This window comes from Bombina bombina, chromosome 2, assembly GCF_027579735.1.
Source record: "Bombina bombina isolate aBomBom1 chromosome 2, aBomBom1.pri, whole genome shotgun sequence".
NCBI lineage: Eukaryota > Metazoa > Chordata > Amphibia > Anura > Bombinatoridae > Bombina > Bombina bombina.
This window is the reverse complement of record NC_069500.1, coordinates 428,980,577-429,049,534: the sequence shown is the minus strand read 5'-3', so window position 1 is coordinate 429,049,534 and position 68,958 is coordinate 428,980,577. Positions and strand designations below refer to the sequence as shown.

General features: G+C 37.8%; 1 protein-coding gene across 2 annotated transcripts; it reads right to left on the bottom strand.

Moving 5' to 3' along the window:
* Positions 1-8,664: 8,664 nt before the first annotated feature.
* Positions 8,665-46,794, bottom strand: GUCD1 (guanylyl cyclase domain containing 1). 2 transcript variants are annotated; one of them, XM_053701988.1, is made up of 6 exons: positions 46,331-46,794; positions 28,503-28,587; positions 27,684-27,849; positions 21,735-21,826; positions 9,487-9,728; positions 8,665-9,396 (listed from the first exon to the last, which is right to left on the bottom strand). In XM_053701988.1, the coding sequence occupies exons 2-6, from the start codon at positions 28,511-28,513 to the stop codon at positions 9,305-9,307; spliced, it is 603 nt and encodes a 200-aa protein (XP_053557963.1). In that variant the 5' UTR covers positions 28,514-28,587; positions 46,331-46,794; the 3' UTR covers positions 8,665-9,304. The 2 variants fall into 2 exon arrangements, with proteins under 2 accessions (XP_053557963.1, XP_053557962.1); XM_053701987.1 differs by lacking the exon at positions 46,331-46,794 and adding an exon at positions 39,039-39,192.
* Positions 46,795-68,958: the final 22,164 nt, after the last annotated feature.

Below are 68,958 nucleotides of genomic sequence, written 5' to 3'. Positions count from 1 at the left end.
AATATCTGCTGAAGCCAATTAGCCTGCCGTGTTGTCAGCATGGACAAACATTTAATTTTCATACTTAGAAAATGGGGCCAAATTAGGTATAAGTATGGGGCCAAGTATACTATATTTTATTTATATATATACACACATAATTAACACTAAAAAATGCTATCTCAATAGAGATAACTCAATAGGGGGCGCTCTAAAACACACTCAAAAAATAAATGATATAAAAATACTGCTGACACAAAATAAATAACAGAAAAATAAAAAAAATGAATACAAGATGTAATAACAAATGTCTCAAATAGCAGTAATAGCCAAAGAAAAGTCAATTGTTGGTAACAGTCCCAAAAAGTGACACCAAAACAAGAGGATCACAGGAAACATTCCATGGATGTATGACGGCAGCAGCACTCTCCTCACATCAACAGGGGAAGACGTCTAGGCAAAGAAAAAGAGAACAAAAAGAGAGGCGCTTTGTGTGTACCAATAAAACAGATGGGTGAGATAAAGACAAGCCCACAACAGGGTACTCACATTCTGAAGGAGCACTCAGACAGTGCTATTAGGCGCGGACTGGGTACTCAACAGCAACCCAGCTTGCTGATACTTCCAGCGTGTCTCCAGGGACAATTCAGGAACACCCTTCTAGGACTGGAAAGGTAGACTGTCCAGGTAATCAGCTTCAGGAGGTCAGGCAAGTGATGCAGGTGATATCCAAGGCCCCCATATTAAGCAGGAACAACCCCAATAATGAGAATAGAGGCGGTGTGTTTAGTAGGAATGATCAGTAGCAGATCCAAATTAGAATGTAAAAAGATAGGATTTATTAAAAAAATGTAAAAGGTTTTTTAAAAAACTGGAACAATAGAATAGGGCAAAGAAATCCCTCCTATTCACATGCGACGCGTTTCTCAGCTACAGTGCTGTTTCATCAGGCATATATGGCAAACTGATCATAACTCTACTATATATACCTACACACACACACACACACCCCAATCAAAGCAATTAAGCAGTATAACAAGCACCTGGAGTTCTCCACCATGGGGAGGGCGCACATGTTATTAACCCTTCATCTATAGCATATACTTCACATCCCTAATGGCAACAAATGTTAATAATGGTATGCCTGCATCTAATATAAATGTGAAAAGAAGTGACAATATAATAAATGAGTAAAATTTAAATAAAAATGTTCATAAGGTGTTGGGGAGATAACAATTGATAAATGCTAAAAATAATATACTTTATATGATTAAAATAATAATAAATCTAAGTAGGTGCTGCAGGATGTATCTAAACGTCTCAGATGTCATAAATCTAAAAAGCGGGAATGCACTTAACAAAAATCGCTCACCTACCTATACATATCAATAAAGTGTCATATGCATAAAATGGTTCTCTGTGTTAGTTACACAAATCAAGATCCTTGTCCTTATAAAACATATGTATATTAGGTCATGAAATTCTACTGAGCAAGATCGCTCAACCTACCGGTAGATCAATATGAGGAACTGCCTACCTAAAGTAGTCTTTTGCTATGATCGTTCAAATCGATAATCCGTTCCTCATAAAAAATTATAAAATAAATATACAAATGATCATTACTGCAACATGATCGCAAAGCAATTCTGAATATAGACCATACAATCAAAGGTTACGAGACAATCGTGACCAATCACCGGACAGAATGCAAACGTGTTAGCCTCAGGCAATAGGGAATCGTCTGGTAAGGGGTGTGTCAAAACAATCACGAACCATTGGAGAAAACTAAACACCCACCACAACGTCACATAGCCTAGCATAACAGTGTATACGTCATGCTAAACAACAGGTCAAAATATAGGACGATGTGTGTATCGGAATTAAATGTTCCAATATTGTGGCAACTATCATAGCCAAAGGTGCCAAAGCTATAAAACAATATAGATGGCATAGGAGCTGAAGCATGCATAGTAATAGCAAGCGATAGGAAATAACTGCATAGTGGGGTGTGTGAAATATATGTCTGCTGATTGGTGGAAGCTCAACACCTACCGAATGATATGCAGCCTATCAAAGCAAAGTGAACAACGATCAATTCTGAATGTAAAAATGAAAAACATACATAAATGCGATATGAAACCTAAAGTAATGCTATAACGTACATTAAAAATAATCTACGTAAATCTGTTAAAACCATACAGATGGATGTGAATATTAGTGCACAAACTGCCAGATATTAGATCAAACTAAAAATAAAAAGTGACCTTATTCATATGTATATAAACATGAAAAATAGAAACAATGTGTCATAAGTGACCATAATAATACATATAATAATAATAGGTGACCAAAATTAACCATAATGATAAATAATGATAAGCCTTTAGTGGACCTAACAATAATTAAAAAAAAGCCTTTTAAACCTTACAACAAGAAGGTAATAATACCTATATGCATATACACCATACCATATATAAAGATAACAAAGGCTAAATCCCACATATTTCTAAGGCTCATAAGAGCTACCGCGATATAGACCATTAAAATGTATGGTGACTAGGAAAAAATATATTTTAAAGTGATCAAACTAGAGGGGCGTGTTATATATGTGAAACTACCTAAATATACTACCCTATCAAGGTGTAAACAATAACAATAGAAATTTGCCCATAATGCATAACTATTTCTATTGGATATTATGGGTTATGATGTAAAAGACATGAATGTATTGATGTGCTATACTACTGAAGTTGTGATAAAAATAGATGAAATATAATTTTGTATTAAAGTGCCAAAGGTAAAAACTGTGAAGCATATAATATAATAGATTCCAGTTTACAAAATAATAAATTTATAACAGTGAATAAATAAAATTAATTTAACGCTGCAGAATCTATAACCTCATTTAAACCATTAGGAACAAGAGATTGGAACATGTAAATCCAAAATGTTTCTCTCTGTCTTAAAGTGAAGGTAAAGTTACCTTGACGCTGTTACACAATCCAATTCTTTGTTAAAAATAAATAGGAGTTTCATTCATATTTTTTTTACATTTTTATTCTAAATCCAGTAATCTTAGTTTACATTGCCTATTTTCCTCTATGCAAAAAACAACCTTTTTTTTTTTTTAAATCTATTAGTCACGTTTTTGATCAGCCAGTTGAAAATCTGGCCATTAGGCGGCCGTGACCCCACGTCATCCGCCTACTTGCTGAAATGCGCATGCGCTTAAGGCTAATTCTTTATCTGAGTAAATGCGTGTTCCCGTTTTGCGCATGCGTACTATTTCTATTTTATGGCCGCATCTAGTGAATAGTTTTAACGGGCAGAGGTATTGTACCATCTTACTGCCAAAACCCAGCTTGACTAACGCGATTGTCCTGTTTGCACTATTGCCAGCAATAAAGAAACAGAGAGCGGAGGAAATCGCCGATTCCGACATGCGCAGTTGAGCTGAGGATCGTGAACGCGCATTGGCAACACGTATAGAGCGGATGGGACTGCTCTATACGTCACTCATTAGAAAATCCGGAAATAGCGGTTGGGAGGAGTAAACATAGCAATGGTATGGGTTTATATATAGGTTTTATTTCACTAATATATAATCATTTGTTTTTAAAAAGTTAGCGATTAGCTTATTATAGTGTAGAATTATTGCTTTGCGTCTTCAACATGTTAAAAATTTACCTTCACTTTAATTTGACAAATCTGTTATATTTATGGGAAGGTGGAATATGTTCTGTAGGAGTAATAACAAAATTACAGGGTTCTCCATAATGTGCCTGTGTATGATGTCTGGGGACACTGTGGTGGAGTGACTTCTTTTTTATAAAACGCAAATGTTCACTCCATCTTTTACGGACTTTACGGGACGTACGCCCAAGTACTGTAGGCCACACTTACAAGTTAGGACATAGATAACAAATGCCGTGTTGCAAGTTATGCGACTTTTGATTTTAAACAATTCACCTGTTACATTAGCAGTGACTGCCAAGGTTTTGGGTACAATGTACCTACACATCGAGCATCTCGGGTGGCCACACCTATAGATTCCACAAGCTGTGTTAATTGGTGTTTTATTCCTAACTTTTTTGGACATTACTATCTTGCTAGGGGCAAGTGTTCTATGGTCGCTACATTGACGACCTGCTATTTATTTGGGATGGCACCTTTCAGGAGGCCTTACTATTTGTTAATCATCTCAACAACAATGAGATGGGACTCACATTCACATGCAATATCCAGCCACAAAGAATTTAATTTCTGTATGTATTGCTACAGTGGAGACCTGAGGGGAGTGTTTGTTCTTCCACTTTTTTCAAGAAAGTCGATAGCAATAACTTTTTGCATTTTTCTAGTAACCATTTGAAAAGTTGGAAGACGAACATTCCCTTCAGCCAATTCAATAGAATTAGGAGAAATGCAAGTAAACTAGAAATTTACGATGAACAATCCTTAATTTTGGTGGAAAGATTTAAGGCTAAGGGCTATCCTCAGGCTCTTATTACAAATAGCCGAGAGAAAGCAAGAAAATTTAAACAGAACATCTATCCTTAAAGGTAAAACTAAGGATGGCACTACCACCAACGAGACTAATGACCTGTGCCAACCTAGGTTCATAACAGTATAATTCCAACCATAGAGCTATCAAAAAGTATTTGACTAAACACTGGCAGATCTTACAAAAAGATCCTGTTCTCAAACAGATTTTAGAGAACCATCCTCAGGTTACCTTTAGGAGGGGTCCTCCCCTTAAACAAAAACTTGCCCCTAGCAAGATAGTAATGTCCAAAAAAGTTAGGAATAAAACACCAATTAACACAGCTTGTGGAATCTATAGGTGTGGCCACCCGAGATGCTCGATGTGTAGGAACATTGTACCCAAAACCTTGGCAGTCACTGCTAATGTAACAGATGAATTGTTTAAAATCAGAAGTCGCATAACTTACAAAACAGCATTTGTTATCTATGTCTTAACTTGTAAGTGTGGCCTACAGTACTTGGGCCGTACGTCCCGTAAAGTCCGTAAAAGATGGAGTGAACATTTGCATTTTATAAAAAAGAAGTCACTCCACCACAGTGTCCCCAGACATCATACACAGGCACATTATGGAGAACCCTGTAATTTTATTATTACTCCTACAGAACATATTCCACCTTCCCATAAATATAACAGATTTGTCAAATTAAGACAGAGAGAAACATTTTGGATTTACATGTTCCAATCTCTTGTTCCTAATGGTTTAAATGAGGTTATAGATTCTGCAACGTTCAATTAATTTTATTTATTCACTGTTATAAATTATTATTTTGTAAACTGGAATCTATTATATTATATGCTTCACAGTTTTTACCTTTGGCACTTTAATACAAAATTATATTTCATCTATTTTTATCACAACTTCAGTAGTATAGCACATAAATACATTCATGTCTTTTTACATCACAACCCATAATATCCAATAGATATAGTTATGCATTATGGGCAAATTTCGATTGTTATTGTTTACACCTTGATAGGGTAGTATATTTAGGTAGTTTCACATATATAACACGCCCCTTTAGTTTGATCACTTTAAAATATATTTTTTCCTAGTCACCATACATTTTAATGGTCTATATCGCGGTAGCTCTTATGAGCCATAGAAATATGTGAGATTTAGCCTTTGTTATCTTGATATATGGTATGGTGTATATGCATATAGGTATTATTACCTTCTTGTTGTTAGGTTCAAAAGGCTTTTATTAATTATTGTTAGGTCCACAAAAGGCTTATCATTATGGTTCATTTTGGTCACTTATTATTAAATGTATTATTATGGTCACTTATGACACATTGTTTCTATTTTTCATGTTTATATACATATGAATAAGGTCACTTTTTATTTTTAGTTTGATCTAATATCTGGCAGTTTGTGCACTAATATTCACATGCATCTGTATGGTTTTAACAGATTTACGTAGATTATTTTTAATGTACGTTATAGCATTACTTTAGGTTTCAGATCGCATTTATGTATGTTTTTCATTTTTACATTCAGAATTGATCGTTGTTCACTTTGCTTTGATAGGCTGCATATCATTCGGTAGGTGTTGAGCTTCCACCAATCAGCAGACATATATTTCACACACCCCACTATGCAGTTATTTCCTATCGCTTGCTGTTACTATGCTTGCTTCAGCTCCTATGTTTTGCAATCTATATTGTTTTATAGCTTTGGCACCTTTGGCTATGATAGTTGCCACAATATTGGAACATTTAACTCCGATACACACATCGTCCTATATTTTGACCTGTTGTTTAGCATGACGTATACACTGTTATGCTAGGCTATGTGACGTTGTGGTGGGTGTTTAGTTTTCTCCAATGGTTTGTGATTGTTTTGACACACCCCTTACCAGACGATTCCCTATTGCCTGAGGCTAACACGTTTGCATTCTGTCCGGTGATTAGTGATGATTGTCACGTAACCTTTGATTGGATGGTCTATATTCAGAATTGCTTTGTGATCATGTTGCAGTAATGATCATTTGTATACTTATTTTATAATTTTTTTTATGAGGAACGGATTATCGATTTGAACGATCATAGCAAAAGACTACTTTAGGTAGGCGGTTCCTCATATTGATCTACCGGTAGGTTGAGTGATCTTGTTCAGTACAATTTCATTACCTAATATACATATGTTTTATAAGGACAAGGATCTTGATTTGTGTAACTAACACAGAGAACCATTTTATGCATATGACACTTTATTGATATGTATAGGTAGGTGAGCGATTTTTGTTAAGTGCATTCCCACTTTTTAGATTTATGACATCTGAGACGTTTAGATACATCCTGCAGCACCTACTTAGATTTATTATTTCTCATCCTTTGACATTTATTACTATTTTAATCATATAACGTATATTATTTTTTATCATTTATCAATTGTTATCTCCCCAACACCTTATGAACATTTTTATTTAAATTTTACTAATTTATTATATTGTCACTTCTTTTCACATTTATATTAGATGCAGGCATACCATTATTAACATTTGTTGCCATTAGGGATGTGAAGTATATGCTATAGATGAAGGGTTAATAACCTGTGCGCCCTCCCCATGGTGGAGAACTCCAGGTGCTTGTTATACTGCTTAATTGATTTGTTGGGTGTGTGTGTAGGTATATATAGTAGAGTTATGATCAGTTTGCCATATATGCCTGATGAAACAGCACTGTAGCTGAGAAACGCGTCGCATGTGAATAGGAGGGATTTGTTTGCCCTATTCTATTGTTCCAGTTTTTTAAAAAACCTTTTAATTTTTTTTAATAAATCCTATCTTTTTACATTCTAATTTGGAACTGCTACTGATCATTCCTACTAAACACACCGCCTCTATTCCCATTATTGGGGTTGTTCCTGCTTAATGTAGGGTCCTTGGATATCACCTGCATCACTTGCCTGACCTCCTGAAGCTGATTACCTGGACAGTCTACCTTTCCAGTCCTAGAAGGATGCTCCTGAATTGTCCGAGACACGCTGGAAGTATCAGCAAGCTGGGTTGCTGTTGAGTACCCAGTCCGCGCCTAATAGCACTGTCTGAGTGCTCCTTCAGAATGTGAGTACCCTGTTGTGGGCTTGTCTTTATCTCACCCATCTGTTTTATTGGTACACACAAAGCGCCTCTCTTTTTGTTCTCTTTTTCTATACATATAATTAATGTAGAGTGTTTACTGTCCCTTCAAGAACTCTTATAAGTTGCTGGGATCTATGTTTAAGCACTAGTTTAGCGTGAAATGCATCAGGGGTTCACGCCTGTACTACCATGTTTGCTTTTTAATCTTTGAAATAAAAAAAAAGAAGTTATTATCTCTCTCTCTCTATATATATATATATATATATATATATATATATATATATATATATATATATATACACACATACATACATATACATACACACACAGAGAGAAATGCACTCACAGGAACGAACAACCAGCTCAATACTATTGTTAGCCTGTTCTATGGCGATTTACCACCTGGGTGCAACTTCTTTTAGCCCAGCAATGCTTTTCACAGAGTAGAACTTTCCTGTAGTATATCAGTCTGATCCCGCCTATTACGGTCAGTCCAGCACCGAAATACCAGGCAATTCCTCTCTGAACAAGGAACAAAGCAACCCCAGACGATCGTTTCGGCCTTCATTGGGCCTCGTCAGTGAGGTGTAGCAGTATTCCTCTAAGCACACTGAGCAAGGAGTCCACGTCTAGTTTCCCGTTTTTCCCATACGTGGACTCCTTGCTCAGTGTATCTAAGCCTCTGCAAACTGCTCCTTATTTCTACTATTTAGTCGACTCCTAGGTAACTTCACGTGCGTGAGCTCAATGTTATCTATATGATACACATGAACTAACACCCTCTAGTGGTGAAAAACTGTAAAAATTCATTCAGATTAGAGGTGGCCTTTAAGGTCTAAGAAATTAGCATATGAGCATATGAGCCTACCTAGGTTTAGCTTTCAACTAAGAATACCAAGAGAACAAAGCAACATTTTTAATAAAAGTAAATTGGAAAGTTGTTTAAAATCACATGCCCTATCTGATTCATGAAAGTTTATTTTGGACTTTACTGTCCCTTTAAGTTGTATTTATATAAATGGATTATATATTTGAAAAAAAACAACACAGAGTCAGCAGAAGTGTGTGTAAAACCTTTATTATAACTGAGCTATTAGCTTTTCACTGTTTGCTCTGTCGGTTTCCCCCTCTGTGTGACATGACTCATTTATACAACTAGGCTTTATTTATTGCCCGCAGTATCAATCCTACCCTTCAACTGCTTCCACTGTCTCCAGCAATCAAAGTTGCAAAATACATAGACCACAAATTCACTGGATGTTTGTGCAGTGAACTTTGTCATCACTTGTTATCATGGATGAAATCAGGGAACACATAAAATTGTTGTAATGTGACTTATTGAATTGAGTCACCTTATAAACATACATCCAATACTGGGCAGCCAAAACATAACCACTTGCAAGCTATGCTACAAATTGTCTTCTCCCCTGTCTACCTGAACAGATCTGAATTATAGATACACTTTCACTTGTCAAGTAAGGGATTAATCAGGACCTGGGTATGAGAGTATGTGTGTGTATGTATATATATATATATATATATATATATATATACACATATACATATACACACACACATATACACATATATCTCAAGCTAAGGGTAGAGTAGACCATTTGTACCTATTAGATACCCCTGCGGAGTACCTAAACCCATCCTGAGAAAGCAGATAAAGTAAGCTACTAAAAAGCTTAGAGAGTCAGCTGTTTACATAGATAAACAAGATATCTTCATCTGTGCCGTAGCTACTACGTGCTTCTTCAAAGTTATTAATGCTTGTCCGGCACAGTCCTGGGGAAAGACAAGATATCAATGCAGTTAGCTTCAGCCAGTGAATGTGTGAAGCAGTGGTTAATGGTTGAATGCTCAGTTATGACTTACGGTCTGCATATCCTGGGTTGTTGTAGAAGAGGCTTCCTGAGCTCTTGTTGTAGCCACATAGAACAATGAAATGACCCTGGTAGTCACTGCTCCTGCAGAAACACTTCTGTCCAATAGGAAGGAAACAGCAGTACTTGACTCTGCTTGGGCATAGGTCACATAGCAGCAGAACTGCATTGACTAACACAATGGCAACATTTCCCTGGGAGAGGTGTTCCTGCAAGTCTTGTATGGTCACGGTGCTGTGGGGAGAAGAGATATTACATCCAGCAACTCTGTATGTTACTAAGGTCACACACTCTCACTAGTTATCAGACCACTCCAACATCACCAAATTTCTATATTTATCAGCTGCCCATTTGCAAAACTAGTGAATGGTTCTTAACAAAACACATGACCACACCTGGCCATACTCACCCCTGAAATTCTAAAATGTATGTTGCAGGATTTAGAACTCATTTATACCTTTACCTGACTGGCCACAGAGAGAAGATTAATATACTAAAGAGACTTTTCTAGGGTTACGCCCCTTTACTGCTCATACACAAGGATAGAGAGAAATTATGAGTAATTCTAAGATAAAAGCTGTTAAAAAGAGCACATTATGGGAGCTGAGCCTTAGGTCGCTATAGTTTGGTGACAACAAAATGAAAATCCAACTCTTTGTAAACAGCTGGATGGTATTTTAGTTCTCAAAAGGATGTAAATTAAACTGACAGTCTCTAAAAACAATCAGCATCACCAATAGAAACATAGGCTATAGATTAAACACTAAAGGTAAAGTACAACTTGGGAGTTGAAGGCATTGACTCTCTGTGAGTGAAATAAGAGCGTCAGTTGCACTTACATAGCAAACCAGTATTAGTAATGCAGTGAATGAATTTGAGCAAGTATTTTTTTGCATTTAAATGGCCCTTTAACAAACCAAAAGCTCCTCTTTCTCACTACAATAACTCGCTCAGCAGAGCAAGCCCATTAGGTCATTACCATACTCCACTCGTCCTCATAATAAATCTGTGTCCACATTCACAAATATTTCTTCTTCCCTTAACCATTGTACATGTCCTTATACTGTATAGTCTAGTGGAGCTTGTTACTAAAAAGGTCTTGCTTCACATTTTTCTCCCCTGTAAAAGATCCTAAATAAAGAGGTTTGGGTAATTGTCTCTCTTCAAACTCCCATCTCCACTACAAAATCCTCCTCTCTTTCAAGGCTATGCAATCTTATTCTCCAGTGTAAATGACTAATTTCATATTTCAATACACTCCCTGTCACAAACCAAAGTCCACCTTTGTAACTTCAATAGACTTGCTATGTCCTGGTGCTCACCTACTCTCCATCTGAGGATTCCAATAGAACAAAGAAATAAAGGAAGAACTCCTGGGATTAAATGTGAAGACTCTTATTAGGTCAATGTAGCAATGTTTCAGCGCTTGTGTCCCTTTTTGTCAAGCTCATGTAAGCATCAAACAACATCTATATTTAAAGGCATGGCATACAAATGGGAACCAGTCACAAGTACAAATGCATAATTGTATTCAACATTAACCCCTTCCATACTTTGAAAAATCTACCAATCAAATAAAAACAATGAAGTATTTTTACATATAGAACTCCATATATAATTACACAATCAACAACATAAATGATATCTGTAAACAAGATTGCAGTGTCTAAACTGCAGGGAAAAAACTAAATAATTATATGCAAAGCTCCCTGTCTTTAACACTCTGAGCTAAACACCTCATTATATCAGAGCTTCCTTAAAAAGGGACATGGAACACAAAATATTTATTTCATGATTCAGATACAATTTTAAACAACTTTCCAACTTACTTCTATTATCAAAGTGGCTTAATTCTCTTAATATCTTTTGTTCAAGCAGCAGCAACACACTTGTCAGTACCTAACCCTGTTCCAACGATGGGCTCCTGCTTCGGTGTTCCTCCACGTAGAACGCCAAGGTCTGTCTGCATTCCTTAGGCGTGCACGACTGCGCTCTGCACACATTTAAAGGGGTTCATTTTAGGAACTCCTACCTATGTGGCCATAGGTGTGGGAGTTTCCATAGAATCACTCATCCCATCATTCTATGCTATGTTATGCCTGTTACCTGCTATTCAGCTCACCTTGAATCCTGTGTTGCAAACCTGACTTGTACCTGCCTTGTTTCCTAATAGCAACTTACCTTGATCCTGCTGTACCAGTTGCACTTACTTGGTCACCCGTACCAGGGTCACCACCTGTGCCTGCTGAGTCTCCTACTTACATGGATTCTGCTGTACCAGCTGCACTTACCTGGTATCCTGTACCAGCTTCACCACCTGTACCTGCTGGGATTCCTTTACCTGCTGCGCTTACCTGGTAGCCTGTACCAGCTTCACCACCTGAACCTACTGCGCTTACCAGGTAGCCTGTACCAGCTTCACCACCTGAACCTACTGCGCTTACCAGGTATCCTGTACCAGCTTCACCACCTGAACCTACTGCGCTTACCAGGTATCCTGTACCAGCTTCACCACCTGTACCTGCTGGGTTTCCTTTACCTACTGCGCTTACGTGGTATCCTGTACCAGCTTCACCACCTGTATCTGCTGGGTTTCCTTTACCTACTGCGCTTACCTGGTATCCTGTACCAGCTTCACCACCTGAACCTACTGCGCTTACCAGGTATCCTGTACCAGCTTCACCACCTGTACCTGCTGGGTTTCCTTTACCTACTGCGCTTACGTGGTATCCTGTACCAGCTTCACCACCTGTACCTGCTGGGTTTCCTTTACCTACTGCGCTTACGTGGTATCCTGTACCAGCTTCACCACCTGTACCTGCTGGGCTTCCTTTACCTACTGCGCTTACGTGGTATCCTGTACCAGCTTCACCACATGTACCTGCTGGGTTTCCTTTACCTGCTGCGCTTACCTGGTAGCCTGTACCAGCTTCACCACCTGAACCTACTGCGCTTACCAGGTATCCTGTACCAGCTTCACCACCTGTATCTGCTGGGTTTCCTTTACCTACTGCGCTTACCTGGTATCCTGTACCAGCTTCACCACCTGTACCTGCTGGGTTTCCTTTACCTGCTGAGTCTCCTGTACCAGTTGTAACTTACCTTGATCCGTCTGTACCAGCTGCACTTACCTTATATCCTGGCCAGCTTCACCTCCAGTACCCGCTGGGTTACCTGTACCTGCTAGAAAATCAGTGCTGGCTTTATCTGCTGTATTGCCAGTGCTCTCCTTTTGCAGTCTCCTATTTTGTATCTTGTTGCTGGACTGATCTCCCGGTACCGGATCTCTGGCCTTTTATTTGATTTCAGTTTATCTTCTTTTATTAAAACCCTTAAAGGGACAGTATACTGTAAAATAGTTTTTCCCTTAATGTGTTTACAATTGCTTTTTTTACCAACTGCAGAGTAAAAAATGTATGAAAATTAGCTTTTTAAGGTTTATTTCTGTATATTAAAGCTCTGATTTTGTGTTTTGAAGCCACAGCCTAATAAAATAGGTTGAGCTTGTAGGTATAATCAGATCTCATTACTGTATCACATTATCTACATATACCTGCTTCTTTATCTTATATCTGTCCTTAAAACAATCACCAATACTTTGAGAGAACAATGGAAAATGAACATTTTATTACCTTATCTCTGCTTTATCACACTGGGAGTGTAATTTCTTCTGCTGGCTGTGTTTACAAAGCTTATCTATAGCTGGTACGCGCGGCCACAAACTTTCAGAATAGGTGGGGATACCACATGCTAAATTAACAATTTCAAATGCCAATATAAGGGTAAAGGAGCTACTTGTAAACAATTTAATACACTCCGGCAGGTAAAGTGGATCATTGGGAACAAATTAAAGGGGAGAAAAATTTTGAGTAAACTGTCCCTTTAACTAATTTTGCTTTCCTTCTTGTCTATTTCTGAACTTGAGTTCCACCTAACACGTAATCCTCACAGCACTACTAGGAGTTAGCTGAACAAATAAAATGAGCCAATTACAGCAACCATATATGAGCAGCTGCCATTCAACAGCTGTCTCCCAAAAAACAGTGCTGCTCCTAAGCATACCTAGGTATGAGGTTCAAAAAAGGATCCTAAGAGAACAAAGCAAATTAAAAAAGTAAATTGAAAAGTTTTTCAAAATGTCAAGTTATATCAATCATGAAAGTTTCATTTTGACTTTAGTGTTCCTTTAAACGGATATGAAAACTAAACATTTTCTTTTGTGATTCACGACTATTGGCTAAGAGGTGAAAACGTCACCTCTTAGCAAAAAATTTTTTTAGCCATGGGCTGCCGTAGCAGCTAAGAATGGCGATCATTTGAAACAAATAAAGGAGCTTTCTACATGAAGTATCTTATACTTTAGCCCCCTTTATTTGTTAAAATAGTCAATCCTAGCATTTGTACAATGCTAGGATTGACTTTCACTTTAATAAAGTTTCCAATTTACCTCTATCATCAAATTTGCTTTGTTCCCATGGTATTCTGTGTTGAAGAGATACCTAGGTAGGCATCTGGAGCACTATATTGCAGGAAAACTGCTGCCATATAGTGCTCCAAAAAATGGACCCGCACTTAAGCATATGTCCCTTCTTTTCAACAAAAGATACCAAGAGAAAAGAAAAAAAATTGATAACAGAAGTAAAATTAGAAAGTTGTATTAAATTGCATACTCTAACAGAATTATGAAATACATTTTTGGGGTTTCATATCCCTTTGAGAATAATTCATTTGGGGGTATTGCTTTACATCTCTGGAATATGCTGCCTGTGTGTAGCTGGCAAATCCCTCTGGTAACAGGATTTGTATTTCATCTTTAAAGAGGCCTATGTGTTGTATTATTTATTGATAGCATTTAAGCTCACTAAATCCATGTAAGTGCACTCTAAGTTGTTCCACTGATTAGAATGCGAGCCCTTTGGGGAGGTTCTCCTTATCTACGGTGTTAAACTTCTTGCCATTTTAAACTCACTTGTGCAAAATCTATTTACATTTTCAATATTATTTAAAAATACAAGGTCAAAGGATGTGTGGAGAGAAAAAAACCCATTATGGAACTGTGCAATAAACAGAGAACCTTTCCTAATCTACCAGAGAGAGTAGCACTAACTCCAAGCATCTAATGTTTATCTGCAAAAAGCTGCCTGACAAAAATATACTTCTAGTAGGGTCTGGCTTAAAGGGAAATGAAACCAAAAAAAATGTCATGATTCAGATAGAAAATACATTTTTAAACAACTTTATAATTTACTTCTATTGTCTAATCTGTTTCATTCTCTTAGTATCATTTCTTGAAGGAGCAGCATCGCAGTAATGGTTTCTAACTAAACACATGGGTGAGCCAATCACAATCAATATATATATATTCAGCCACCAACCAACAGCTAGAACCTAGGCTCTCTGCTGCTCCTGAGCTTGCCTAGATAAAGCTTTCAGCAAAAGGATAACAAGAGAAGGAAGCAAATTAAATAAAATAAGTAAACTGGAAAGTTGTTAAAAATTGTATTCGCTATCTGAATCATGAAAGAATCATTTTGGGTTTCATGTCCCTTTAAGGACATCCTGAACAACTAAAATATTATATACAAAAACACAACACAAAGTCACAGCCCCCTCTCTCCTAATCTCACAATATTTCCTCTTTGTACCATTTCATTGCTCTGCAGTGAAGCATGAGCGGAATAGCAAATCCTTTATGATGCTGACAGTTTGTTCAGCAAACAGCAGGAAAGCTAAATGATATAAATAAAAGCAAAGCAGTAATGTTATGACACATTAGGCAAACTCTACACTTCACTTTATAAAACCACACATTAACAATATAACAGATATATGTTAACACAATAAAAAAGGGATATATTAATACCACCGGGTGTAAATCTAATATACATTCCCATCTGAGTGCAGTGTTTAAGGGTCTTCTCTATATTGTATTCCATTATTACACTTTGCTTGAAATCACTGAAGGCCAATCAGACCTAAGTTTGCTTTCCCAAATGAGTTTGTTATTCTCTGTGCATTCACCACAGACTGCTATTCTGTATTCTGCCTCACACCAGAAAAAAAAAAAAAAAACTAATAAAAAATAGAGCGATAATATTCAGCTAAAATATATTTAGGTTTGTCATACTGCATCAATGTGTACCAGGGATGTTCAAACGTGTTAGTCACTAATGATGAGATTGACTGTGGGGCCGATAACATTATACTTAGACTAAAGATAATGGGGCCGATTTATTAATGTGCGACCGGACATGATACGATGTAGCGTATCATGTCCATCGCACATCGATAAATGCCGGCAGCATACGCTGTCTGCATTTATCATTGCACCAGCAGTTCTTGTGAACTGCTTGTGCAATGCTGCCCCCTGCAGATTTGCTAACAGGGGGTGTCAATCAGCCCGATCATATAGGATCGGGCGAATTGAAGACCGCAGCCTCAGAGGCAGCAGACAAGTTATGGAGCAGCGGTCTTTAGACTGCTGCTTCATAACTGCTGTTTCCGGCGAGCCTTAAAAGGGACACTGAACCCAAATTTTGTCAATCGTAATTCAGATAGAGCATGAAATTTAAATTAACTTTCTAATTTACTCCTATTATCAAATTTTCTTCATTCTCTTGGCATCTTTATTTGAAATGCAAGTTTAGATGCCGGCCTATTTTTGGTGAACAACCTGGGTTGGTCTTACTGATTGGTGGATAAATTCATCCACCAATAAAAAAAGTGCTGTCCACAGTTCTAAACCAAAAAAAAAGCTTAGATACCTTCTTTTTCAAATAAAGATAGCAAGAGAATTAAGAAAAAATGAAAAATAGGAGTAAATTAGAAAGTTTTTTAAAATTGCATGCTCTATCTGAATCCCGAAAGAAAAAATTTGGGTTCAGTGTCCCTTTAAGGCTCACACAGAAACATGCATCAAGCTCCATTAAGAGCTTGATAATTCGGCCCCAATGTCTAAAAAACAATGGCCTAGATTTAGAGTTTGGCGTTAGCCGTCAAAACCAGCGTTAGAGGCTCCTAACGCTGGTTTTGGGCTACCGCTGGTATTTAGAGTCGTGTAGGTAAGGGTCTAACGCTCACTTTCCAGCCGCGACTTTTCCATACCGCAGATCCCCTTACGTCAATTGCGTATCCTATCTTTTCAATGGGATCTTTCTAACGCCGGTATTTAGAGTCGTGGCTGAAGTGAGCGTTAGAAATCTGACGACAAAACTCCAGCCGCAGAAAAAAGTCAGGAGTTAAGAGCTTTCTGGGCTAACGCCGGTTCATAAAGCTCTTAACTACTGTGCTCTAAAGTACACTAACACCTATAAACTACCTATGTACCACTAAACCGAGGCCCCCCCCCCCACATCGCCGCCACTCTATTAAATTTTTTTAACCCCTAATCTGCCGACCGCACACCGCCCCCACCTACGTTATCCCTATGTACCCCTAATCTGCTGCCCCTAACACCGCCGACCCCTATATTATATTTATTAACCCCTAATCTGCTGCCTCCAACGTCGCTTCCACCTACCTACACTTATTAACCCCTAATCTGCCGACCGGACCTCACCGCTACTATAATAAAGTTATTAACCCCTAATCCGCCTCACTCCTGCCTCAATAATCCTATAATAAATAGTATTAACCCCTAATCTGCCCTCCCTAACATCACCGACACCTAACTTCAAGCATTAACCCCTAATCTGCCGACCGGACCTCACCGCTACTCTAATAAATTTTTTAACCCCTAAAGCTAATTCTAACCCTAACACCCCCCTAAGTTAAATATAATTTAAATCTAACGAAATAAATTAACTCTTATTAAATAAATTATTCCTATTTAAAGCTAAATACTTTACAGGCAACTTTGTAATTATTTTAACCAGGTACAATAGCTATTAAATAGTTAATAACTATTTAATAGTTACCTAGTTAAAATAATTACAAAATTACCTGTAAAATAAATCCTAACCTAAGTTACAATTAAACCTAACACTACACTATCAATAAATTAATTAGATACAATACCTACAATTATCTACAATTAAACCTAACACTACACTATCAATAAATTAATTAAATAAACTACCTACAAATAAATACAATGAAATAAACTAACTAAAGTACAAAAAATAAAAAAGAACTAAGTTACAAAAAATAAAAAATTATTTACAAACATTAGAAAAATATTACTACAACAATTTTAAACTAATTACACCTACTTTAAGCCCCCTAATAAAATAACAAAGACCCCCAAAATAAAAAAATGCCCTACCCTATTCTAAAAATAGAAAAGCTCTTTTACCTTACCAGCCCTGAAAAGGGCCCTTTGCGGGGCATGCCCCAAAGAATTCAGCTCTTTTGCCTGTAAAAAGAAAACATACAATACCCCCCACCCCAACATTACAACCCACCACCCACATACCCCTAATCTAACCCAAACCCCCCTTAAATAAACCTAACACTAAGCCCCTGAAGATCTCCCTACCTTGTCTTCACCACGCCGGGTTCACCAATCGATCCAGAAGAGCCTCCGATGTCTTGATCCAAGCCCAAGCGGGGGGATGAAGATGTCCATGATCCGGATGAAGTCTTCATCCAAGCGGGAGCTGAAGAGGTCCATGATCCGACTGAAGTCTTCTATCAAGCGGCATCTTCAATCTTCTTTCTTCCGGATCCATGTTCATCCCGCCGACGCGGAACATCCATCTTCACCGACGACTTCCCGACGAATGACGGTTCCTTTAAGGGACGTCATCCAAGATGGCGTCCCTCGAATTCCGATTGGCTGATAGGATTCAGCCAATCGGAATTAAGGTAGGAAAATTCTGATTGGCTGATGGAATCAGCCAATCAGATTGAAGTTCAATCCGATTGGCTGATCCAATCAGATTGAGCTTGCATTCTATTGGCTGTTCCGATCAGCCAATAGAATGCGAGCTCAATCTGATTGGATCAGCCAATCGGATTGAACTTGAATCTGATTGGCTGATTCCATCAGCCAATCAGAATTTTCCTACCTTAATTCCGATTGGCTGATAGAATCCTATCAGCCAATCGGAATTTGAGGGACGCCATCTTGGATGACGTCCCTTAAAGGAACCGTCATTCATCGGGAAGTCGTCGGTGAAGATGGATGTTCCGCGTCGGTGGGATGAACATGGATCCGGAAGAAAGAAGATTGAAGATGCCGCTTGATAGAAGACTTCAGTCGGATCATGGACCTCTTCAGCTCCCGCTTGGATGAAGACTTCAGCCGGATCATGGACATCTTCAGCCCCCCGCTTGGGCTTGGATTAAGACATCGGAGGCTCTTCTGGATCGATCGGTGAACCCGGCGTGGTGAAGACAAGGTAGGGAGATCTTCAGGGGCTTAGTGTTAGGTTTATTTAAGGGGGGTTTGGGTTAGATTAGGGGTATGTGGGTGGTGGGTTGTAATGTTGGGGTGGGGGGTATTGTATGGTTTTTTTTTACAGGCAAAAGAGCTGAATTCTTTGGGGCATGCCCCGCAAAGGGCCCTTTTCAAGGCTGGTAAGGTAAAAGAGCTTTTCTATTTTAATTTTAGAATAGGGTACGGCATTTTTTTATTTTGGGGGTCTTTGTTATTTTATTAGGGGGCTTAGAGTAGGTGTAATTAGTTTAAAAATTGTTGTAAATATTTTTTTATTTTTTTAACTTAGTTCTTTTTTATTTTTTGTACTTTAGTTTATTTCATTGTATTTATTTGTAGGTATTGTATTTAATTAAATAATTGATAGTGTAGTGTTAGGTTTAATTGTAGATAATTGTAGGTATTGTATTTAATTTATTTTATTTATTGATAGTGTAGTGTTAGGTTTAATTGTAGATAATTGTAGGTATTGTATTTAATTAATTTATTGATAGTGTAGTGTTAGGTTTAATTGTAACTTAGGTTAGGATTTATTTTACAGGTAATTTTGTAATTATTTTAACTAGGTAACTATTAAATAGTTATTAAACTATTTAATAGCTATTGTACCTGGTTAAAATAATTACAAAGTTGCCTGTAAAATAAATATTAATCCTAAAATAGCTACAATATAATTATAATTTATATTGTAGCTATATTAGGGTTTATTTTACAGGTAAGTATTTAGCTTTAAATAGGAATAATTTATTTAATAAGATTTAATTTATTTCGTTAGATTTAAATTATATTTAACGTAGGGGGGTGTTAGTGTTAGACTTAGCTTTAGGGGTTAATACATTTATTATAGTAGCGGTGAGGTCCGGTCGGCAGATTAGGGGTTAATTATTGTAGGTAGGTGGAGGCGACGTTGGGGGCGGCAGATTAGGGGTTAATAAATATAATACAGGGGTCGGCGGTGTTAGGGGCAGCAAATTAGGGGTACATAAGTATAATGTAGGTTGCGGCGGTGTACGGAGCGGCAGATTAGGGGTTAAAAGTGTAATGCAGGTGTAAGCGATAGCGGGGCGGCAGATTAGGGGTTAATAAGTGTAAGGTTAGGGGTGTTTAGACTCGGGGTACATGTTAGAGTGTTAGGTGCAGACTTAGGAAGTGTTTCCCCATAGGAAACAATGGGGCTGCGTTAGGAGCTGAACGCTGCTTTTTTGCAGGTGTTAGGTTTTTTTTCAGCTCAAACTGCCCCATTGTTTCCTATGGGGGAATCGTGCACGAGCGCGTTTTTGAAGCTGGCCGCGTCCGTAAGCACCGCTGGTATCGAGAGTTGCAGTGGCGGTAAATTATGCTCTACGCTCCCTTTTTGGAGCCTAACGCAGCCATTCTGTGAACTCTAAATACCAGCGGTATTTAAAAGGTGCGGGGGAAAAAAAAGCATGCGTTAGCTACGCGGGTCGTTACCGACAAAACTCTAAATCTAGGCGAATGTTATTATAAATCACATTTCTAGGGTAAAGAGGTTATACAAATATGTTCAGAAAGCAAAAGGAAAAAAAAGTAAATGAGCAAAATTTATGAGGAACATAAGGAAGATTCTTGACTAAAGTTTACATTTACTGAGAAGCCTTATACTTTTGAACCATACAGACTGTGTTCTAACTAATCAGTAAATGAAACTATTTAGATAGAAGACCATTAAAATAGACATTAAACAGATCATGGGGATTCAGTTTTTAGTTTTAAAGGACAGTCTACTTGATTTGTTTTATGGTTTTAAAAGATAGATAATGCCTTTACTACCCATTCCCCAGCTTTGCACAACCAACATTATAACCAATGTTATATTACTATACTCTATAACCTCTAAACCTCTGCCTGTTTATAAGCCCCTGCAGGCTGCCTCTTATCTCAGTGCATTTTATTAGCTTTTCACAGCCAGTCAATGCTAGTGTGCCATATAGATAATATTGTGCTCACTCCCGTGGAGTTATGCATGAGTCAGCACTGACTCTCTAAAACCCAAGTTTGTAAAAAGCACTGAGGTAAGGGGGCAGTCTACAGAGGCTTAGATAGAAGGTAATAACAGATGTAAAAGTGTATTAATATAACAGTGTTGATAATGCACAACTGGGGAATGGGTAATAAAGGGATTATCTATTTTTTTAAACAATAAAACATTTCAAGTAGACTGTCCGTTAAATAATGAAAATATAACTTCAGAATATACATTTATGATTTGTGTGCACAACAATGCACATTCATATCACATGTACAGGGTTGTGGATTGGTTAGCAAAGGTCTTTTTTTCTGAGGGAAAGGGCAAATCAGTGAAAATGTTACCAAATAAAGCTGTATTATTCATTGAAAAATGCTTCTTAGATATAAAACTGTAGTTTCATGAATAGTTAGTGTACCTAACAGCTAGAGTATTAGCCAACTGGCACCGAGTGTTGTATATTAGCGGGCAACAAGCTCAAAAGGTACAGCTTTTATTAGAACCTTCCCTTTACCCCATTGACTTCTGTAGCTTACTTTTTTTTATTGATTTTTATTTGGGGGGAGGTAAGGGTAGATTTTAAAAATCTCCGAATCCCAATCTGACAAATATAGATTTAATGGATGTAAGTGAATCCATCCATAGGCTTTGTGAAACCGGATTGCTTCTGGATAACATTTTCTGCACTGAGCACTCTTGTCTGAAGTGGCATGCTTGCACACCAAATCCAAAACTCAATCCAGCATTTTGACTTTGAAATCTTGTTTTAGTCACAGGTCATATTTTTTATAGAAAATCTTCGTTTTTATTTATTTTTTTCTCTAATCATAAATGATTTGCTAGTAAAACAAACAATAGATAGTTCAGGAAGTACCGTTTCTCCACATGTACCCCACGAGCTTTGGCTTGTACAAATAGTTGATTAACTCTGTTCTCTTCTGAGTCAAAATGTTTCCTGTAGAAGGACTGAGGAAAGAGAAGAGTCGCTGATTAACACAGTGCACCAACACCAGACTCCACGATTACTATTTTCAGTGCTACACTAAGACTGTACAAAGAATAATAAAGATGATTAGTCATAGGAGAATGTGTACACACTTACATGTAATCATTACATTAAAGGGACAGTCTACCATAGAATTGTTATTGTTTTAACTTTTTACCTCTGTGATTGCCTTCTATCCAAGAACCTTCTTCCCGCCCCCTGATCACATGACTGACTGTTTATTATCTATTGACTTGCATTTAGCATTGTCTTGTGCTAAATCTTAAAAGGACCAGTAAACACAGTAGATTTGCATAATCAACAAATGCAAGATAACAAGACAATACAATAGCATTTACTCTGAATTTCTAATGAGTAGTAGTTTTTTTTCTAACAAAATTTCAAAGTTATGTATATTTTCCACTCCCCCTGTACCATGTGATAGCAATCAGCCAATCACAAATGCATATACGTATAGTATGTGAATTCTTGCACATGCTCAGTAGGAGCATGTGATAAGAGGCAGCCCTCAAGGGCTTAGAAATTAGCATATGAGCCTAGGTTTAGTTTCAACTAAGAATACCAAGAGAACAAAGCAAAATTTTATGATTAAAGTAAATCGGAAAGTTGAATAAAATAACAAGTCCTATCTGAATAATGAAAGTTTAATTTTGACTAGACTGTCCCTTTAAGAGAAGGAAAATATGGTGTCTTTAAACCCTTGCACCAATTAAATCGTAGGTACTTTATCTCACAGTACTTTGTCCAGCGTACTGTGTTGACGTGGTACCTACGTCCAACACAGAGGTGCATGTTGTGGTCCACGCTGTTAGCTTAGAGAGCAGAGACTCCAGCTGGGGGGGGGGGGGGGGGGGACAGAAGGCATCTGCTTCATATGGTAAGGGTGAACTGTTTGTGCTCCTTTACCACATGAAGTCAGATTGCCGATCGTTACAGAGAGTGACACAGAAAACTTGTAAAGAGGGAGGGAGCAATGGGGCCCTATGTTTCAGAAACATATGAGATGGAGGTAGGACTCTACACTACAGGAAAAAAAAGTAAATGGATCAGAGGGACCGTTAAGGGGGACCCCTACACTACAGAAAAATATATTAAATTAATATATAAAATTAAAAAAAAAAAAATATCATGAATTTTTTACTGGCAAACTGGCTGGCAGTAACAAACATGGCAATGAACAGTAGGAGGGGGGTGAGGAGGGACCCCTACACTACAGAAGTAAATATATATAAGCCCTAAACTGCATACTGCCATACTATATGCCAGTACCTAAGATAGTAGTGACCAGTCGGGAGGGGGGAATTGAGGTGTTTAGGAGGGATCAGGGGGTTGGAGGCGTCAGGTAAGAGGGTAATGCCTACACTGCAGCAAAAATTAAAGGGAGAGTCTATTTCGAGAGTTGTACCTTTAAAGGGACAGTATACTGTAAAATAGTTTTTCCTTTAATGTGTTTACAATTGCTTTTTTTACCAACTGCAGAGTAAAAAATGTATGAAAATTAGCTTTTTAAGGTTTATTTCTGTATATTAAAGCTCTGATTTTGTGTTTTGAAGCCACAGCCTAATAAAATAGGTTGAGCTTGTTGGTATAATTAGATCTCATTACTGTATCACATTGTGCACATATACCTGTCCTTAAAACAATCACCAATACTTTGAGAGAACAATGGAAAATCAACATTTTATAACCTTATCTCTGCTTTATCCTACTGGGAGTGTAATTTCTTCTGCTGGCTGTGTTTACAAAGCTTATCTATAGCTGGTACGCGCGGTCACAAACTTTCAGAATAGGTGGGGATACCACATGCTAAATTAACAATTTCAAATGCCAATATAAGGGTAAAGGAGCTACTTGTAAACAATTTAATACACTGCAGCAGGTAAAGTGGATCATTGGGAACAAATTAAAGGGGAGAACATTTTTGAGTAAACTGTCCCTTTAACCTTACAAGCCAACAGGTTAACCCCTTTACTGCCAGCAATTTAAAAAGTGTGGTGTTTAGCTGCAATTAGCGGCCTTTTAATATCCAAAAAACAATGGCAAAGCCATGCATGCCTGTGGTTTCTGACCAAAGGGGACCTCAGAGAAGCTTTTACAAAAATGTGTCTTATGACTGCAGTAGCTTTGTGTAAATAATTTCAGTGAGAAACCCAAAGTTTGTAAAAAAGTTAACAATTTTTTTTTATATGATCGCATTTGGCGTCGAAGTACTGGCATGAAATATACCAAAATGGGCCAAGATCAATACCTTGAGATGTCTACTTTAAAAATATATATTGTTTTCATAGGTAAATTAAAAAAATAAATCTCTGTTTCTGTCTAAACAGAGTTATTGCAAAAATGTTAAAAATTCTCTAGGGAATTCTTTCTCTGAAATTACCAGCGGTGGTAAACATACAATACAAGAAGCTATCCCCTATATTATTTCATTTTATGGGCAATCAAATAACAGAATTATGTCTCAGGCATGCAGGATAAGGGGTAAATCTCAAAATAAAAAGTTACATCATTACTTTATATACACATATACCAGATGCCTTTTTAATCCTTTTAAAAATTATATGTTTTATTAAAATGTGTATATAGGAGGTTACCACTTTATTTCAATATGTTTTATATGTGCGTTGTGAAACTTTTATTTTAGCCCTAACACTTTACTTTAGGTCTCACAAATTCTTCTAGCACTATTTTGGCTTGAGCACAACCCATAATTTGTAATATGAGTGATGTTTAGCACAGTTGTGATATCCATTGAAAGTACATGGTGAGCTAAAAGGGATGTTGTCTCCCGTGCTAAACCATCGCTGGTAATTTAGTTTTACCACTGACTTGTAATATCAGTTTACGGGGTAATTTAAAGGGACACTAAACCCAAAATTTTTTCTTTCATGATTCAGATAGAGCATTTATTCCTATTATCAATTTTTCTTTGTTCTCTTGCTATCTTTATTAAAAAAAAAGCAGGAATGTGATACATAGGAGCTGGCCCATTTTTTGTTGAGAACCTAGGTTATGCTTGCTTATTGGTGGGTAAATGTAAGGCTCCAATAAGCAAGCGCTATCCATGGTGCTGAACCTAAAATGGGCTGGCTGCTAAGATTTACATTCCTGCTTTTAAAATAAAGATAGCAAGAGAACAAAGAAAAATTAATAATAAGAGTAAATTAGAAAGTTGCTTAAAATGTCATGCTCTATCTGAATTATGAAAGAAAATGTTTGGGTTCAGTGTCCCTTTAACCCCTTAACGACCAAGGACGTACGCCACACGTCCTCAAAAAAAATACAGTTAATGACCGAGGACGTCTGGAAAGCAGTTGGAAGCGATCCTGCTCGCTTACAGTTGCTTTATGGTTATTGCAGTGATGCCTCGATATTGAGGCATCCTGCAATAACCTTTTTAGCAATCCGGTGCAGAGAGAGCCACTCTGTGGCCCTCTCTGCACCGGACATCACCGGCTAAATCCGTTGGTGGGTGGGAGCCGGTTCGGGAGGCGGCCATCGATGGAGGGCGGGGGCGGGAGCGTGCACGGGGAGGGAGCGGGTGGGAACCGCTATACTACAGAAAAATTATGTATTAAAAGTTTTAAAAAGTAGTTTTATTTATATAAAAAAACATTAGTCAGGGGGTGGGGGATTGGTCTGTGGGGGGGGGGGGAGCTACACTACAGAAAAAGAACATAACAATAAAAAAAAAAAAACATTTCTCTTGCAAACTGGGTACTGGCAGACAGCTGCCAGTACCCAAGATGGCCCCCAATAAGGCAGAGGGGGGTTAGAGAGCTGTTTTGGGGGGGGATCCTACAAAGTAGCATATGTAAATATGCTAAAATTTTATTTTATTTTTTTAAAAAACTTTTATTTTAGTACTGGCAGACTTTCTGCCAGTACTTAAGATGGCGGGGACAATTGTGGGGTGGGGGAGGGAAGGGAGCTGTTTGGGAGGGATCAGGGGGTCTGATGTGTCAGGTGGGAGGCTGATCTCTACACTAAAACTAAAATTAACCCTGCAAGCTCCCTACAAACTACCTAATTAACCCCTTCACTGCTAGCCATAATACACGTGTGATGCGCAGCAGCACTTAGCGGCCTTCTAATTACCAAAAAGCAACGCCAAAGTCATATATGTCTGCTATTTCTGAACAAAGGGGATCCCAGAGAAGCATTTACAACCATTTGTGCCATAATTGCACATGCTGTTTGTAAATAATTTCAGTGAGAAACCTAAAATTGTGAAAAATTTAGCGTTTTTTTTAATTTGATTGCATTTGCCGGTGAAATGGTGGCATGAAATATACCAAAACGGGCCTAGATCAATACTTGGGGTTGTCTACTACACTACACTAAAGCTAAAATTAACCCTAGAAGCTCCCTACATGCTCCCTAATTAACCCCTTCACTGCTGGGCATAATACACGTGTGGTGCGCAGTCGCATTTAGCAGCCTTCTAATTAGTAAAAAGCAAAACCAAAGCCATATATGTCTGCTATTTACGAACAAAGGGGATCCCAGAGAAGCATTTACAACCATGTATGCTATAATTGCATAAGTTTTTTGTAAATAATTTCAGTGAGAAACCTAAAGTTTGTGAAAAAAATTGCGAAAAAGTGAACAATTTTTTTTATTTGATCGCATTTGGCGGTGAAATGGTGGCATGAAATATACCAAAATGGGCCTAGATCAATACTTTGGGATGTCTTCTAAAAAAAATATATACATGTCAATGGATATTCAGGGATTCCTGAAAGATATCAGTGTCCCAATGTAACTATCGCTAATTTTGAAAAAAAGTGGTTTGGAAATAGCAAAGTGCTACTTGTATTTATGGCCCTATAACTTGCAAAAAAAGCAAAGAACATGTAAACATTGGGTATTTCTAAACTCAGGACAAAATTTAGAAACTATTTAGCATATGTTTTTTTGATGGTTGTAGATGTATAACAGATTTTGGGGGTCAGTTAGAAAAAGTGTGTTTTTTTTCCATTTTTTCCTCATATTTTATAATTTTTTTTATAGTAAATTATAAGATATGATGAAAATAATGGTATATTTTGAAAGTCCATTTAATGGCGAGAAAAACAGTATATAATATGTGTGGGTACATTAAATGAGTAAGGGGAAAATTACAGCTAAACACAAACACCGCAGAAATGTAAAAATAGCCTTGGTCCCAAACGGACAGAAAATGGAAAAGTGCTGTGGTCATTAAGGGGTTAAGCATGGTCCAGCACTATCATTAGTGCTCCACTTGTAATCTGGGCCTGTGTGTTCTACCCTGGTACTGCATAATATTTTGGGTTATTATGAGAGAGAAAGAGAGAAGAGAGAGATATATCTATGGATAGATATTGTATAGGATATGTGTTTATAACTCATATTATTTAACACTGATTTCTCCAGTGGGAAATAAAAAGGTCAGCCTTCCAATCTAAAAGATTTTTAAACAATTAGAATTATTCATAGACATTTGTGCAATGGACTTTGGGGACCCAGCAGATACCAACAGTAAATACTACTGGTAAAGACAAGAGAACATGTTTGGACAAATTAAACAACCTACATAAGCAGAAAGGGTTTTATGAATTCCACCAGTTCCATGACAAACATAACGGTGGTGTTTATGGCAAGATCGGTAAGGAGAGACTGCAATGAAACGGACAAACAGATTTCTAAACATAAAATAGTTAATATAGGAAGTGCTTTAACAAGCATCAGACTTATAATTAATGTAAACAGAGGTGATAACACTGGTTTTATAAAAAGAGTTTAGATTGGTAGCAAATGCTTCCTAAGAGTAATGGCACAATATAGTGTACAGACCTGGTGCTTGTAGCCTTTATCCACACCTAATGTCTGTGTGCAGAACCTGTGCTTGACCCCAAAGTAGTGCATCAGATAGGCCAGGTCAATTGTCCAGATACTCTTCGTGAGATGCAGCTCCTGCATAGCTGCCTGAAATGTATTTTCATGTAGGAGGTTTAGATACCTGAAGGACAGACACATAGGGCAATGGAGATTACAAAGCAATAAGCTGGGTGGGGGGAGCACACAATGAGCAGTCACACAAAGAGCAGGAAAATAACATATTCACCCATAGCAGAGAATAATGGAAATGAAATCATATTTACATTTCCACATCATGGCTCACATCCTTACATAGCACACACTAACAAAGTCTGGGGCTGTGAAAGGGACTTTCTAGTCGAATAATAAAGTGCTCTCTATTGGCCTGTGAGTTTTAACTCCATATGCAATAAGCATTTGTTTAATGATACAGAATACCCCTTTAAGTAGGGACTGGAGAGCAAAAACATTCCACTATACCAGATGAGTATACTACCAATTACCAGCTTTTTTTTTTTTATATACAGCAGCAATTTAAATAATTAGATAGCAGATGCACATTTTTTTATCATAAAGCATCTAGATTGACTACACTTTTGTTGTTAAAAATTCCATCATATATGTAATTGTGTCCATATATTCATTAAATGCTGATAGTCTAGAACTGGACAGATAGACATTATACAAATACACACAGTTATGATAATAACACACATTTCCCTTGTATTAAGTTACAAAACGTAGTTTCTTTGGTCACCTCAATAAGCCCTACCTTACTGGCCAATAAATACTTACTGGAGCACCATGCGAGCACATGCCAGGCCGCAATCCCAGTGGTACGATTGCTGGATGAGTGGCACCTTCAGCTGAACATGGTCACCTGTAAGAAATGATGAAAATGGATGACAGACTCACAGACATTCTCTAATACAACCGCACTTGTATTTCACAGTAACAAAACTCTGACTGTACAGTGCAATGTTTGTAACCTTACTTTATTTTTCTTTGTACTTTCATTGTGCACTGTTTATTCTCATCAATAAAGCTTTTAAAAAAAAAAAAAAAAAAAAAAAAAAAAAAAGATAAAATTAAAACCATACCATTTTAATTTAAAATGTTTAGTTATGTGTAGTAAACCAAGTTGCCATTACACTTTCATTATTTTTTGTGTCCCCTTTTCATGTAATTTAACTCTGAAATTGTCTATTTTCTAATTCTTAGAATTGGAAATGCACTGTGCAGATTTCTCAATGCTTATCCTGCTACATATCTTTCTATATTTTCCCTTAAAATTTTCTCCACTGTAATGTGTTCCCAATGATCTATTTTGCACAAGCTGTAGAATATAAAATAGATTATAAATATTCCCTTTACCTTTATTGTGTCTTTTAAAATAGCAGATTTTGCTATTGAAACCACCACCAATACTGAAAATATTAATAATTTAGTATTCTCTATAGAAAAACTATGGAAACAGCATAGTTTTTCTCTCTAGAAAAACTATGGAGGCAGCAAGCAGCAAAAGAGTTCGGAGTGGGGGTGGAAGAGATGAGTAATAAAATGTTAAAATTGCTCCAAGTATTGACCACTGTGTATAGACAGAGATAAAATAAGGAGGACTAAAAGGGATATTAAACATAAACAGTCTGTTTCATTGTTGTAATAAACAAAAAATAAAAAAAATAAGCAGTGGGTTATACTTTACCAAAATCATGGCAATATGTATTATTCATAATTTTAAAAGGATTTTACCTTTTATTTCTTTTTTTTCTCTACAGGAAACCTTATCTAGCTTGATTGATCTTCTAGAGTAACTTGAGCTGTCTTAAAGGACCAGTAAATACAGAAAATTTGTATAATCAACAAATTCATGATAAAAAGACAATGCAATAGCACTTAGTCTGAACTTTAAACGAGTAGTAGAATTTTTGTTGACAAATTTCAAACTTATGTCTATTTCCCCTCCTACTGTATCATGCGACAGCCTTCAGCCAATAACAAATGCATATACGTATATTCTGTGAATTCTTGCACATGCTCAGTAGGATCTGGTAACTCAAAAAGTGTTAATATAAAAAGACTGTGCACATTTTTTTTTAAATATAATTTTTATTGATTTTTTCGAAAACATCAGGGTCCAAACAGATCCAACCATAAACCATAATCTAGTGCACATACAGTATATAACTCAATGCAAATTATAATATTTCACAATAATACCATCTGCTGTATATGCTAAATGAATCTAATCTAAGGCAACTAAATTGGTTTGCAAAAAATACATTCTTATTAAATATTCCAATAAATTAGATGCTTAAAAAGGTTTCCCAGCACCTTTACTTTCCATCAATCAAATATGAGCCTTTAAGAGACAATAAAACAAAAGAGAAAAGAGAGGGGAAAAAAAAAAAAAGGGATACAACATCCCCACATTGCTTGCCTTTTTCCTCCCCTCCCCCTCCGCGCCAGGCCCACACTACCAAATACCCAAAAGAACTATTTCCGAGTTTTGAAATGGGCTTATCATAACCTCTATTTCATTTGGCGAGAAACTTTTAATGAATTTTGACCATTTATTAAAAAATGCTACAATCTCGCCCTCTGAGTTTAAATCTGTGGCCAGTTGTTCTATCCTATATTGCTTTTTGAGATAGTTTTTGACTTAGTTTACTGTGGGTATAAATCTTGATTTCCATTTTTTGAAAATCAGATTTCTTGCGGCGAGAACTACAAGGTTTAATATCTTAGCATCTCTGAAATCCTCCTTGTTATTAGACAGAAAAATTATGTTTAACGGAGTAAATTTGGGAGGTTTAATTTTTACCACTTTCACTAGCCAAAACTCTAGTTTATGCCAGAATTGTTCTATTTTCGGGCAAGACCATATCATATGCAATAAGTCAGCCGCTAATAGACTACATTTTGGACATTTCTTAAAATCAGCGTTATTCCACCTAAATGCTTTGTCTGGCGTGTAATAGATCTGATATATGAGTTTTGTATGGGACTCTCTCCATGTTTCAGATATCGTAGAGTTATGTAGTAGCGAAAAGGATTTCACAATATGTATATCCTTATCTATGCTCACGGACAGATAGTCCGACCACTTTTGAGCTAGTTTTTCAACATTACTATTACCCCTCTGTGAATTCAGAAGGGCATACCATGGAGAGATGGAGGCACGGCCAGCCCTAATCAGGGCCGGCCATGTCTCCAGCCTCCCCCATGTCCACTTCCACTCATATTGAGCAAGCAACTGAGAAGTGTAGTGCCTAGCTTGAAGGTATGCAAAAAAATCTTGATTACTGAGACTAAATTCCCCTTTCAGTTCTTGAAAAGATTTAATGATTCCTGACTCTGCATGGTAAAGCTGTGCAACCTGACTGAGCCCTTGCTCTTGCCACTTTTTCAAGTGCAGGGCCTGGGATCCCTCTTGGAATTCTATATTACCTATAAAGGTTTGATACCTGGGAATATTGGTATTTATTCCCAGTAGTGTGCCTATTTTTTTCCAAGCCTGAATTATTACATGAATAGTTTTAAAGTTTCTTACTGACTTAGGTATTAAGTGGGGTGGTGTATGTAAGAGCGATACCGTCTTTAGCCCCTTAATGACAACTGACGTACCAGGTACGTCATGCATTAACAAGCAGTTAATGACAATGGACGTACCTGGTACGTCAGTTGTCTAACAGAGTGCTGGAAGCGATCACAAATGCTTCCAGCAGCTCTGAGGGTATTGCAGTGATGCCTCGATATGGAGGCATCCTGCAATACCACTTTACAAGCCTCCGATGCAGAGAGAGCCACTCTGTGGCCCTCTCTGCACCGGTAGCGATGGTGCCAGTGTCTGGTAGTGCACTGTCCGGGTGTGAGAGTGAGCGCGCGCGTGCACGATGCGCGTGCGCGTGCACAAGGGTGCGCGTGCACATGAACGTGCATGGGCGCGTGCACGGGGCGCGTGTGCACGGGGCGCGCGTGCACGTGCACGTGCACACATCCACACTGACACCAATGAATCAGGCAGAAAGGGAGAAAAAGTTAAAAAAAAAAAATTCAAATATAAAAGGATCTGGGAGGGGGAGGGGGTGGGGGTATTGTGGGGGGGCTGCTACACTACAGAAATAGTTTTAAAGTTAAAAAATTAAATAAAAATACTTTTTGGGGGGGGGGGTTTGGGGCCAAACTGGGTACTGGCAGACAGCTGCCAGTACCCAAGATGGCGGTAATTAGGTAGGGGAGAGGGTTAGAGAGCTGGAGGGGGGGGGGGGGGGATCAGGGAGGTTGGGGCTAAGGCAGGGGTCCATCACAGCTAAAATATTTTATTATTTTTATTTAAAAAAAACCAAAAAACTCTTATTTAGTACTGGCAGACTTTCTGCCAGTAATTAAGATGGCGGGAACAATTGTGGGGTGGGGGAGGGAAGAGAGCTGTTTGGGAGGGATCAGGGAGTGGGATGTGTCAGGTGGGAAGCTGATCTCTAAAATTAACCCTGCAAGCTCCCTACAAGCTACCTAATTTAACCCCTTCACTGCTGGGCATAATTTACGTGTGGTGCGCAGCAGCATTTAGCGGCCTTCTAATTACCAAAAAGCAACGCCAAAGCCATATAAGTCTGCTATTTCTGAAAAAAGGGGATCCCAGAGAAGCATTTACAACCATTTGTGCCATAATTGCAGAAGCTGTTTATAAATAATTTCAGTGGGAAACCAAAAGTTTGTGACAAATTTTGTGAAAAAGTGAACTTTTTTTTTTTTTTATCGCATTTGGCGGTGAAATGGTGGCATGAAATATACCAAAATGGGCCTAGATCAATACTTTGGGTTGTCTTCTAAAAAAAAATATATACATGTCAAGGGATATTCAGGTATTCCTGACAGATATCAGGGTTCCAATGTAACTAGCGCTAATTTTGAAAAAAAGTGGTTTGGAAATAGCGAAGTGCTACTTGTATTTATTGCGCCATAAATTGCAAAAAAAGCAAAGAACGTGTAAACATTTGGTATTTCTAAACTCAGGACAAAATTTAGAAACTATTTAGCATGGGTGTTTTTTGGTGGTTGTAGATGTGTAACAGATTTTGGGGGTCAAAGTTAGAAAAAGTGTGTTTTTTTCAATTTTTTCCTCATATTTTATTATTTTTTTTTTAGTAAATTATAAGAAATGATGAAAATAATGGTATCTTTAGAAAGTCCATTTAATGGCGAGAAAAACGGTATATAATATGTGTGGGTACAGTAAATGAGTAAGAGGAAAATTACAGCTAAACACAAACACTGCAGAAATGTAAAAATAGCCATTGTCATTAAGGGTAAGAAAATTGAAAAATGGTCCGGTCATTAAGGGGTTAGGGGAAATATTAAGCTATTCTCTAACTCGTTATCCGTAAAATAATCCGCTTCTGCCACCCAATCTGCCGCAGTGCAACCCAGAAAAACCAGATTATAAAGATAAAGGTTTGGGAGAGCTAACCCAGCAAATTGCTTTGCCAGATATAATCTTTGCAGAGCAACTCTAGGTTTCCTAGACTGCCATATGAATTTCCGAAGTGCGACATTGAATTTCTTGATATCTTGCGTTTTTATAAAAATCGGGAGGTTCTGAAGAGTGTATGATATCTTTGGCAAAATTACCATTTTGTATAGGGCAACACGCCCCGAAAGAGATAGAGGTAAATTCTGCCAATCTCTCATGAGTGAAATTGCACGAGTAAAGATTGGGGTGAAATTTAGGGAGTACCATTCCCGAGGATCTGCAGAGACAATAATCCCCAGATATCGGAGCGATTTCAGAACCGTCTTAAAATGGATTATTTAAAAATGATGTATCGGGCTTCCTTAACCACAACAGTTCAGTTTTTTGTTTGTTCATTTTATACCCTGCGAATTGGCCAAATTGTTCAATTATGTTAAGAATTATTGGGATATTCCTGGAGGTGTTAGAGACGTAGACAAGCAGATCGTCCGCGTAGAGAGACACTTTCAGCTTATGCCTATTAATCATAATGCCTTCAATGTGGTTTCTAATCTTTATAGCCAAGGGTTCAATCGCCAAGTCGAATAACAAAGGAGAGAGCGGGCAGCCCTGTCTTGTACCCTGTTCTAAGCATATGGATTGTGACTCCTGCCCATGCATGACTAACTTAGATGTTGCCTGCCTACATAAGTTATTTACTAAGTTCAGAAATTTATCTTGGAATCCAAATTGTTTCAGTGTGGTTAGAATGTGATCATGGCTGACTCGATCAAACGCCTTATCGGCGTTGATCGCTATAATCGCCGCGTCGGATATACTTTCCGCTAACTTCCTTTCACTGTTCTTAAAATAATCGATGGATAAGAGGAGTTGTCTAATTTTAGGTGAAGAGCTCCTTTTTACGAGAAACCCCACCTGGTCTTTATGAATTACTTCCCCTAAGCCTTTTTGCATTCTCTTTGCCATGATTGAAGCGAATATTTTGTAATCCGTGTTCAATAGTGCGATGGGTCTATAGGACTCTCTGCACTGTGGATCTTTATCAGCTTTAGGTATTAATATAGTATGAGATGCTAAGAAGCTGGGAGGTATTTGGTTATTCTGTTGAAAAAGATAATTAAAAAGAATCGTCAACTGCGGAGTAATTGCTTTACTTAAACTTTTATAAAATTCATTTGGCAATGAATCAGGACCCGGCGCTTTATCTTTTTTCAGACTTTGAATTACTTGACTTACTTCCTGCTCTGTTATTGGAGCATTCAGCCCCAAATTAAATTCAGAGGATATTTTCGTAAGGGTGATGTCTTTCCAGAAACTCTCTTTTATGTCTATATTTACTGGATTCGCCGCATAAATTGCTTCGTAATATAAAAAAAAAAGACTCAGATATTTCTTCCGGTAAAGTAAGCAATGTGTTATTAATTTGTATGGTTTCCACTGTTTTAGAAGATCTCAAATTTTTTTACCAGTTTGGCCAATAATTTGCCTGATTTGTTACCAAATTTATAAAAATTAGATTGATATCTTAAATCTGCTTGTGTTGCGTTGAGAAGTAAGAGGGTATCTCTTTCTTCTTTGGCTTTAATATATTTTCTCCAGTTCTCATTGGACGATATGTTTATATATCTATTATAGGCATTAATTACTGTATCAATAACTTGTCTTTCCCTCCGACGGGTTTCTCTTTTAATATTTGCCATGTATGCAATTATGCCCCCCCTCAATACCGCTTTCGCTGTTTCCCACAGAATCAAAAGGACTCGCCACTGAGTCTTTGTTATTTCGAATATAATCCTCCCACCTTTCTCCTAGCCACTCTCTAAATTTTACATTCTTGTCCAGATACTTAGGATAATAAAACGCCTGTCTTTTGATGCCAAGCTTTGAGGCTGAAATATTTAAAGTGATAAGTGCATGATCAGATAATAGGATTTCGGGTATATGTGCTCTGGCCGCATGTGGTAGAGGCTATCATTAATTAACATCAGATCAATTCTCAATAGAGATTTGGTTGTTTTAGAACAGCATGTGTATTTTCTAGAGTCAGGGTTCTGAACCCTCTGTGCACATTTTTTTAATGGAAGTAAATTGGAAAGTTGTTTAAAATTGCATGCGCTATCTGAATCATGAAAGTTTAATTTTGACTTGAGTGTCCCTTTAATATTCACATAATGCTAGAGAGACAGGAAGTCTGCCTCATCTGAACATGAGCAAAACAGAGTTCAATTTAAAGGGATACTAAACCCACATTTTTTCTTTAATGATTCAGATAGAGTATGTAATTTGAAGCAACTTTCTAATATACTACAATTATAAAATTTTCTTTGATCGCTTGCTATCTTTATTTAAAAATCAGGAATGTAAAGCTTAGGAGCCGGCCCATTTTTGGTTCAGAACGTGGGTTATGCTTGCTGATTAGTAGCTAAATGTAGCCACCAATAAGCAAGCACTATCCAGGGTGCTGGCTCCTGAGTGTTACATTCCTGCTTTTTAATAAAGATAGCAAGAGAACAAAGAAAAAATTTATTGGAGTAAATTAGAAAGTTCATTAAAATTGCATGCTCTATCTGAATCATTAAAAAATGCGAGAGTTTAGTATCCCTTTAAGTTGAACTCTGCCTCATCTGATCATGAGCAAAAGAGACTTCCTGTCTCTCTAGCATTAGGTGAATATTAAAAGGGACACTCAAGTCAAAATTAAACTTTCAGATAGAGCATGCAGTTTTAAATAACTTTCCAATTTACTTCCATTCCATGATTAAAATTGCAAGCTCTATCTGAATTAAAGGAAAAAATGTGGGTTTAGTATCCCTTTAAATTGTTGGTAAATTTCAGACTAAGAATGTTGAAATTAAAAATATATTAGTGTATAAGCAAACCTGCATAATTATTTAAAGAGTATATATATTTTATAATAAAAGATTTATATTCCTACTTGGTATTTTCTGTTCCTCTGCCCCCTTCATTTCCTCTTTCGGCTGGGCTGTGACATAGAAAGCAGTCCCACCCACTCTCTACATAGGCTGCCTAAGGGCTTTCAAAGGGCTGGACTTCAAGGATGTCATATGACACACACACTGATTGGATGTTCGTTAGAAATGTCATAAAAAAAAGTTAATCCCAGTGGGCCGGCATAACGTTGTAATAGAAGAATTACTATAGGCACAGATTTAACCCTTTTCACAAATAGACATATACTTTTTTAATGGCAAAAATTACATATATGACATTTGATTAGCTGCAGTTTACCATCACTTTAAAGGGAAAGTCTACTCCAAAATGGTTATTGTTTAAAAAGATAGAAAATCTCTTTATTACCAGTTTTGCATAACCAACACGGTTATATTAATATACTTTTTACCTCTGTGATTACCTTGTATCCAAGTCTCTGCAGACTGCCTCCTTATTTCAGTTCTTTTGACAGACTTGCATTTTAGCCAATCAGTGCTGACTCATAAATAACTCCACTGGAGTGAGCATAACATTATCTATATGGCATGAACTAGCGCTGTCTAGATGTGAAAAACTGTCAGAATGCACTGAGATAAAAGGTGGCCTTCAAGGGCTTAGAAATTAGCATATTAGCCTACCTAGGTTTAGATTTCAAAAAGGAATACCAAGAGCAAATTTGATGATAAAAGGTAAACTGGGAAGTTGTTTAAAATTGCATGCCCTATCTGAATCATGAAAGTTTAATATTGACTAGACTGTCCCTTTTAAGTAAAGGCAAATTTGCTATTTCAAATGTCAAAACAAAGATAAATTAGTTTATTTTTATTTAAACAATGTAATACACTCCAGCAGGAAAAATGGATCATTGGGAACAAGTTAAATGGGAGAAGACGTATGGTACACTGTCCCTTTAATGACTGTAACTAGCCATATTGTCTGTAATCACAAGCCCAAATTGGCTCCTCCAAATAATGTAAGTAGTAGGTAGAGTTTCCAGCACTAGATTTATTAGGAAACAAAATATCTGGATTTACACGGATATTTATGTGTTGCACAGTTTTCCTAATAAATCCGGCTCTGGAAATAGACAAATGCTGCAGACCACAGTCATATTCGTCATTCGTTTAGCTAATGAACAATGAATGCCGAATACATGTACATGCCTAATAGTTTTTCCTTTGTTTTGTCTAAAAGAGGGATTTAAAAATATATTATATATTTATTTTTTAACTCACTTTGTTGTCCTAAAAAAAAAAAAAAAAACCTTTTCTGGTAACACTTGCAGAGGTGTGTCCTCTGTAGCAGTAAAACAGAGGCAACTCTCCTTAAAGGGACATGAAACCCAAACATTTTTTTTTTATGATTCAGATAGAGAGTACAATTTTAAACAACTTTCTAATTTACTTCTATTATCTAATTTGTTTCATTCTCTTGGTATCATTTGTTGAAGGAGCAGCAATGCAGTAATGGTTTCTAACTGAACACATGGGTGAGCCAATGACAATCGATATATAAATGCAGCTACCAATCAGCAGCTAGAACCTAGGTTCTCTGCTGCTCCTGAGCTTGCCTAGATCAACCTTTCAGCAAAGGATAACAAGAGAAGGAAGCAAATGAAATAATAGAAATAAATTGGAAAGTTGTTTAAAATTGTATTCTCTATCTGAATCATGAAAGAAAAACTTTAGGTTTCACATCCCTTTAAAGGGACAAGAAACTTTGTTTTTCATGATTCATATAGAGAACTGTTTTTCAAACCTGTCATCAGGCCTCCCCAACAGACCAGATTTTTAGAATCTCCTTGGATGAGAGCAGGTAAAATAACCATAACCATGTTTACTATCAGATGATTATTTCACCTGTGCTCCACTTCAGATAGCCGTAAAACCTGTCCTGTTAGGGAGGCCTCATGATAGGTTTGAAAAACAGTAATATAGAGCATACATTTTAAACAACTTTCCAATGTACTTATATTACCAATTCTGCTTCTTTCTCTTGGTATCCTTTGTTGAAGGAGCAGCAGTGCCACCTGGGAGCTTACTGAATACATCAGTAAGCCAATGACAAGAGACATATATGTGCAGCCACCAATCAGCAGCTCCCCAAGCCTACCTAGGCATGTTTTTCAACAAAGGATTCAAAGACAACTAAGCAAATTAGGTAATTGAAAAGTTGTTTAAAATTGTGTGCTCTATCTGAACCATGAAAAAAGATCTTATGTCCCTTTAACAGCCAGCATAAACAACTAACCCAATACTACAGTATTAGTTAAAACGTAAACACCTTTAATAAACTTTTTTTTAGTTAAAAAAATAGGACATGGTTAAATCCAGCTATTTTAGTCTTTAGATGGCAGCTATTCTATAGCAAGATCCAGAACCACAAAGTGACTTACTGGTTAATGTAGTTCTACTCTTCAAATGTCTAGCAAAAAAATAAAAAAAAAAAAATAGTGCAATATATGGCTCAGTCCTAATGTTCAACCAGAGGAAATTACCTGGGATATACAGGCAGATGAGCCAATCACAGCCCTCTCCTAGGATACCAAAATATTTAGTATAGCACAAGGCTGAAGGGGCTCTCAGAGACGGTCACAACAGACAACAGTAACCAGAGTAATAAGAAAAATGTCAGATTAGTTAGTGCCAGGAATATATGGCTATAGGGAGGAACAATTTTAGTTAGCTCCCAGGACATGAGAGATAAGCAGTTCCGTAACATAAATAAAAGGTCAGCCCCCAATGTACAGACTAAAATAGCAATTTGAATAAGGGAGCACCATTGGTGCACATCAGAGAGAGGAGGTCAGAGAGGTGTTTCTCCAGGGCAGAGGGTGAGGGTAACTCCCTGTTATTTGCAGGGTAAAGCCCAGCAGCAGGGCAGACTAAAACTCTAGTACTCACAATTGTCAGTGCCAGGTACCCCGGGGGCCTGCAGCAAGGCAGCCTTGCTAGTCTCAGTGTGCCCGGGGCTTTTCATTTTCTTCTCCCTGTGTCCCGGAGCCTCCGGGTACGGTAGCAGCTAGTTTCCATCCCTCTAAAGGACCTTCTGACATCACAACAGTCACGTGACTGCAGTGATCACATGGTACAGAGAAATGAGAAAGGATAAAGGTGGGAGACTCAAATCTATAGGAATTTCCTGTTTTACTTCTGCAGTTTATTGCTTGTAAAGAAGGAGCTGTTATCTGGGTTTATGCTAAACATGAAAGAAATAAAAATGTGACAAAGGAGCGAGAAGAATGTGCGTTTTCATTAAACAAGAAGCTAGGATCCTGGTTAAAGGCTGCTTTATAACAGATAGCCAGAGATTTGAGAAACATGAAGAACTGGGTGTGGGAGATTTCACATGGAGCCCAACATTTGTTTTAATTTGTATTATTTATTTTGTAGGGGAGAATTTTATGTAGGATTGCAGGTGAACAATGGGAAATCATTAAGATAAGTAGAGCTTAAAGTGATTGTATATCCTAGCGTTTGTGAAACGCTAGGATTTACCATTGGAACAAATAAAGGGGACTTTCAATCATGAAGTATAAAATACTTCCTGCTAAAAGCTCTTTTATTTGTTTGCAGCGTTCGCCACACTGAGCTGCTAAGGCAGCTCACTGTAGAACGCTATTTGGCTGAGAGGTAAAGTTTCCACCACTTAGCCAATAGCCGTGCAGGAAATCCGGCTTGGCTTCACCCCCCTTGAACCCCCAAGGCAGAGGCAAAAAAGAAAGTGAAGTTGGGAGAATTACAGTGCCCATGGTATATAGGTTTGATGTGGTGACTCGATGAAGCGTATGCGCTCTGAGGGGATTTTCAGTCAGACAGCTGTGCGGTGAGTGTAACACACCTCCAGAAGTGACACGGCCCAGCATTCTTATGGGTTAAGGAAAATTGAAGAACATCGGCAGCAAATCTTTAACCCCTTAAGGACCGGGCATTTCAGACTAAAACTTCCCCAAAAGACCAGAGCATTTTTAGCATTTTTGCCATCAGTCCATTTAAACAGAAATAGAGCCTTGTTTTTTTTATTTACCTATCAAAAATATATTTACAGGGGGGGGGCGTGTCCGACTACCGACTGACATGGCTGCTTTTTCACTTGGGCTCAACAGAGGAGATGTTAAAAACGTTGTTTAGCACTTCTATATTTCACATTCCAAGCTTAATCCTTGAAATTTGAAGATAGTTAATTTCCATGGAGAAGATTTAAGCACCATTTGTTGTTGATCTTAGCCCAGAGCAGACCAGAGTTTATGAGGTACACAGCGGAGGCCTGTTAGTGGCCTGGAACCTCATCCACCCCTCCATAATTCTGATGCATCAGATTCTACCAGCCGCTTGTGCTGAAGCACATTATCTATATCATCTGACAATACTACAGGTTGTTTTACAGTGGTATATGAGCTACTATGTTTGAGCATAAACAAATAACTGAGCTTACAATGGAGGCAGTTGAAAAATGGGAGAACATTTTACAGCTTTTAAACAGTCCCTATCGGAGATAATACTGCGCTATGTGAGTACAGCTACATTTCATATTGAGGGTAATGATTATATTCCGGAGAGGGATCACAGAGAGAAGATGGATCTAAGTGTAAGACTACTAGGTAAGATGGCTGAAACTCCAGCCTCTTGCGTCATTGAAAATCCCTTCTCAGTCGGGCCACACAGTAACCCTGCAAACTTGTGTTATACACACCAAGCTGTATTGGAAACCAAGAGAAGGAGCTACATACATATCAAGGGAGCCCCTATTGAATTTAACTCTAAGGCTGAAAACCCGAGAGATACGGTCACTCTCATGATATTTGCAGACCTGGATACTCTGACGGAGTATGAGAAAAACAATTCCCCACATCACTGGAGCATACTTCATTTGGATGTGTTACCCATACTAGCTTTACATTTTGGCAGGAAAGAGACATCAGTATTCTTTTATGTGTGGGACAAGGTGGATGAGAAGAGCTTTAACACATTGGCCGTGTATGCTGCACGATCTTTCTGGCAGTTTGCCAGGAAAGAGAATAACACCAGTCAACTCAAAAACTTGGAATAGGTTGACTTTACTAACTCTACTGGCCATGCATTTATTATATTCCAAGTACAAGTTTTTTTAATGTTTTGTTCAGTTGTTTCTCAATATTTTATTGGCAGGGTAAAAAGGAGACTGTTGCCTGTACTTTGTTCAACACGTTTTTATTTTGTTTTACTGCTTATTCTATTTTGCTAACCTGTTTTAGGTGGATTAGGTGTTTAAGCCATATAGAAGTGTCATTATCTGTTTGAAAAGGTTTAGTACTAACCTGTCAAGCTAGCTGGATGCCTTAAATATATATTTAAACATATGTTGTTTTTATCCCAGTTCGTTATAGTTCACACATTTGATATAAATATAGCCACTAGATGGCGCCAGCTACATAGTAGATAAAGCAGGATGAAGACATCCAGACTTCAAGCTGTTGCAAAGGCTGATACTCCTCCCTCCAGCTCCGGTATAGTACTATGTCTTCACTACCTTATTTAAAGGGACAGTATACACTCATTTTCATATAACTGCATTTAATAGACACTACTATAAAGAATAAGATGCACAGATACTGATATAAAAATCCAGTATAAAACTGTTTGAAAACTTATTTAGAAGCTGTCAGTTTGGCTCTGTTGAAAAGGTAGCTGGAAAGCCCACTGCAAGTGGCAAATAAGACACTCCCCCCCCTCCCCCTTCTTTTGCATATGAAAAGACCCTTTACAAAAACCGGAGCAAGCTGGAGAAGGTAGCTGACAGTATTCACATAAAACTTTGGGGCTTGGTTAGGAGACTGAAAATCAGAGCAATGTTATTTAAAAATAAGCAAAACTATACATTTATTTTTTTTAAAAACTTTATGGGCTATATAAATAGATTATCTACAAAACATTTATGCAAAGAAAAAATGAGTGCATAATGTCCCTTTAAGTCACTTATCCATTAAGGTGTGAGGCAACTATCTGTGCTGTATTGTATATATGTTTCTATTTATATAGGACTAGGTTTAGCTACAATATTTGGTATCCTCACCCCTATTATCTGTGGCTATTATAGAATGATACTCTGGTGACTTCTCATTTCTTAAACTTTCACTGATCTGCTATAATGAATACAAAGCAGTACACTTTGTGTATAATGGATATAACTCCATATAGTCCAGATTAAAATATTACTGAACTGTAATTTAGGAGGTCTATGAGAGGCCATTATATAACATTTGGACTAAGTTCTTTATTATATTTGATAATATTTTTTATTTTAGGAGTTATATTAAAGGACCAGTCAACACAGTAGATTTGCATAATCAACAAATGCAGGATAACAAGACAATTCAATAGCACTTAGTCTGCACTTCAAATGAGTAGTAGATTTTTTTTCTGACAATTTTAAAAGTTATGTCTTTTTCCACTCCCCCTGTACCATGTGACAGCCATCAGCCAATCACAAATGCATACACGTACCATGTGACAGCCATTCACAAATGCATACACACTTATTCTTGCACATGCTCAGTAGGAGCTGGTGACTCAAAAAGTTTAAATATAAAAAGACTGTGCACATTTTGTTAATGGAAGTAAATTGGAAAGTTGTTTAAAATGGCATGCTCTATCTGAATAATGAAAGCTTAATTTTGATTGAGTGTCCCTTTAAGTGTTAGCAAAACTAAAGCTTAGATATATGAAGGGAAAAAAAGGGTATGTTATTTGGGACCCAAAACTCACCCCCTCTATAGTAGTTGACCTTCTATAACTGGACTTGGCTCTGAAGCTTAAAAATGACCTCATATGACATCATGGGGGTATAATGAACATTGGGCACACTAGTTGTATTAATTATCTAGACTTCCTCTCTGTAAAGTATACTGTGGATTGAGGTTGCTTGAATATAAGATGTCCATAGAAAGCTCTCTTTTCCTACTATTATAGAAGTGTGTATTACAAACTATATTATAACTAGTGGAGGACTCAAATACCATCATAGCTGGTTATTGTGTTGTTTTGTGTTCAATTTTATATTTTTAACATATATCAAACCTACAATAATGCTAGTTCATAAGCCAAGTTGTTTTCATTTGGGGCCCAAAAGTATCTGTCTTTATAACATATCTTAAGGGGATAATCCTTAACTGAAAACCTGAGGTTTACTCTTATTATTTTTTCTTTAACTGTGCGATTGTGTGTCTATCTAACATTCAATATGTATATTGTATTGTGATTCTCCTATGTTTTTGTAACTGAGATGCTAATTGCCTGTATCATTTTTATAACCTCAGTAAAAAAGTTTAAAAAGAAAATATATATATATATATATATTTACAATATATTTATACATCATAACTGTTATTTACTAACAGCTTGTGCAATCATGGCACAAATGGTTGCAAAAGCTTCTCTGGGATCCCCTTTGTTCAGAAATAGCAGACATATGGCTTTGCCATTACTTTTTGGTATTATTATTTTTTATTTATAAAGCGCCAACAGATTCCGCAGCGCTGTTCATGGGTACAAAGATAAAAGTACAGTACAATACAATATAAAAGACACCAGACAAAGTTTAACAAACAAATACAGGGGGAATTAAGGGCCCTGTTCACGTGAGAACTTACAATATCGATAGGTAGAAGGGTGAGAAACAGGAGGTGGGGATTGCAAAGGTGAGAATGATGTTAAAGTGGAATTCATTTGTTACTGATTTGGAGATTGGCTTCCCTGAACAAAAAGGTCTTTAGGGAGCGTTTAAAGGAGGAAAGGTTAGAGGAAAATCTGACCGATCTAGGAAGTGCGTTCCAGATGGTTGGTGCCGCCCGAGAGAAGTCCTGGGGCCCGATCCGATATGCAGCGTCGCCCGGCGACGCCTAATTTTGCACGGGTTTGGTATCCTATATTTACGGCGTAACCTAGAAGTTACGCTCATATATTTCTGCCTTCGGCCGTAGTTTTTTGGCCCATAGACAGGTATACCAAACCCGCGCAGTTTGGTATCCAATATACAGTGTAAGGACTTACGTGACGAAAATGTAGAAATCTTACTCCATTTTCACCTCGCCACAAAATGCAGGCGTAGTAAGCCTTACGCTGAGTATTGGAGCCCTGTAACTCCCTAAACTACCTTCAAAAATAAACTAAAACCCTTAACGTATGCGCAATGTCTATCTACCTGTCAACCGCAATCCCCCGCCGCACTCCCGGACCCCGGCGCCACCTACATTAAATGTCTAACCCCCTAATGTGATCCCCCTACACCGCCGCCACCTACATTAAAATTATTAACCCCTAATGTGAGCCCCCTACTCCGCCGCCACCTATTTTAACTACATTACCCCCTAATTTAATCCCTCTACACCGCTGCCACCTATATTAAAATGATTAACCCCTAATCTAATCCCCCTACACTGCCGCCACCTATAATAAATGTATTACCCCCTAAAATACTAAAGTGTCCCTATACTGCATTGCCCCAAAGTAATCAGCTCTATTACCAGCCCTTAAAAGGGCCTTTTGCGGGGCATTGCCCTAAAGTAATCAGCTCTTTTACCTGTAATCTGACCCCCCTACACCGCCGTGGGAGAGGGGAGAGAGGGAGGCCAGTTAGTTAGTAGGTTATTACAATAGTCAAGTCAGGAAATTACCAGGGAGTGGATTAGCTGTTTAGTAGTTTCAGCACTCAGAAACAGACAGAGGCAATGGAGAGGAGGAGTCGCCAGCAAAGGATACAGAAAAGGGCCTATTAGAGAGATAAGAGTGGATCCAGGAGAGGGCAACGGTGTCAAAGGCAGCAGACAGGTCAAGTAAGATAAGTATTGAGTAGCGACCAATGTTTTTAGCAGAAAGAAGATCATTAGTAACCTTGGTGAGGGCAGTCTCAGTTGAGTGTTGGGGACCTCTAATTGCAGCTGCGCACCACACTTTTATTATTCCCAGCAGTGAAGGGGTTAATTAGGTAGCTTGTAGGGTTAATTTTAGCTCCCACCTGACACTTCACACCCCCTGATTCCTCCCTGATCGCTCTTAAACAGCTCTCTTCCCTCTCCCAACCCCATCTTAAGTACTGGTAGGTAGTCTGCCAGTATGCAGTTTTACACATTTTTTATTATTATTGTCCTTAGTGTAGGATTGCCCCCTTACCTTCCCACCTCCCTGATCCCTCCCAAAAAGCTTTCTAATCCTCCCTCCTCTAACTAATTACCACCATCTTAGGTACTAGCAGCTGTTTGTCAGTACCAAGTTTTCCAAAATTTGGCAATTTTATGTAATAAAAACAAAACACATTTTTTTTCTGTAGTGTAGCTGTCCCCTACCTCATTTACCCCCTTTCAGATCTCTTTCCCACCCTCTAATCCCACCTCCACAGTATGATACAGAACACCCCATCTCCCTCCTCCCTCCTTTTCTGTAGCATAGCGGTCCCACCCATTCCCGCCCCCCTCCAGCGATGGGCTGCTCACCCGCCTCCCTCCTTACCCTCCCACGCCACCAACGATCGGCACCACCGCTGCCCAATGCAGCTCAATTTCTGCACTGCCCAATTGGGGCATGCAGAAATAGCGCAATCTTGCTACTTTTAGTGAGATCGCGGCAGAGAGAGGCCCAGGACAGCAGCGTCGTACCCCTTAAGGGCTTAACGACCAGCGTCGTACAGGGTGTGGAGCTGGACGTTAAGGTGTTAAAGACTATAAAAAAACATTTAGTAATTCTGCTCTTTATACACAATATGGATTTATAATATGTGATAATTCAAGAGCATGTACGTTGCATACACATTGCAGGCACAATAAAATCCCCTCTATAAAATCAGTTTCTGCAAAAATGCAAGCGGCACATGACGCAAAACAAACATTTAACATTAGATACGTATGCAGAGAAACAGTGGCAGATCATAACCCTAATAGACATAGTATAGGCAGTAGGTGATGTACCAAGAGTTTGCCCACCCATTCATGTTACGCTCATACACAGAGACTCTGTTAATACATTAGTAACTTATAGAAACACTGTGTTGTGTGTCTACAATTATTATTTCTGAATGAAGACACATGTATTGAATATTAATCGCTAGATTAAAGGGACATAATATCCAAGTGCTAAATAACTTTAAAGTGATGCAGTATAACTGTAAAAAGCTGACATGAAAATATCACCTAAACATTTCTATGTAAAAGGGGAAGATATTTTACCTCACAATTTCTTCAGCACACTAGTTTGAGTGTCACTTTCGCTGTTTCTCTGTCTTTTTCTCTTCTTGTCTGTCACTTTCTCTGTCTAATTCTCTCTGTCACTCTCTTGCTGTCTGTCTCTCTTGCTGTCACTTTCTTTTGCTTTCACTCGCTGTCACTCTTTCTATCTTGCTGTATCTCTCGCTGTCGCTCTTTTTCTAACTCTCTTTTGCTGTATCTCTCGTTGTCACACTCTTGTACTCCCTCACCCTCTCTGTCACGCGCTCCCTCCCCTGTCACATGCTCTCTCTGTCACATACTCTCTCTCTGTCACACTCTCCTCTCCTTGTCACACTCTGTCTCTTTTTCACACTCTCTCTGTTACTCTCTCTCTCTCTTTGTCACTCTCTGTTACTCTCTCTCTTACTCTCTGTTAAGCGCTCTCTCTCTCAGGTACACTCTCTGCCTGTCATGCTCTCGCTCTCTCGGTCACGCTCTATCTCTGTCAACCTTTAACTGATTTAGCTGATGTCTCTTTCATTTCCCTTTTCTCCTCCATGCAGTGTGTGTAACAGGAGAATACTAGTAAAAGAGAGAGAGCAGTGGCATTTAGGCTGTGGCACAAGAATGCATTAGGTGGGTGGTGGATCCTGTAAACAAGTTGTTGTGTTTGTGGATGGTTGGGTTGCAGGGTCATATCAAATGTATGTATGGGTAGGTAGTAGAGTCATGTAACTTGTAGAATTGTATCCATTTTGTGTGTGTATATATATATATATGTGTGTGTATATTTATATATATGTGTGTGTGTGTGTATATATGTATATATATATGTGTGTGTGTGTATATTTATATATATGTGTGTGTGTATTTATATATATATATGTGTGTGTGTGTATATTTATATATATATGTGTGTGTGTGTATATGTATATATGTGTGTGTATATCTGTGTGTGTATATGTATATACTGTATCTGTGTGCGTGTATATGTGTGTGTATATGTATATATCTGTGTGTGTATATGTATATATATATATGTGTGTGTATATTTATATATATGTGTGTGTGTATATTTATATATATATATGTGTGTGTGTATATATGTATATATATGTGTGTGTATATTTAAATATGTGTGTGTGTATATGTATATATGTGTGTGTGTATATATGTATATATCTGTGTGTGTATATGTATATACTGTATCTGTGTGCGTGTATATGTGTGTGTATATGTATATATATGTGTGTGTGTATATTTATATATATGTGTGTGTGTATATTTATATATATGTGTGTGTGTATATATGTATATATATGTGTGTGTATATTTAAATATGTGTGTGTGTGTATATATGTATATATCTGTGTGTGTATATGTATATACTGTATCTTTGTGTGTGTATATGTGTGTGTGTGTGTGTAACAAAAAACTATCTTTTCCCACCGATCTAAAGAAGATGTTCAAGTTTTTGTCTATACAGCAGAAATTGTACTGCCATAACAATAAAAGAAAATGTGTGTATGTGCCTGATATATATCAGCAATTAAGCCACATATTGTTAAACATATGTACAAATTTTACAGGACCTTGACACTGCAGAGCAGCCCAAGAATACACCCACTGAAAAATCCTGATAAAACGTGTGTTTCTGTTTAACCTCGATAAAGCTAAATAGTCTCACTTGTAGCATTCTCTTGGTATAACTGCAGTATGCTCTGAGTAGTGACACTGTTTTTAGTCTCCTCTCCCACTCGATGGTTGTGAGACTTACTGTAGCACTGACATATACTCAGACAATCTCATGATAACTGCAGTATTGAGATAGATGACATGTGAGACTTATTGTAGCGTTGTATACTCAGGCAATCTCATGATAACTGCAGTATTGAGATAGATGACATGTGAGACTTATTGTAGCGTTGTTGCATACACAGACAGTCCCAGGATAACTGCAGTATTGAGATAAGTGATATGTGAGAATTATTGTAGTGTTGTATACACAGACAGTCCCAGGATAACTGCAGTATTGAGATAAGTGATATGTGAGACTTATTGTAGTGTTGTATACACAGACAGTCCCAGGATAACTGCAGTATTGAGATAAGTGATACATGAGACTTAGGGGCCGAATTATCAAGCTCTGAATGGAGCAGTAACCTCTAACATATTATATATTTACGGAACAATATTTTTGATTAATGGAATTATGAATATTAATAATCAATCATAAAATTATCGTCAGCAATATCAATTCTGATACGATAGAAATTGTCAACATACTCCAGTGAAACGTTATATAATCTCTGTAGTGTATTTCAAAATGCTTATGCGATATCTAGAAATTATGACAATAAAATTATTATGAACATTAATATTTAGTCTGACCAGTTAAACTTTATATACACATTCAAAATATTTATATAGAAAATAGTGGAATAATTATGACCAATTATATATGTCTAGTTGTTACAATATTCTATACAAAGCAAGCTATAAAAATATTAAATGAATCGTCTGGTACCTCAGTATTATGGACGCAATATTTTTATAAATTAACCTTAACTCCAAATAAATCGCTTATTAAATACAGACATTCTCAGGATAACTGCAGTATTGAGATAGGTGAGATGTATAGCTACATCTAACTACAAATATTATCACATACATACAGTAATCGATACATACAAACAATATACAGCACATTACCTACACAAATCAGATTTTTATTAGGAAATAAACACGATTTAGCTATTTTTTCACACAAGAACATGACGTCACTCACTTTACGCTCAAAAAAGTGTTGAATTTTATTTCTCAACAAATTTTTCTCCTCCATTGACTTCTATGGGGAAGACGTGCTCGTGCACGCGACAGGCAGATTTACCTAACGCACGTAAAATGCGTACAAGAAAATTTGTAATACCAGCGTTACAATTGTGAAACTAAAAAAAGAGAGAACACAGAGGCGCCAAACATGGCCTAGTACAGCCAGAAACCAAAATCTGCAATCCACACAAGTAACAATTGGATACTCACAAAGGGGACGCACCCATTGGTGCTATTGGGGCAGACTGGAGCCTCTCAGTGGTCCAGCTCACTGATGCACATCAGGAGTCAATCGTAGTCCTTGGTAATAGTTGTTATCAGATTCCTAAGTGGACACAAAATGTGCATACCATAGCCCAGTAACGTTTAAACAGGTAAATGGTGAACTGAGCAATCTTACTTACAAGATCCGGAGCACCTGCAGGTGCATATACAGCAAACTGGAACCAAACAGTCGCCCAGTAGACTGATAACTCCAGGTGAAAACCGGACAACTCTCAGGTGCCAGCAAGGTGTTAACAGCATTCAGGTGGTGAAAAAAAGTCCATTTAGAGAAGCAAGTGTATAACTTAAAAAACTTTGCGTCACGCAAATAGTCTACACCCAGTGTCGGGACATTACCGCGTATTATTATTAAACCCGGTTAAACATTGTCAAGTCGCCAGATCAGTGCTGGTTACACTGATTTGTAAGGATCGCACACATAAGGGTCTTACACGGAGGATGTTTGATACACGCACCCGGGCCAGGGTCTTATATGAATATCGCCAACCACTCTCCGCCTTCATTGATCTTTGGACAACCAGCATTTATATAATATGACACCAGGAAGTAGGAATCGAGTCACTATACTATTATATGTTGGATTTATAGGTTCATATTATTTTTTATTTTATATATTCAATTCATCGATTCACTATACTGTCAGATATGGGGCTTTCATTATGGGTTTCCAGCGCTGTAATCAATGAATGATTGGGGATTGCAACATTAGTTTGACATAAGGTTGACATTATTTTACACTCCGCTCCCACAATGTTACTAAGTTTCACATTTGGTTTATTACTTTTAGAGAGCACGGTAAGGCGGCAGCCTCCTTTTATGATGCATTAAGATATACATACAGAGTATGATGAACACAGACTGAATGTATAGGGTGCTAATGTCATTTTCTTTACATGTTCTTTTATATTTATTTGCATTTTATTCTGTTTGTTTTTTTAACTTTATAGGTGAACATTTTTCCATAACAGAGATATTATGTGTATTATTAACGATACATAATGATTGTTTGGCTCTTTTCACATCACATTTTTTTGTATTGACATGTGTACAGATGATTATTTTATCAAGATTGTGGTCTGCTGAGGTTTGGTCATTATACTGAACTATGTTTGGGTTGATTGTTACCATACCAACTTCCCTGCAGACAGGTGTTAACACTTGATGGTCATTAAGGTTAGAGCAATCTGATTGGCTGCAGAGTAGGTATAGATTTGTTATAAAGCAAGTGTATTCTGAATGTGTTTTATATATATTTTTAGCCTGATGAAACAGCTTGTTATAGCTGAGAAACGCGTCACATTTTAAATAAAGTTTTTTAAGTTATACACTTGCTTCTCTAAATGGAGGTTTTTTCACCACCTGAATGCTGTTAACACTTTCCTGGCACCTGAGAGTTGTCCGGTTTTCACCTGGAGTTATCAGTCTACTGGGCGACTGTTTGGTTCCAGTTTGCTGTATATGCACCTGCAGGTGCTCCGGATCTTGTAAGTAAGATTGCTCAGTTCACCATTTACCTGTTTAAACGTTACTGGGCTATGGTATGCACATTTTGTGTCCACTTAGGAATCTGATAACAACTATTACCAAGGACTACGATTGACTCCTGATGTGCATCAGTGAGCTGGACCACTGAGAGGCTCCAGTCTACCCAATAGCACCAATGGGTGCGTCCCCTTTGTGAGTATCCAATTGTTACTTGTGTGGATTGCAGATTTTGGTTTCTGGCTGTACTAGGCCATGTTTGGCGCCTCTGTATTCTCTCTTTTTTCAGTTATCCATCTACCAGGAAGACCATCCTAAGACCGAGAGCTGCCTACTGTGTTTGGACATATTACTGATTGGGACTTTATTACCATTATTTATAATAGTAAAGAATGAGTTGATGTACCTAGGAGAGCAACATATATGACAAGCTTTAGTATCTTAGTGCTTCCGGGGTAGTGTTCAGACGGGTGTAAAGCGCAGCAACAAGGGACACAAAATAAAAATAAAACTACATATGAAGCATATCCACCTAAGGAAGAGAACGGTAGAGAGAAAGTACAAATACTAACAAAAGAAAATTAAATTAAACCATTTATAAACCTGAAAAAGGTAATTGCAATGTTTGTGTGTGGCAATTAAGTGATTGTATTTGTTTCTGTAGAGGAAAGAGAAAACACATACATTAACAGCAAATACATGCAAATCCATAAATTTCCAATGTACAACTGACATTATCTACAGGGATATCCCTAACATAGCATTAGAAAGTGGTGAAGCCCATTTGTTTTCATGCATATATTAAGAAGAGCACATTCTTGGAATAAGCTGCTGCTAGATCGTTTCACTTTGCTCAAGAACTGAACTTTCACTTTATATTGGAATGTAATACCACAGTAACCACCAGAGGTCCTCATAGATTAACGATCTTTAACAAAGACCTTCTGCAGCTTCTTCACATAATAAAAGAGACTTACCAATATTCAAATAATGAAATGTACTTGTGTGTTAATAAATGATCTAGCCTAATAAATTCATATCCCCCAGGGGGGATGGGGACAACCTTCCCTCTCGATAGTAATAATATATGAAGCCAGGGTACATAATTAATATAATTACGATAAGAGAGGTGACCAGAGGTTGCATATTAGATAACAAATATTGTTTTTCATTATTAAACAAAACTAAACAAGCATTAAAATGTGTGTCGTGCAGTGTAACATATTTCCACTTCCATTATTACATTTCCTTGATAAGTAGGATATCCCAAAGACTTAGGAATATAGGAGAATAAACATTCGCTATCTGCTTATGCGCTGGTTGTTAAAAATTGAGTTGGGGGGGTTAGAGGCTCCTGTAAAATGTAAACTTATTGCGAGAACTATTGGAATCAAGGTGTGGTACAAAGCATGCTTTCTTTTTAGAAGTACTAAAAAAAAAATAAAACATAATAAAACAACACAAGTGGCCAACAGGGCCAAAGTTGAGAACCTCTATGAAACTTTAACAGTGTATTGCGGCAGGCTTGCAGGCTGGTTTCCAGTTACTTTAATATGAGTCCATAGCGTGCAAGATCTAAATTAGCCGGTCAGGATTACAGTACCACTCCAACTCAAAAGTTATAGGAGTCTGCCGGCTCAGGATCTACAAGCGTTACCCCACACCTTCTCTGGACAAAGCCAGCGAGTCATAATATGGGCCTGGTGGCCATCTTAGCGATGTATGTTGAAGGGTATGGTCAGCTGTGCTGCGTTCACAGATGCTAGATGAAGGCAGGTATTTCTCACCGGAATAGTCGGCCATCTCAAATAACATGTTAGGAGTAAATCCTCTCAATCTGGGAGACATGTTTAGCAGGGTGTCCGCCTCCAAAGCAATCAAGGATAGGACACTCATCGATATCTCCAAGCCTGAGCCTTGTAGCTGGACTGCAAATGAACGATCTCGATCCCTTTGTACAATGTGAGGTGGCTCCAATCCTTCAATCCCACACACTGTCAGAAGACATTCCCCCATCTGGAAGCCCTCTGATCCACCCGATACAGCAGGAGATGTGCAAGAAGAATCACCAAATGCGCAGAGTCTCCAGGGGCCAGCAGTGTCATGGAGATGCAGCTCCAATGTAGGGTAAGTTTGCTGGAGATTATCCTGTTCCGGTTCCTGAAAGTATCGTCACCCCATGGTTTGTGTAAGCTGTATGAGCTTCTCACAGCAGCTAAGTAGATGATCCATTGTAGGAGCGAATATTGCTCGTAGCGCCACGGCAAGGTCTTTTTCAATATCCATTACCTCGTGGGACGACACTGCCATCCAAGATGGCGCTTGCGGCCTCCTCTGTTACTTCCACGGCACCTCCGGAGGTTAGGGCAGATGTATGATCGCCCTTCACGCTTGGTTCTTGGCTGGCGCAATATCTCTGCAGAATGCCCAGCAAGAGTTAGTGCGTGGGGAATGTCGGCTGTTGCGTTTGTGCACCGTTTTAAAGGAGTTGGAGCTCAGAGCTCTCAGTCTGTGCAGCCATTTTGTGATCCCACCTACCGGAAGTCCACAACATCAAATTGTTATATAAATTTACATTACATCAACTACAAATCACCATCACCAATACGAAATCTTTTACAAAAATTACATCAGATTTAAACGGACAGAAAAATAATTTTCACATTTCATTATTCACAAACAGTAGACAATTGGAAACACGTCTCCTTTACCTCTATTATAACATTTCATTTATTCAACTCATATGCTTGCATGAACAGCATATCTACATAGGCTTAAAACATGATCATTAATGGATGCACATACATGACTTTTGTCATTCACTCATACATGTGCATTGATATTCTGGGGGGAAAACACATATAAACAATGAACACATTTTCATTATACAACTACATTGGAAGGTTGCTTAACATTACATTCTCTCTATGAATCATGAAACATAAAATATGGATTTACTGTATTTACTTTAGCATTTTTACTGGATTTACTTTAGCAGAATTTTGAGTGCCTAGGGCAGCACAAAACCTAAATACGCCCCTGGACGTGTACAATATTGACATCTCGCAAATTAATTATATATACAATATTATAGATGTCAGCCGGAAGATCTTCATTGTTATTGCAATTTTAATGGGACGTGTAAAATATTGACATCTCGCCAATCACTTATATATAGAATATTACAGATGTCAGCAGTTACTTTATCGTTTACAAACAATATTGCAGCAACATTGATCGACCAGATTCTATTCCTTGTCTATGCACATTATACACAACTATGCACTTTCATTCATGTTAGCATGGACGTGTGCTTTTTACTATAACATCGCGTTTAATAAGTATTTATTATGCATATGAACAAACATTACGAAGATGCACTGTATATGCTAGATTTTACACTTTCACATTGCGATTCATTGGGGAGGGGGGGAGAAATTTCAGCAAACACCTAAAAAAATGCCCTCTTTGAAGGCATTCACGCCGCTCACATACAAACAAGTGTATACAATCAGCAATCATTACGAACACGCTACCATTGGACATATTGCTTATATAAATCCCTCAAACAACATGGCCAAAGCGTCCCTTGTGATCGACATTGATCAAATCGCTTTTGTGTTTTTGCATACCTTGTTACTCCTTGTGTGTTTGCTCTGCTGTTTGGCTTTGTGCTGCTTAGCTTGGCAAATATGGATAATGCTCTGTTAGCTGCTGCTGGTGCTGTTGCACGAGTGGTGTTCAATAGAATCAGGTGGGCTCGGCGTCTCCAAGAGAGATGTAGGGCTCGTCTGGTTAGAGGTTCTCCTGTTCACAGGGTGAGACCCACCTTGGATAACATGAGCGACTTCGAGGTTTATGACAATTATAGGCTCAATCGCGAACAGCTCATTAGCCTTTACGATGTTCTTAAACCTCATATGGAGCCACATAGATGTATGCGGACTGCAATCCCTGGCATGACCAAGATGCTAAGTTGCATACACGTCCTGGCCTCCGGGAGTTTTCAATCTGGAGAGGGGTACATGCATGGGCTGGCTCAGGGTACCTTCTCTGGTTTTTAACAACTTTCTGGACGCCATGGTACGAGTCAGTAAGCGTTACATAGGATTCCCTCAAAATGATGGTGATTGGAGGTGCTTGAAGAGGGAATTCTTTGCAATAGCTCGAATGCCCAATGTCTTGGGAGCAATAGATTGCACCCACATTGCGCTGCGTGCTCCAGAAGATGACTTGCCCTTCCGAAATTGCAAACACTTCCATAGTCTCAACATGCAGTTTGTTTGTGACGCATGGATGCAGATTATGCAGGTGTGTGCGAATTTTGGCGGGGCTTGTCATGATGCCCGCATCCTCAGACAGTTGTCCCTGTGGCGGCAGTTTGAGGGCAGACAGTTTCCCCCTGGGTGGCTCGTTGGTGAGTACTTGTGCACAACATGGTTAATTAGTTAGACAATTGCCACTGTAGTCTTAAAAAACAGTTGTGTTTGTGTAATGTGCAAAATGTGCAGCTCTAGGATGCGCTTTAACCATGTCATTGTCTCTTTCCGCAAATGTCTAGTTTTAGCTCCAAACAGATATGTAGCATGTCTTAGCTTAAATGGGCAGCTCTAGGATGCAATTTAACCATTTCTTTCTATTTTAGCAAATGTCTGCTTTATGCGAAATACGCATAGGTAGCATGTCTTAGCTTAAATGGGCATTTATAGAATGCGCTTTAACCATGTCATTGTCTCTTTCCGCAAATGTCTAGTTTTAGCTCGAAACAGATATATAGCATGTCTTAGCTTAAATGGGCAGCTCTAGGATGCAATTTAACCATTTCTTTCTCTTTTAGCAAATGTCTGCTTTATGCGAAATACACATAGGTAGCATGTTTTAGCTTAAATGGGCATTTATAGAATGCGCTTTAATCATGTTATTGTCTCTTTCCGCAAATGTCTAGTTTTAGCTCCAAACAGATATGTAGCATGTCCTAGCTTTAATGGACAGATAGAGAATGCGATTTAAAATTTTTTTATTTTAGGGGATTTTCGTGTACACAAATGAATTGTATTTTAATATAATAATTTTAATGATATTTTTACTATTTGTCATTTTGTTATGTTCATTATTTATAGGTGATTCAGGTTACATGAGCCGGCCTTGGCTCATTACGCCGTTACGTAACCCCACGGACAAGGCTCAGGAGCGCTACAATCGGGCGCACAAGCAGACTAGGGCTGTAGTGGAGAGGATGTTTGGGCTCCTCAAAATGAGACTAAGATGCCTGGACAGGTCTGGAGGAGCCCTCCAATACAGCCCTAGTAAGGTGGCGAAGATCGTTATAGCCTGCAGCGTCCTGCATAACATTGCACAACGGGCTGGGATGCTGCAGGCTGTCCAGGCGCCCCAATGCCTCCTCCAAGATGAGGAGGACGAGCCTGATCTAGAGGGGCCATTCCGGGACGAGGGGCTCAATTTCAGAGCAAACATCATCAACCGCCACTTCAGACGGTAAATAATAGAAGTTATATAGGAGCATTGCGAATATGTGGGAATTTTAGGGAAATGAGAAGTAGAGAATTGTGCAAACATGTTAGGATTGTTCTTAAAATGATTATAAAAAAAGGAGTTCATTATTATTATTAATATTATTATTATTATTATTATTATTAGTGATGCTTCTGGCATTGGGTCCTGTAATGACTTCGCTACCTGGTTTTCAAAGACAACATCAGCTGGTAAGTATAAACAATGTATGGACTGTGGCTGGCAGGAATTTTGCACAATCAGCCATCATATGGCATACATTTTAAAAAGTAGTATTTAGTTTACACATTACTAGATTTTTGGATACTCAGAAAGGTATCCTCTAGCAAGACTATATGCTTCAAAGTCATATTAAAAGTCACACATCAGAGGTTAGGTCTGCACAATGTATGACTCATCTTCACACTTGATTGATAGAACATAACACAAGATGCTACACACGCTTAGTAAGCTAGTGATATAAATAGTCTAAGAAATGGGGGGGGGGTGCAGAACTAAGTCACTTCTATTAATTATTTGATTTACACTTTTTCTGCCATTAGGGAGATGACTTCATCTAAAGACTGAAAGTGAAGAATCCCAGACTGAAAGTGAAGATTCCCAGACTGAAAGGGAAGAATCCCAGACTGAAAGTGAAGAATTCCAGATTGAAAGTAATGAATACCAATGTGATCATGTCTGGCATTGTCTTTCAAATGTGCTGTCCTTGAAAACCATACAAAGACACGTTCACATGGTAAGTGGCAACAATTTCATGGACCAAGACTGTGGATGCATCCTATTGGAGACACTTAGATTTATTTTATTTTTGTTAGATGGTATTTCACAATCCTCTATCTTGAAAATGATGATTAAGACACCTAATGAAGATAAACTGTTATTTTGAAGATAATTGCCTTTCAAAGACCATACATTCAGGTTAGTTTGCACAATGCATGCTATTTAAGAATCACAGGAGGAAGAATGTTAAAAGAATTAGAAATAGATACATGTCCTAGGGGGTTGACTTCCGTTTGGGGGAGGAGCAAGCAGGGTGCTGCACGTTGGGCTGCCTTTGCTCACAGCTCAAACCAAACACTCCCGCCTTCAACTAGCCCTTGGCCGCGGACCCTGTTACGGCCTGGGCACAGGATTTTGGGATCCACAAAGTGGAAGTCTGCCTTGCTGTCGTATTTGCTTCCTGGCAGAAGCAACCTGCTACAATGCTGCTGTTGTGTATATCAATCGGTGTAATCCAAATGTAGCGGTATTTGTTTTAACTGTTGCAAACAATACCTGACTACCTATACATAGACACTGTATATGAAGAATGTTATGTCTTGCAGCGGATTGCCTTGTCCTTCTGCGATAAACCTGTGAAGTGTAAAAAGCTCACTGCTTCTATCTATCTGATGACATTTGGGTAGAGGCGAGAGGCTGGTTAGTTTCCTGGTAAACTAACGGTAGTGAAGCCCTTGCTATACCGGATCATAAACAGCAGTAGTGATAATAGGCAGGACTGCTCGACTGGACCAAGGCCTCTAAGGGAAATAACTGCTACAGAGACTCTATCCCTATAATAACGTTTGGCATTAATACCGGGACCAGAAAGTCGTGGAAATCATACCTGAGTTTGTTGTCATGTGTCCTGCTTGTCTGCATGCTGATGGAGATGAGATGCCTAGCGGCTCCCTGGTGAGTGTATAGGCTGAAGCGACAGCGACCGATCTGGTGGTGGTCCGGCGGATGAATCCAGACGTCCAGGGCGCTGCGACGGTAGCGTGAAGTGTAGTTCCGGTGGAAAGCTATACCTTACAGAGAGCTGGTAGGAGACCTGGACTACCGAACGGAGGGGGTACATCAAGCAGGGCCTTACAGGCAGAAGGTGATTCCCTAAAGGATACAGCCTGAGTCCAGGAAGTTTTGGGGATAGCATGTCGGAATGTTCTTGCCTGTATAAACAAGGTACTCTATACATGATTTCTGTAATGGCGGCATAACTCCAACACGAGTTCTGAAAGCAGAACCAGTAGAAAGAGAGACGTTTGGTTTTTTTGGAGTGCGTGGAACACGGGACATACTGGATGGGTAATGTTATGCACAGTGACTGTATGGATTAACTTTTATTGGGGGTCAAGATTGCATTGTCTCAAAGGGAGACTCTTTCTGAACATCTCTACCGTATCTATGTTCTATATGAAAGTGGATGGGAACTTTTCTTTCTTTTTTCTCTGATACCGTGATTTGCAAAGTTTAAATAGCATTTACTCACTTTCTTGTTGCTGGACATTTGATTATTTAAGTTTAAGCAATACTCAGTAAATTGCCAATGTATACAGACATTTAGTGCTACATGATTCCCTCTAGGTAAATCATTTGAAGTTGCCATAGGCTTAGGACTATAGTCTGTACTACAAATATTGGTCTAAGAAGGATAATCTGTTGCTTAAGGTTAAGGGTGTCAGATCATATTGCAAATTGTGATTAATGATATATTGCATTATCTGAGGGTATTATTAATGTGTCCCTTGGCTCTCTGGATTATAATTTTCAGTTAGATTGTATTGCCTAAATTGCTTGTATCTGTCTGCATTGCTTAAACTGATTGGTCTCCTGACGAAGTTCTAGTGGGTATGTCAGGAATATTAACCAGGCTGCAAGTTTTCTCTTTTATTACTGTGTCTAGGCTGGCAGATACAATTGATACATTGCTGGAAAACTAATTCCCTGAGAGATGCAAGCACAAGATCAGTTGTATAGGCTACCCTGACAACAGATATTTCTAATTGCAAATGCTGAAAATTTTGATGATAACTAATAGACATATGCATATAGAGCTTAATAACCCCTAAATCATCATTAGTTGACTCTGCAATATATTTATTCAAGAGCTTGGTGGTATTCATAAGTGCGACTTGGAACAACCTAAATCTCTCAAAAATTATAAATATTTAGAAACTAGGAGTTTTTTTTTTTTTTTTTTTTTTCCTGACAGGTCACTCCTTTCTTAGACACTTTTTTTTTTTTTTTTTTCTTTTTTCTCTCACATAGCCACCAGTCAGTTCTATCTGGCTTAGTAGCACAGGCACGTAACTCACTTTTGATACACACTTTTTTTTTCTTTCACCTTTTACACGTTTCTAATATATCCACACACATTTTATGGTATTTTCTTACACTTATAAATAATACACGAACTCAATAGTTCTATAAATTTTGTGGCACATTCACCCTGAGTGGCCTAGCAGTGAGTTTGTATATATATGGATAAATTTATACTTACAACTCGGAATTCCTCTCCTACTATGCCTGTTAAACAAAAAGAAAAGAAAATGGCTAAACGCACTGACCAGACACTAGATTCATCACAAACTCAGAGCGAGATACACATTGATATGCAGGAACTTGTTTCCCAAATCACTAAGACAATTACACCACAACTGGATAGTATGAAATCAGATATCAAAAACGATATTTGTAGTCTCACGGCAGAGATAAGGCAATTCTCTACAAGACTATCAGAGGTAGAGACCAGAATTTCAGATATTGAGGATAAACTTAATTTTACCGAACCTATTACTGTGGACTATATGGCACGTGTTGATAAGTTGCAAGCCAGAGTTGAAGATCTGGAGGACCGGTCTAGGCGCAATAATCTTAGAATTATCGGTCTTCCAGAAACTGACACTTATCAAGACTTGATGCATTTTGCTATGGTCATTCTACATCAGAGTCTTGGAATTAACTTAGTTACACCAGTGCTCATAGAGAGGATCCACAGAATAGGGGTAGCACGATCTGCGAGAAAAGATCATAGTGTTAGTAGACCCATTGTACTGAAGTTTTTAAATTTTCAAGACAAAGTAACTTTTCTTCGGCAGTACAGGAAAATGTATCCACTTATGATAGATCAACACAAGATCTTAATTTTTCAAGATTTCTCTAGTGAGACGGTTGCAAAGCGCAAAGAGATGACCCCGTTTTGTTCTAAACTTCTAAACGCCAATTATAATGTTAGGATGATATATCCGGCTAAATTAGTCCTATCAATAGACGGGAATCAGAAGGTTTTGAACAACTGCAAAGAAGCGCAGGATTTTTGTAAGGATCAGGGTATACAATGAAGATAGTAAATCAAAATATACTTTAGACAGGTAGTCAGGCCCTGACATGGAAGTTATGATTGTATGGAAGATAGTGAGTTTATGGATGTGTTGGTGTGTGCTTTGTTGGCACACGGATGTGCTTGGTGTGAATGCAGGAATGTATGGGATTGTCTGCGGTGTGAGGGGGATTGAGGGCTCTGCCCCCCCCCCTTCTCTTTTTTTTTTTTTTTTTTTGTGGCTACCTCCACCGATAGGATTATGGGATTATATAGCTTAATTGTACAACTAAAGGAATGAAGGCAGACATAAGTCCCTTAAATCTTCTTTCATGGAATGTAGGTGGGATAACCTCCCCAATTAAGAGGAAAGCTATTATCAGATTGCTTGGGACATATAAACCAGATATAGTGATGCTGCAGGAGATCCACCTAAAAGACACTGAGACTACGAAATTAAAAACAAAATGGGTGGGAGAAGTTGTGGCATTGGCAGGGGAAGGCAGGAAGAAAGGACTGGCAATTTTGATTAACAAACAATTGACGTATGAAATAATTAGCATAGAACAGGACTTTGGAGGTAGATTCCAAATCATGAAGATAAAAATCAATTCAGTCTGTTTTACAATTTGTAATGTATACGGCCCTAATGTTTTAGATACACACTTCTGGAATAACTTAATTAATAAGCTACTGGGATATATGGGGCAGAATTTAATAATAGTGGGAGACCTTAATCTAACACCCCTTCCTAACTTAGATAGAATTGGGAGGAAGGAATCATATAAGGGGGATCGGAAAACACAAATATTTCAAAAGCTATGTGCCCAACTTGGGGTGCGGGACATCTGGAGGGTCCATCATCCAGACACTAAGGCATACACATGCGCATCATCAAGCTTCCAAAGCCTTTCTAGAATTGACATGTTTTTAATTGCAGAAAATTTGCTTGGCACTGACTGTAAAACCGACATCAAAGATATCGTACTGTCAGATCACGCCATCATATCTCTGGAGTTTGGTTGTAATGTTTTTAAAAGGGAGAATAACAATAATTTGTTCTTCCCTAAATATCTAATATCTAACAGTGGATTTCAGAATTATCTTAAAAATAAATGGACTGAGTATCATAGCTTTAATGGGGATTACCTGGAAAAAACTGAAATTTATTGGGAGGCAGCGAAGGCTGTCCTCAGAGGGCACATTAAAGTTTATTTAGTTATATTAAAAAAAAAAACTAAACAGACAGAGTTACAACTCTCAAATACAGTTAGGAATAGTTATAATACATATATAGCTCTCAGATCCAATGATAACTGGAAGAAGTATAGTGAAGCCAAATCTCAGTGGACCATTTTTTTAAAACAGAAGGCTGTGCAAGAGGGCTTAAAACAGAAAGCGTTATATAGAGGTTTCACTGGCCGGGCTGCAAAGTACCTGGCTAGAATCACTAAACCAAAAGATAGTAATCGGATTACAGCTATCAGACAGAATAGCAATAGGTATACGCAAACAGAAGAAATAAAGAAAGTATTCTATGAATACTTCCAAGGTATTTATAGGGCAGACCCTTCCAATCATGTAGACAAAGAGATATTCTGGTCCAGGTTAAAACTCCCAAGAATCTCAACGGAGGAAGCTCGAGATTTAAATCTGCCAATTACATTGCAAGAAATAAATGTAGCAATCAAACAAGCTAGTCTGAATAAAGCTCCTGGGCCTGACTGTCTCCCGATAGAATTCTACAGAATACTACAAGAGGAGGTGACCCCAATTTTACATAAATTATTTAACAGCTACTATGGCTCGCATTCAAGTTGTTCCAAATATTTTATAGCATCTAACATCTCGCTTATTCTAAAGAAAAATAAGGACCCAGAGAGAGTTGAATCATATAGACCTATATCATTATTAAATTCAGATTATAAGTTATTGACATCAATTATAGCTACGCGTTTACAACCGGTCCTTAGAAATATTATACATGAGAATCAAGTTGGCTTTATGCAGGGGAGAAACCCAGTAAAAAGCATTCGTAAAACTATGTTGATCCTGGATTATCTTTGGAACAATTTGTCAGAGAAAGCAGGGGACAGGCTGAGTGCCGCAATTGTGGCAAAGCACTTGAAAGCATTTGATTATGTGGATTGGGGTCACCTGCACACGGCCATAGATAAATTTGGATTTAGCGGCCATTTTGTTGATTTTGTCAAACTGATATATAGTAATCCCGTCTCCTCAATCATAGTAAATAATGTATCCACAGATTTTTTCTCTCTTCATAGAGGTACACGGCAAGGATGCCCTTTATCCCCCCTCTTATTTAATATATCACTTGAACCATTGGCTATACTGTTGCGTGATCAATTAGAGGGTATCTCCATTCAGGGGCATAAGTTCATTCTCTCACTATATGCAGATGACTTATTGCTTTTTCTTAACAATATGGAGGTTAATCTACCGATATTGCTTAAAACATTACATCTGTTTGGCTCAATATCAGGTTATAAAATTAATTCAAGTAAATCGGAGTTACTTTGGATAAGGAAACCATTAAAAGGCAATATGATACACCCTTTCAAAGAAACTAAGCATATAAATCATCTGGGCATAGTTCTTAGTAATAATCCGTCAGAGTGGTATACTCTAAATTTTCCATCTTGTTTGCAGGAAATACAAAATCACTTAGATAATTGGATAAATCTTCCGATTTCGCTTATACCACGTATCATGTTGATTAAGACCATTTTATTTACTAAACTTTTATATCTGTTACAGAATATCCCTGTTTTGCTCAAAAAGAGAGATATTGTCAAATTTAATCAGATATGCTCTAAGTTTATTTGGAAGGGAGGGAATCCGCGGATTGCATTAAATAGGTTAATGAATGTTAGCCTCGCTGCTGGCCTGTCGTTTCCTAATATTAAATATTATAACTGGGCCACAATATTAAAATATGCTGTAGATTGGATCACTGAAAAGGAGTACGTTACCTTATACCAGTTTGAATCTAGTATTGTTGCTCCATTTGATCTGAAAGCTATATTGCATTGCCCAATGAGAAAGCTCCCCTGTAACATTGATAATCTGATAACGTTTAAAAATATTGTCAGGGTGTGGCAAAAATATTGCCTGGAAATTGAGGTGACTCCATTTGCGACAGAATTTTTGACAGTTCAAGGTAATCCAGAATTTCAGCCGGGGTATCAATCCCAGGTATTTCAGGGTTGGCGGGAGAAAGGCTTAAGGTATGTTGTGCAGTTGTTGGTGGAACCTGGTCTAATTAATACATTTGATACTCTTAGATTTAAGTATGGAATTCAGAACAAGGAGTTTTTCGCCTATCTTCAAATACGGCATTATTTAACCTATGTTCAAACAGAATTCAAGCCTAATTGGACTACGGGCCCACTAGCAACTGTGATAAAAATCTATCAAGCGGGAAGTTTCTCTATATCTAACTTTTATAAGATTTTAAATGCCAATATTAAAACTAGACAAATTAAGTATATACGGTGGATATGGCTAAAATATTTCCCAGAGATAGATATTATAGATATACAAAATAGCCTTACAATAATCAATGACTCATGGGTCCCCACAGCGTGGCGTGAATCCCACCTCAAGATATTATATAATGTATATATTACTCCAAGTAAAATGACCATGTGGTATAAAAAAGCACATCTCTGCGCAAAATGTTTCTTAGAAAATGCTGACATTATGCATTGTTTATGGTCCTGTCCTAAAGTTATGCAATTTTGGAATAAGATATCTTATTGGATCAGGCGGACAGTTCACATTGGAATAAGTATAGGCTTGCAAGATGTCGTGTTCCTTACTACGCGGTTGACGGGTGGTAGGGAATATAAGCTTCTCAACACATTAGTGATGCTAGCCCGTAATATTATTCTGAAAAACTGGAAGGCTGCGCAGGAATTAAAATTCCTAGATTTTAAGAAAGCAGTTATCATGCAAATTACTATGGAACAGTACAACATAAAAAAGTTAAACAATGACCAGGTCCAAGCCTTTTTTCATAAATGGGAGGGTATCATTAAATCACTTCCGAGTAGTACTCAAATACAGTTAGTTGGTCCATTGAGTAACTCCACTTTTGTTCTTTAAAATATACTTATAGGGCATTATCCCAGAGAATGGTCTACTAATTAATAGAGTATCTGGAGGGTCTAGGGGTTTTGTTTCCTCTTGTTTTTTTTTTTCTTTGTTTTTTTTTTTGTTCTGTTTTTTTTTTATATTATAATTTTATCAGAGTATTATTTTGAACTTGGGGTGTCTGGCTTGATATGAATGTGTGTGTGACTTTGGATGGTGGTTGAATGTAGACATAATATATACATGGATACATAAATATAACTTAATATAGGCTCTGGTCAATTAGACAAGAAGACTAAGATAATCAGATAGAAGAAGATGTTTTCTTTCTCCTTTTTCACCTTTTGTTTTTTCTTTTTTTCCCTCTCCCCTCTTCCAGTAAGGTATTTGCCCTGAGTATCTAAGGTCAAGTAGGAAGGGATTGGGAATCTATAACTGAATATAAGGTTTTCTTCTTTTAAAGTGATTAAGTCTGCGTACTTTTAAAGTGATTAAGTCTGCGTACTTGAATGTCCATGTGGTTGGAAACTAATAAAAAAGAAATTTAAAAAAAAAAAGAAATAGATACATGTCCTATATTAGAATATGTTTATTTTAGATACATTACCCCTACTTTGTGCTAGAGAGGACTCAGATTCTGACCAATCAGACAAAGGGATACATTTTATATTTGATATAGAGGTATATTATTTGAAGGGACATGAAATATTACATTCAATTATGTTCCTCGTACAATCCAATATAAAAATATTTATGAAATGTGATATGCATTATTTAGTCTAATTTTAAATGCTAATGTTTAATTCTAATATTGATTCTACAATATAATGGGATTCATTTCAAATTATGGATAGATATAGATTTCAAGTATGAACCTGTTTTTAATATCAAGACAAAAAATATATGTTAGAGCATAGACACAAGATGATTTAACAATTATTAGATTTAAGGAATATTTTAAGACGTGTTCATTAAATAACCTAAATGACTAATGTTTTTAATATTTCTTTTCTTTCTTTTTCAGAGTTTCATCTGTGATTAATTAACTTTTTTCTTCTTTTTTCTTTGTCAATAAATTTATTTTCATACTTAGGCCTAGATTTGGAGTTCGGCGGTAAAAGGGCTGTTAACGCTCTGCGGGCTTTTTTCTGGCCGCACCATAAAATTAACTCTGGTATCGAGAGTTCAAACAAATGCTGCGTTAGGCTCCAAAAAAGGAGCGTAGAGCATTTTTACCGCAAATGCAACTCTCGATACCAGAGTTGCTTACGGACGCGGCCGGCCTCCAAAACGTGCTCGTGCACGATTCTCCCATAGGAAACAATGGGACTGTTTGAGCTGAAAAAAAACCTAACACCTGCAAAAAAGCAGCGTTCAGCTCCTAACGCAGCCCCATTGTTTCCTATGGGGAAACACTTCCTACGTCTGCACCTAACACTCTAACATGTACCCCGAGTCTAAACACCCCTACCCTTACACTTATTAACCCCTAATCTGCCGCCCCCGCTATCGCTGACCCCTGCATATTTTTTTTAACCCCTAATCTGCCGCTCCGTAAACCGCCGCCACCTACGTTATCCCTATGTACCCCTAATCTGCTGCCCTAACATCGCCGACCCCTATATTATATTTATTAACCCCTAATCTGCCCCCCTCAACGTCGCCGACACCTGCCTACACTTATTAACCCCTAATCTGCCGAGCGGACCTGAGCGCTACTATAATAAAGTTATGAACCCCTAACCCGCCTCACTAACCCTATCATAAATAGTATTAACCCCTAATCTGCCCTCCCTAACATCGCCAACACCTAACATCAATTATTAACCCCTAATCTGCCGACCGGAGCTCACCGCTATTCTAATAAATGTATTAACCCCTAAAGCTAAGTCTAACCCTAACACTAACACCCCCCTAAGTTAAATATAATTTTTATCTAACGAAATAAATTAACTCTTATTAAATAAATGATTCCTATTTAAAGCTAAATACTTACCTGTAAAATAAATCCTAATATAGCTACAATATAAATTATAATTATATTATAGCTATTTTAGGATTTATATTTATTTTACAGGCAACTTGGTAATTATTTTAACCAGGTACAATAGCTATTAAATAGTTAAGAACTATTTAATAGTTACCTAGTTAAAATAATAACAAATTTACCTGTAAAATAAATCCTAACCTAAGATATAATTAAACCTAACACTACCCTATCAATAAAATAATTAAATAAACTACCTACAATTACCTACAATTAACCTAACACTACACTATCAATAAATTAATTAAACACAATTCCTACAAATAAATACAATTAAATAAACTAGCTAAAGTACAAAAAATAAAAAAGAACTAAGTTACAGAAAATAAAAAAATATTTACAAACATAAGAAAAATATTACAACAATTTTAAACTAATTACACCTACTCTAAGCCCCCTAATAAAATAACAAAGCCCCCCAAAATAAAAAATTCCCTACCCTATTCTAAATTAAAAAAAGTTACAAGCTCTTTTACCTTACCAGCCCTGAACAGGGCCCTTTGCGGGGCATGCCCCAAGAATTTCAGCTCTTTTGCCTGTAAAAGAATAAATACAATACCCCCCCCCCCAACATTACAACCCACCACCCACATACCCCTAATCTAACCCAAACCCCCCTTAAATAAACCTAACACTAAGCCCCTGAAGATCTTCCTACCTTGTCTTCACCATACCAGGTTCACCGATCCGTCCTGAAGAGCTCCTCCGATGTCCTGATCCAAGCCCAAGCGGGGGCTGAAGAGGTCCATGATCCGGTCAAAGTCTTCATCCAAGCGGGGCAGAAGAGGATCTTCCATCCGATTGAAGTCATCATCCAGGCGGCATCTTCTATGGTCTTCCATCCGGAGCGAAGCGGCAGGATCCTGAAGACCTCCAGCGCGGAACATCCATCCGGACCGACGACTGAACGACGAATGACTGTTCCTTTAAGGGACGTCATCCAAGATGGTGTCAATCAGATTGAGCTCGCATTCTATTGGCTGATCGGAACAGCCAATAGAATGCGAGCTCAATCTGATTGGCTGATTGGATCAGCCAATCGGATTGAACTTGATTCTGATTGGCTGATTCCATCAGCCAATCAGAAAATTCCTACCTTAATTCCGATTGGCTGATAGAATCCTATCAGCCAATCGGAATTCGAGGGACGCCATCTTGGATGACGTCCCTTAAAGGAACAGTCATTCGTCGTTCAGTCGTCGGTCCGGATGGATGTTCCGCGCTGGAGGTCTTCAGGATCCTGCCGCTTCGCTCCGGATGGAAGAAGATCGAAGATGCCGCTTGGAGAAGATGTTTGCTGGTCCGGATGTCCTCTTCTTGCCGGATAGGAGGAAGACTTTGGAGCCTCTTCTGGACCGGATTATGGATCGCCAACCCCCGCTTGGGTTGGATGAAGATCTTGGAGCCAGGACGGATCGGTGATACCTGGATGGTGAAGACAAGGTAGGAAGATCTTCAGGGGCTTAGTGTTAGGTTTATTTAAGGGGGGTTTGGGTTAGATTAGGGGTATGTGGGTGGTGGGTTGTAATGTTGGGGGGGGGGGTATTGTATGTTTTTTTTTACAGGCAAAAGAGCTGAATTTTTTGGGGCATGCCCCGCAAAGGGCCCTGTTCAGGGCTGGTAAGGTAAAAGAGCTTGTAACTTTTTTAATTTAGAATAGGGTAGGGAATTTTTTATTTTGGGGGGCTTTGTTATTTTATTAGGGGGCTTAGAGTAGGTGTAATTAGTTTAAAATTGTTGTAATATTTTTCTTATGTTTGTAAATATTTTTTTATTTTCTGTAACTTAGTTCTTTTTTATTTTTTGTACTTTAGCTAGTTTATTTAATTGTATTTATTTGTAGGAATTGTGTTTAATTAATTTATTGATAGTGTAGTGTTAGGTTAATTGTAGGTAATTGTAGGTAGTTTATTTAATTAATTTATTGATAGGGTAGTGTTAGGTTTAATTATAACTTAGGTTAGGATTTATTTTACAGGTAAATTTGTTATTATTTTAACTAGGTAACTATTAAATAGTTCTTAACTATTTAATAGCTATTTTACCTGGTTAAAATAATAACAAAGTTGCCTGTAAAATAAATATTAATCCTAAAATAGCTATAATATAATTATAATTTATATTGTAGCTATATTAGGATTTATTTTACAGGTAAGTATTTAGCTTTAAATAGGAATAATTTATTTAATAAGAGTTAATTTATTTCGTTAGATAAAAATTATATTTAACTTAGGGGGGTGTTAGTGTTAGGGTTAGACTTAGCTTTAGGGGTTA

What these genes read in the sequence shown, in the direction of transcription:
- GUCD1 (XM_053701987.1), bottom strand. Translation starts at nt 39,114, where the DNA reads ATGAAAAGCCCCGGGCACACTGAGACTAGCAAGGCTGCCTTGCTGCAG. An exon ending in TGTGCTCGCATGGTGCTCCA is followed by an intron (nt 27,850 to 28,502) that starts GTAAGTATTTAT and finishes TCTGTCCTTCAG; the next exon opens with GTATCTAAACCTCCTACATG. An exon ending in ATAAAGGCTACAAGCACCAG is followed by an intron (nt 21,827 to 27,683) that starts GTCTGTACACTA and finishes CTCTTTCCTCAG; the next exon opens with TCCTTCTACAGGAAACATTT.